The following is a 72089-nucleotide window of genomic DNA, read 5'->3' as shown; positions in this document are numbered from 1 at the left end:
CTGAGGTTGATTTAAATAATTGTGGATACTCTGTGCCAATAGCTGCCACTATATTTTATCCACTGGAGCCTGCTCTGTGCATTCTGTTGGTTATTACCATTAGTGAGCCTTGTTCTCCTAATTAACCTAATGATCCTCTTCATTTCATCTGATTAACTGCAACATGGGTAAAAATATAGTAATGTGGCCTCTGATACCATTAACAAAGGTTGAAGGAATTGAATGTAGCTGTTGCCTACATGATCAAAGAGCGTAGGACACAATCCAGTGAAACTTGAAGCACAGTGGGGAAGGTGTTGCATTTCCCCCCATCCCACTGAAAACCGGCAATGGCAAATCCAGTGTCTTCGACGTAGCTCTATTCTTCTCAAAGAACAAGGTATTTCAGATACTAGGTTGTTATTGCAGGGGAGCTGACATTTTTAGAGTATGGCTTTTTGGTCTTGCTTGTATGAAAGTTTCAGCCCTCACATCAATCTTGTCAAAGGCAAAATGTTTTATATGTTGCATAAAATAGCTGCACATCTGTTGGTTTTAATATTGTTTGCACATTCAGAACTCCTTTAAAAAATCCATTTTATGATCCAACATTTTATGGATCCTTATTGTTCTGTAATTCTTTAAAATTTGTTTGAATTGACTGACAGTTTTATTCTGAAATTTCCTGATCATCGTATTGTGTTACAGGGATCATGAGTGAAACTGATGGGCAAAAAATAGGTTTATACTGGTATGTTAATTACATAGGCTAAAAGATCCCAGTGCTCAGTCATATCACAAAGGAGAGAAACAAGTCTCTTCATTTTTAACAGGAAATCCCTTAATGCAACAAGATTTATAGCTTAACTGCTCTAAATTCTTCACTTGGAGTTTCAGTGGTTTAACATGAAGATGGTCACACTGGGGATACCTGGCTGTAGGAATGGCTGAATTAGTACTCTTGGAAGGGGATGATTTAAATGATTTCCTGAAGTTGCAAGGGAGACATTTGCAAAGCAGTCCTAATGATATGTAAAAGTAATTGAAATGTAAAGCTGGTTTTTCTCCGGATTTCCTATTGCATTTGACAGCCTCTTTCCTCCATTATTGTATGTGAATATAAGGAAGGAAAAAAAGAGAATGGGGTACCAGTCTGTGAATTTTGTCTGAAGCTGAGACTGCATATACAGTGTAGAAACGCTAGTGCTATAAAGAAGATACTAACTGCCTGAGCTTATATGTACAAACAGGTATAAAAATAGACTAATGCCACTTTTCCATGAAGCTCTGTTGGAAGGCAGGGTGTGTTTTGCAGAACCCTGGCTTGCAGAGCAGCGATACCACCTTCCCTGAACTTCCATGGGCTCATCAGTCATTGATTGCTGTAACTTGGAGATGGCAAAGGACAGGGACATGAAGATCAATGTCCTGTGTGGTTTGTTCACAGCTCAGACAGAGATCTTTTAAGTAGCCACAGTATTTTAAAGCATATAAGTGAACTGCTCGGTGTTATGGGGAAGAAATTGAACATGACTGAGTGTGGTCTGTTACAGCTATAGAAGGCAGGTGAGGAATGAACTGCAGTCTAAAAATAAAGCATTGTCTGAACATGGTAAAAGCCATGTTAGAAGAAGAAATTTGCAGAACAAACTGCACAAAGAGCTCAAGTCTGGCTGGAGCAGCTCTGGCAAGGCTCAGAGTTGCTGCAGTGAGTTGGCAACATGAGCTTGTCTGGAAAAATTGGGGAAAATCAAGCCGGTAAGGATATAATGAGGATGTAAATGGCTGTAGCCTTGGGGAGGAGGGAACTCTTGTTTGTCATGATCCTGCAGCAACACTTATAAGTTTGTCTCAGACTAGTGGCATAGTGGTTCGTTCACAGCTCGCTAAACCATATATATATATTTATTTTTTTGAGAGGATACAGCTCGCAATGAGAGAAAATGCTTACATTTGCTTTGTCCTGTGGGCTGTGCTCTGGGTCGCCCCCGGGGAAGGAGGGAAGGGAAGCTCTGGGGAAGGCGAGGGGAAGGCAGGCTACAGGGGCCGTGCTGTCAGGCAGGGAGTCTGCTGGGAGGAGGGACTGTGATCCCTGGGAGGGATTTGGTCGTCAGCTCAGGTCACAAAGCCAACCTAAAGCAACACCTGGAGGGAAGCTGTGCTGCAAAGCAAGACAGGAGGGACTTGTCATCCTTCCTGGCGCTGTTGGAGGAGGTTGTTTCTGAGCCTTTTATTTACTTTGTCTCCCTCAGCAGACCTGAGACTTCTTTATATTTAAGGGCTTATCTTCTACTTTATTATTTTTTGATTTTGTAATAAAATGTGGCTTTAGAGACTGGGAACTTTTTCCTGTCTTTTGGTCTGTCAGTTGAAAGGAAAGAAGGATGGGAAGAACAGTCCACTTCAAAGTTTTAGCTGAGCTATACCATCAGTCAGCCCTTGAAATGAACCTCTTTGATGCCGCAGTGGAAGCGAACCAGATATGTGAATTGGTATTCCAATATTCCTTATATTTGAAAATACATTCGTTTAAAGAGGCTGCTTTAGAACAACAGAGATTTTGGTTGCCAAAATGGCATTGCCTGGGAGTTTCTTTTCCCAGACACTGAACACGTTAGCTCCTTCTTGTGTGATGGACCTCCTGGAAAGTTTTTAATTACTGTTACAATTTGTGCACTTCTGAGTCTTAGCTAGCCATGGGCTGTAGTTTTAAGCTTTCCCTTTAATCTGGTTCCAGTCTGGCATCCCTTTGTAAGTGAAGAAGCGGCGACACCAGGGCTTCTAGACAATTCTGAGTAGCTGTTGACATGATTCACCTCATGCATAGAAAAACCCAGGGCACCAGGAATTTCTTCAAATCAGTGTCTTCAAAGTCATGCCAACATCTGTTGACTTCAAAGCAAATGGGAATTGACCACTCACACTCGCACATTCTCCTGAAATCTGTATGTCCAGTGTTTCCCACACTGCTCTTTTCTGTTCCCATAGCTGGTAGAACAGTGGTCACCCACAACACACTTCTTCATACTGTATATCCCACAGTAGGGCAGCAGGCGGTATGTGAGCTGTAGGGGAATTGAGCAGGGTAGGATCTTAGAAACAATCATGTTGGAGGCACAGCAAATGGCTGACTTCCCACAATGAAACATTTGGGTACTCCATTGCCATCTGTCTTTATTTTGCAAACCCACTCAATTGGCCAACACATTGAAAATATCACTGCAGCTTGTTTCTCAAAGAGAATCTTAAAAAAAAAATTAAGCCAGATAAAACTACCTACACATTTTTTCCTGTTCAAATTGTAAAAGATCTCTTTACATTCATGTTATCGTAAGGTTTTGTAAAACAGCTTTTTGTTGGATCAAAAACTATACTTCTGTGGGAAGTGTAGATGCATGGTACCTTTCATAAACGCTGTAATTTTATTAGGTGCTCAAATAAACTAATGAATTGGTTCAGTCAAGAAGGCTGAAAGGCAGTGACTCAAGACTGTGCCATATTTATCTGGGTATGGGTGGTCTAGCACTTGGAGGCAGGGGTACTAGTAGTGCTTGTGCTCAGCTATCTTGTTCCCTCCCTTGCCTAAGAGATGCAATAAATGCTAATGTCTACATTTACATTATCAAAATGGCTACGGCCCCGATTTGTGTGGGGTTTTTGTGGGGCAAATCCAGAACAGATGGCAATAGCAAGTTAAATGAATTACACGATAGAGCTGTTTGCCATTAATTTTTGCCTCACCGGACAACCTTTTGTCTTAGAGGGTATTTCTGAACAATTAACAAGGGCAAGGATGATAAAGGAATATGCTATTGGAGAATTTGTCATCCCTAAAATGAATTGATAGACAGGCCATCTAAAAAGGTCATTTACTCCAAAGTCAACGTCTTTCCCTTATTTTGTGCTTACAGCTTGACTGGCTGCTTTGCATCTCAATGCACTGATGTGTTTTAAAAAATGTTAACTGTTCTTTGTATCTTGTTCCTGATTCTTTTGCTGTAGTTGCTTTTGAATGAGAAAGGATTCACTGAAACAAGTGAAAGACTTTTGTGGCTGTGTAAATATCTCTGCTGATTAAGGTCGTAGAAAATTCTGGGTTCTCTGTTGCTCCAAGCTCTGTGTTGCATGTTGTCTCTCCTGGGCACTGTTCCTACTCCAACTTCCTAATAAGCCATGCTCTGACCCTCATGCTTCTGATTTTGTTTTTTTAACTTCATTTGACATTTTTGAGAGGAAGTACTCTAGGGAAAGCTGGATGAGGATATAGAGGAGAAACTGGTTTGGGGAGTTTCCTGGAAATCACATCACCTAATCACTAGGTTTCATGGTCTTTTGTTCTCCTATGTCAGTCCAAAATCTTAGCATTAAAGCAATTGTTTTCTTCACAGGAGTGCTGGCAGCTCTCTGTAAACGAGTCTGTGATTATTCTCATGTTCCTTCCAGCCACCTCCCATTAGTTCAGTTACACTTACTATACACTCAGATTTAATGCTTTAGAATGTAAATTAAGTTACATCTATTAATAGTGAATTTAATTTTCTTCATGCTCTACTACAGTGTACGAAGTGGGCATGTCCAGCAGCCCTTCTCAGGCAACACCTTCTCCAATACCAGTATAGGGCCCATTTTAAACTCCATGTTGTCTCGTCTTCTAGCGCTTCAGGTGAATTTGTCTAAGTTACGTGGGTGATGAACCTAACTTTATATTTCTAAGAAGGAGAGGAAGATAACTGGTAGCAACCTTACAAAAATTCACTATTCCATGCTTCATGATGATACTGTGTTAAGATCTAATGCTCTTAAACCTTCTAGGAATGAGGTGAAATGCTGAGTGAATCCCCTGAAAAGCAAGGTAATCCTCCCATTTGAGCGGTGGCTGGGAGCCATGTCTATATCTTTAGAATTTGCAAGGTACTGGACACCTAAATCTATCACTCCAACAGCTTTAAATCCTGCCTTTCTTGAGTCTCAGTGGAATATCATTAGGAAAGGGGGCAAACAGTCAATCATGGAAGGGAATAAACTTTGGAAAGTTGGAAATCTTCAAAAATTATCACTTCTAAAACAACAGTGAGCTTTAAAACTTTTTGCAGTTTGGTTTGTTACTACAGCTTAAATAGGAAGAAAGCAGAAGTGTCTCCACATGGCAGTTTTCCTGTACCACACTAATGAGCAACAGCTTTATGAAGAGTATAGAACTGCAGGCGCTGCTTGCCAGAGATATGTGCTAGTGATAACCTGTAGGTAGTCCCATGGCTATGAAGCACCATGCATGCTTTTGTAGGCCTGATTCTAGCTAGGAGGAGTAGTATGTTTTCCACATCTGCTCAGTAAATTCTGAGCTTGGCTGTTGTGAACAACAAATCCAGTTCTGTTGTTTCAGACTCACACGTGGCTGTCTTGTAATGCAGGACATATCCCAGAGGCTAAAAACAAGTAGACTATTAAATAAAATAATATAAAGGCAAAAAAAAACCCAAACCCCAATGCCCCAAAAAACCACACTACACTGAAACCCCAAATCATAGACCTGGTGCAGACTCTAACACTGTTCAAATATGCAGTGAAAGCTTATTTTGTACATATCTCACTTTTAGACAGCTAGGGAAATTAGTGCCCTAGCCTGAGGCCTCTGTGTTAATGACCCCTAGCTATGCAGTGATGAAAGGTTTTGTACATCAACTTGTTCCCCACCACTGAAATTCTTTGTGGAGCTACATCCTTTTGTGCTGGGTTCTTTAATACTTAAATTTATAAATGTTTCAAACTTGGGCATTCTGCTTTTTCATTCCTCCCTCTTTGCATTTAATTGTGATCATATCAGACTAGGTGTTTACTGGGGAGACAGTCTGTTTTTCAGGGTGATGTTTATGGAGTGAGTCTAAAGTGGTCTGGCTACTGTGCTCTGAAGATTAGGCTCCTCCCCATAGATACAGAATTATAAAGCAGGCTTAAAAGAAGGATGATATCTTGATTTTTTTTCCAGCTGCCTATGATTCAGTGAATGTCTTCCTCATCCCCCTGCTTTGCATCCATCATAGAGCAATAGGAAATGCCTGCTGCCTCTGACCAATATTTCTGGGAACGTGCGAACTTTAGAGTAAAGAGCCTTGCTTTTTCAGCACAAATCCCTCGTGTCGACGCAAGGGTCTGGCTTCAGAATTGCTGTTCCGCTTTCTTCTCTGGCTGCTTCTATCCTTTCAATTTTATGGCATTACCTTAACAATCCCAGGCCAGGTCCAAGAGCAGCGGGATTGCTGAGTTTGCAAAGAATGCTAATCAAAATTAGGTGTCCAAAGGCACCTATGCTGTGTGTGATTGAAGAAGGCAAGCATGCCTTATGGGTCTCTGCCAGTGTCTTGGTGTTTGCTTGAAGAAATTATTTTTGTGTAGATAATTTAGCATCTTGGGCTCAAATCTTGTGGACTTTTATGGAAAAAGATGCTTCAGACCTTTTGGATCTGTGTCCGTTTATTGGTGTGATCATTGACACAATAAAACACATTTACAAGCAAGCTTGAATATAGGCCAGAGGAAACTGAATCTAAACATGAGAAAATTTATAGATCTTAAGGCCAAGAAAGACCATTCAGACTGGCTAGTCTGACCTTCTGTAATTTCATATTTATTTTGACCTCATCTTATTTTCCCAGTAAGAATGACAGCTTTCTCTGTCCTTTTCATCAGCTGTAGGATCGCTATTAACCTCTTTAACTGCTATTATGTGTAAGTTACTGGACTGTTTTGCTGTAGGTTAGAGTCCTGTGGAAGGCTCTGTGTAACCCTGGGATATGCTGGCATCTCTCATTGTAACCGAGCAGAGTTCTAGCTGCAGAAGGTATCTGGTGAAGGGATGTCAGGGCATTTCTAATCAATCTGTACTAAATGAGCCTGTTGGTTTAAATGAATTATGGCACAAGTAGTGGTACAAGTCTTGCAGGTGGGAAGTCATCTTCTATTTAATTTACAATCCTTAACCATGTTGTGAAGATAGATTTAATTCCAAACCAGAATATCATTGTTCTTAACACCTTTTTAATTGCAATTGTTCCTGTTGGAGTAGGAAGTGGTGATTTTAAATATAAAGTGCTCTGCTTATTGCATATGAACACAGCTCCATTTTTAGGAGTATTTGTGGGATGCTTTCTAAAGCACTGTAGGAACATTAATTCATTTCTGGTTATCAAAGTTGTGCTTTTGAACACCATTTCCTTTGTCTGATCAACCTGCAGGTGTACTTGCTTAATTTGTGGGGGAGCGTAAGAGTGAGAGGATGGCACTTACGTTTCTTCAGTGGAATTGCTGATCACCTGCCTTGTTTGTTAGGATTCTGGCCAAGTGAACAATATTGACACTAGGGCATATTTTTAACTGCTTTAGTAGCTTATTTACACTTAGTTTGCTTGCATGAGAATCTCATGATACTATTCAGACTCCTCAGTCCTAGAAAATACAATATATTGATTTACTGACTGAAATTAGAGACTCAAAACCATGCTTTAATAAGGCCAGTTGTTTTTGCATGTTACCTAAATGACGATAGGCAAAAACAATCAGCAGATATTCACTGTTAATAGCACTGCCATTCATAGAGGTAGCATTAATAGATGTAATTGGAATAGAGCTCATGTTGTCAAGAATTTCATATTCATTTAGGAGTGATTGCAGAATTAAAGCAAAATGCTGCAGAACTACAGAATTTTAACGTATCTGTGTTCGAGCTACAATAGCATATTTTCATAGAGGAAACATAAGTGACGTGACTGAATTGATTGCTCTTTGGTTTAATTTTTTTGTGTAGAATAACGAGTGGAACAAGAGATGGGTGGTGGGAGTTATATCTGAATAATTGTGTAATTATTGCAATATTGTGGTTTGGGACTGTAAATGAGAGCTAGTCAATGGCTGGACAAAACAACGTCTAATGCTGTCCTGTCCACATACTCCAGAAGGACATGTATTTGCTCCTGTAGCTTTGTCTGCTCCTATGTCACCTTTGCCCTGAGCTGCTCCTATTTTGATATTCCATCTTTTCTTCATCTACAGAGAATCAAATCATACTGTTCTTTAAATCTGTGTCTTCTCGGCAGCTTTAAAATTAATATATCTTTATGATGGATGGGTGAATTTTGTACCTCAGTTGTTTCAGGCTGCTGGCAGACTCAAGTAATAATCAGTTTATATTTTGGCAAGAATATGTTGTTGCTAGATATTCCATGAAACTTATAATAAATCATAGTTTCTGGAGAACAAGCTACCAGCAACTTCAGCCCACTTCAGCTGCTGACCTCTATATCTCTTACTGCTTGGTCTATTGACTCTTGAACAGCAGAAGAGCCTCGCGGCAGCATCCTTGAGGAAACGTTTGTGTTAGGGTGTGTCTTGTGCATTGCTTCCTGCTCCAGCTCTCAGGAGTTTAGGCTGTTGATTAAATTTTAAACAAATAAATAACTGTCACTTTAATCACACCTGCATTCAGGGATCTTTGAAGAGATGGGTTTGACATTTTTCATGCCCCAAAGTTTTAATTAAAACATATATGAAAACAAATAAAGATTTGGGGATGACATTTTGCATGAGGTTTTACCTGAGCTCTGTAATTCCTGATGAGCAGGATTAGAAGGCAGACTTTATGAAGCTGCAGTGTGGGGTGTGGATTAAATGTTATACTATTTTATGGCTCTAAGACACCTGTAAGAATAAGTCATAGCAGAAACTAAGAGAATAATTAATATCAGCCAGAACTCAGGACAGTACAGGTGACAGGTATTGCTAAAATATTTTGAATGGATTTAATTTTCAAAGCTAATGTTACACACCCCAGTGCTCTGCACAATCAATACCATAAATTAATATGCAAAACTGCCAGAAAAATGACAGATTAATCTATGACAGTTGTGAGCGGATGGTGGTGTTGGAGCCTGAAAGAAGTGTGAGCTTTTCTGGCAGTTCTGTGTGGACATCTCTGCCGTATTTTTAGAGTAATTCTACTCCTAGGGTAAGTACTATGTAATTTGTGACATCATGGCTTTCAGTTAAGCTCCATCAACATTAAGGTCGTATTTGATGAAAATGAAGGTTTTTAGTGTTGTCCATAGATGTCATATAAAGCAAATCTACCAAAATGTGATCAGAAGAGAAATCAAGTCTTAAATAATTCTGTGTGGCATCTTCAATTATTTTTAGTAGGGGATTTTTTTCAGGCTAATTAATTTGAAAAATAAGGTAGGCTTGATTTTTAAAATAGTTCAATAGATACAGATTTTCTCTTGCATCTCCCTGCAACTTCACAGGAGCACAAACCCTTAGAGCTGCTCATCCCTCAGCATAGGCCAAAGAATGTTTTGCTTATAAGTGCTATAAAATGAGAGGCTGCCATGTGGTGATGGCAGTGTTTTAAAAGTAAGAGTCTAGGTAGAGCACAAATTCTGACACCTCTGAAGCAAGAAAAGGCAGACTTGCTAACAGCAGTTCGTTAAGGTTGGCAGGGTGCCTATAGCATGTTTTCATTTTGGTATGTTCTCCCCTCTTGCCCCAAATGATTAACTGCGAGGCAGACTTGGCTGATGCTAATATGCACTTAATAAAATAAAAAAAGTACTGCAACATTGACATGTACCACAGCCCACATCATGTTCTATGGGTTTCTGATAATAGCCTTTTATACCGATGAATTCATAAATTATGACGTGAACTAGTGAACTTTTGAGTCTGTTTTACACTGCTGAAGCAAACCAGGAGTCTGTTACTGTACCTGAGGATGGATCCCTACCTGATTTTTTAAATGGCTGCAGGAATATTGACATTAGTGGAGTCAAATCGAGCAATTCCCATCAATGTTAAGACCAAGTTAAGATGGATAGCTATAAATCTTGATTGTGTTAAGGGGTCAGAAAACTCCCAGCTCTATTTCCATGAAACTGAGTAAGAGATGCTCAACGAATTGCTGAAGTGAAAATCTGGCAAACCAGAAACTTGATCCTAGTTCTTCTTGACAGTTAAAGGGATAAAACTGGACTATTTTTTCTCCTAAAGGAGAAAATGTTCAATTGCAAAGCAGATTTCCAACAGCTAACTCATGGCCAGGACAAGGCAAGGACTGACACGTTGCTGATACACTTGCACTGACTGTGCCTGGATTCCGCTATGCACATGCCTGAGCTCTGCTTACCACAATAAATATCATTCTCGCGGTCTCACCTTTCTTGCCACCAGATATTTAGAAATGCATTAGATCAGTCCCTGAAGTGAGAGGAAGTAGATTGCAGCAACAAACCTGATGGCAAAGCTAGTAGATCTTGTTTTAGATGGGGGATCCCTCGTGTGGGTATTCTGTCAAATCTAACTCTAATCTTATTTAAAGGCTTCCTCTCATGGAGAATCTGCTGCTACCTCTTCAGCTAGGTGTGCTGATTGCTAATATGTCATCAAATATGCTCAGAAGCTTTCAGCATTTGACCTGCGCATATTAAAATCTATGAAAATGTATTTAAAACAGAAACAGTAAAATGTGCTCTTCAGCTTCAGGAGTTTACATTGTTATAGTCTTGGTGGGTTTTCATGTTACTGTTTTTTGTGGCTGCATCACTTGTAGCTTGAGATGAGTGATAGGTTTCTGATTTAACCCCTCTGCAACAAATATGACAATTAAAAATGCACTTTTAGTGTTTAATGTCTGTGGACCTTTTAATGGCTGTGCATTTTACTCTGTTCTTTTATGGTAGTGCACATCTTGATACGTATAGTACAGTCAAGGGAGCATGCTGACATAGCCAGGGTAAGGGAACACATTTACCCTGTACTTTCATAATGTCTGTTGTAATTCAGAAAGCATTATCTTAAAAACCACAGCTGCACATCTGATTTTTTCATATCAGTCTTCCAGGCCTGATTATTCCTCAATTTCTACTAATGTAAATTAACAGTAATATTGTTGGACTCGGTTGAGCTCTGCTGGAATAAAAATGGAGCAGGACAAAAAAACCTGGTGTTTAGAAATAATAGGAAAACTAAAATTCTTATATTGAACAATAAAATTCATAGATATAAAATGCACATTGACTTGAAAAAAAGGTCCTGCAGATTAAATCAATAGATTATTTTTTTTTCTCCTTGAATTGCTACTAGTTGTTGCCACGCACAAACCAATATAGAAATGTGTTGGGTTTTTTTATTGGTGGCATGTTCCAGTACCACCATTTTTAATAACTTGGGGATTCTTTTTACTAAGGAATGTTTTGTAGTAAGGGGTGCTTCATTTAGGCTGCCTTTCCCTTCCTGTGCTACATGCAGGTGTGGTGTTGTCGATACCTGTTCAGTACAGCACTGGCTGATCCACACGGTGTAGAGCTCAGCCTGGTGGTTACGGGGTAATCCCAAGGAGCAGTGCCGGCTGTACTTTGGGGTTGAGTGAGGAAAATGTCCTTTTCCTACTACAGAAAGCACGGCATGCCTAGACTTCATTTCTGCATCTCCTGATGACTGCCCACCTAATATGCATGTCTGATCCTGTGTGTCAGGCAAGCACTTTCTCCTTGTCCCTCCTTGTATTTATTTTACTTTCCTTGTGTTTGCCTTCACTTCTAGGATTGCTATATGTGCTTAGAGAAGTGCTGAATTTAATTTAGGCTGCAAAGGTGGGATGGTGCCCAGCCAAACATGTCTTTTTTACCTACTACTCCAGAGGGGTGGGAGGGTCCCTTGCTGTTCTTTTCTTCCTTTGCTCACCAGGACTTTGTGGGCTGAACAAAACAGCTTGGTGCTGGGGAGCAGGTGACCTTGACACCTTGATCGGGTGCATACAGGTGGATACTTGCATTAATATGGGCCAATATTTCATGCACTCTTGTTGTTAGTAGAAAATAAGGCCATGGTACTAACTGCTAGTACAACCATATACAGGGTGGTTGGATTTGTTTGTGGCTATATGGCGAATACACTCTAGTTTGATCTTCATACAGTTGATATCTCATATAGTGTTTGTACCTAATATGTGGATTTAATATAATGGAATTTAATTCTTGGGGAACTGCTGCTTTTTTAGGTGGCTGCAGAATTACTTCCTAAAAGCTCTTAGAAAAGTTACAATTAAGCCTATATTTACTGTCTGGGATTTTTCACATTCCAGTGCTGGTTGTGCTGCATAAAAATGTTTTATCTCAGCTTTTTGGAAATCCCTCTTATGCATTTATTGGTTCAAACAATAAATAAAAAAAATACTTTTACAAAATAATATAAAAATTACATGTACATTAAATCACTTCCCTGCTGAAAACTATATTTGAAACCACGTAAGTGGGCTTCTCCAATGCCCTTTTAATCATGAGGGTTAAAAACTGGCAATCCACAATCTCGTTCAAAAGCAATCCAGCTCAGTTGTCATGGAGATGGCCAGGATGTTAGTGATCTGGATTATTATTTAAAAAGCCAAACCACTTCCCTGTATGCTTCCACCTTCCTCTTCCCAGATCCTGAGATCCCATCAGGCTCTGGAAGTGCAACATGCTCTTGAAAGTGAATTGCCTCTTTTAATATTCCTTCCCATTGAAGGAACTTTTATGTCAAGGTGCACATCATCCCTTTGCTCTGAGCCTTACCTGCCCGTGACCTCAGGAGTTCATTCCATAGGATGCTGTGGATCTTAATCCACACACACCAAGGTAGCCAAGCGTGCTCGGGGCTTTGGTATTTTACATTGACTCCTCTTTCCTTTCTACATGATCCTCCCAGATATAAAGAGGCAGGGTTACACACCTGTAGGCTGTATCAGTGGTACAGTTTGATTTTTGTTTGCACAAACCCCTAACTCTTTTGGGATAACTGGGCTTTATGGAGGAGTGTATTTTTTTCCTCCTGGCTGCCTGTTGCCAGCTGAACTGAAGAATGTGGGATGGGCTTTACTTAATGTGATAAGGTTAAATGTTTAATGACATCTGTAATTAAGTTGCCATTAGCTCTTATTTGGTACCCTTAGGCAAACTTAATTTAAAGCTTGAATTATCTAGACTGCTTATGGTTGACAACAAACTGTAATCTTATATAAAAAAATAAATGACTCATTAGTCTCAAAGTATGACAGATGTTTTCCATGCATAATAGGGCAGAGGTGTTGACAAGTTTTTTTTTTTAAAAAAAGCTAAAAGCTGAGGGTGGGGGCAAAGAGACCAAAACAAACAACGCCCAAAATTTTATTTGTAGGTCCTGTCCTTGAAATATACAATGTAATCTTTCCTTATTTATTCATTCCACTCCACTTTGCCCTCTCTGCCATTATGCAGGCTCCAACAAAGAAGGTGACCCCAAATATTCAAAACAAGTCTGGAGTAATATGCTAATAAAAATTCATGTGGTGTTTAAAAAAAAATTAAAAAGGAAAGCTCAAATCTTTGTTCAAGGTCCATTAAAATGTACAGATCATTCTGCAATACTTTCATTAGCAAGCTCCTTGCTCAAAAAAGGCCTGCCTATTGTGTGATGAATCCCCCACAGTATTATTGACTGCCTTGTCCTCTCCAGAGGTAGGAGATAAAAATAAAAAAAAAATAGTATGGTGGAAGAATGATAGCAGTTAAGTTTCATATGCGGTCTAGCATATGATAGGCATTAGCTTTCGGCAAACTCTATTTGACCCCATATCACTTGGCCATTCAGTATCATTGAAGGGGTCCATAACTCACACTACAAGTAAATGAAAATGCTAGCAAAAGTGTACCTTAGTTTACAATATAATATTGGAGCCCTAAAGAGATCTCTTTTAAGGCTACCGTGAAGAAGTAAAGGGCAACAAAAAATAGCAGTAAATGTGAACTTAACAACTGGAATAATTTATTAGGCCAGAAAACCCTTGTGCAAGAAATGATCATTTCAAAGGGGACGCTTACATTCTAGCAGATCTTTTCTCAGCTTTAGGGACTAAGGGACTAATGTTGCTTAGGAACAACCTGCATATTTAAACACTGTTTTAAACTAAAATACCACAATTCAGTTAATGAATGCCAAGCTCTGAAACTCTAATTTCTAGACTACTACATTGTCTAAAGGCTGTCTTGTCTTGCAAGCGTATGAAAACACACAAGAGCAAGTTCTCAACTGTTCAGGCAGTCTGTAAGTTTATCCTGTTTTATTGTCTTCCAGTGAAAACTTTGACTGGTGTCATACCCTGTGTATTTTAAGTACCATGCATTCTTTCAAGGCTACAAAAGTAATTGGGTAAACTGAACTGTCACAATTTGGTTCTGTGTCTCAACAACTTGAGAGTCTCTTGAGCTGTAGATAGTAAACATTCCTGCCTTTGAATCCAGTGATCCTGGGTTTTATACTTCATATTGTTCAAAGTCAATGATGAACTGCACTGTGCTTCAGTGAACTGCTGTGACTTCTGCTGGAGCATTGGAAGGCTGAGAAATTGCTGCTTGGTCTGGATGGACGATAGACTGAGGATGCATATAACCATGGCCTTTGGTGTAGCACCTTGAGACTGTAGGGCTGAGATCTTCCGAGTCACATCAAACCTGTTCAGCAGCTAAATTGCAAGTATTTTAATGAGGTTTGTGATCATTTTCCCAGTGAAGTCTGTAGGGGTCTGCTCCTACCTCACAGTGATGTGGATCTCTGTGGGTGCTGCTGCTCAAAAGACAGCAAGATGGATGCTACTATGATGTGACTACTTGGCCCGTAATATCATCCTCCTCAAACAGTCTGTGCCTGATGTATTATAGCTCTCACTGAATAAAGTGTCTTCTCAGGGCTAGTTAGGTCTGTGGCAGGCCCTTCCTATACGTTCTATTCCGTTCTGTGTCAGAACTGAAAAGGATTGTTGCATCTGTGAGGAGGGATTTCAGTTTTCAGTTGGGTTTGCTTGGATGCAGAAATACTTTACCAGCTCATTTCTTTTCTGTGTTCTATTGAAGGTTTGCTAATTATTCAATAAACATATTAAGAAAGGAAGAAGGGAAATCTAGATGATAAACGGCCTAGAAACAGCTCAAAGGAAAACAGTCGCTGTGGTATACGTAAGGTAGTCTGTGATTGATCACAGTATTGAAGAATTTTACCTCCATTAGCTTTATGGTCTCTTAACACATGCTTTCCAATCTTGGGTAAAACTAGATCCATGTGACCCTCTTGTAAATAAGATCAATCAGAGCTCCTTTAAAGATTATCAGGATGATGAAGACATTTCTCTGCAGCCCTAACTTCTTAACTTCTGCTGGGAAGTTAAGTCCCTGCTTTTTTGCAATGACACTGTGGGGAAGAACAGACTCCTTGGCTTTACCTTATGTGAAGGAAGTGCACAGCAGAATTTGATGAGTTCTGTGTCTTAAGGTGAACATGAGAAAAATTTGTAGGAGATAAATTTCTGGCCAGGTGTCGGTAAGTCCATGAATATGAGATCAGTATCAAAGGACATGATTCCCCTAAAATGTGGACAGAAGTTTACTTTTTCGATTACAGTTTTTTTGCCTGTATCTTTCTGCTTTCATCTATGACAGGGATGGCTCTTCCTTTTTCTATTCCTGCCTTTGTGGCTGTGTTTATGCTTCCTGCTTACAGTGAGTACAGGTTTCAGATATCATACTTAGTGCTTATTGCTATTATCTATCAATACAGTGGCACACAATTCCACTGATTTTAATATAATTGAAGCAAATTAATTTTAATAACTAAAATCGGAACATTAGCATTAGTTGAAATGGGAATAAAATTGCTCCCATCTCACGTTTAAATTACTGCTTCTTTTCATAAACTTTAAAACAGCTGACTCTGAATTCCTACCTGCGTTTTGGGGGAAAAATTTATTGCCACTATTTTTTAACAGGGACTCATAGAGAATTCTATCAGGGGCTGTGCTTATGCTAAAGATTAAGTGCAACAAAAAGGCTGACTGCACCAGAAGCATACAGTACAGAACATTACAGCATAATTCCCTAATACATAACTGTGCCTCCCCAGAGGGTGCAACGCAGATTTATATTTTCAAATGGTGTGAATGGATTGAACTGGAAAGGAAAACCAAAGCTTTGACTCATTGAAATAAGTAAATTTAATGTCAGGTTTTGTGGAATTACGTGTTTTCTTGTTCTTGCATAAAACCCTCAAACTGTTTGATGCTGGAAGTATTTTGACCTCTGTCCCAACTCTTCCTAGTAGACTTGTTCTGCTGGTTTGGCTTGAAATTATTTTTTTCTTTAGTAGAGGGGGGCCATTTTCCTAATCTTTTATAAAGAAAAATAACAACCAAAACACTGGAAATGCTCTCATTTTGGTCTGGACCTTGCTGAGTCTCACAGCAGCCTGTTCATGTAGTTGCAGTAATTCACAATTCTGAGGCTTCTGTCATATACAAAAATAAGTTAGTTCTTAGTTTGTCTCCTAATTCCATTCAATAGAAACTGCTGAAACTTTTAAACTGTCTTTAGATTTCATTGCCCCCATTCTCTATCAATATAGGAATCTCCTGAGAACCTCAGAGCTTTGGGGAGCCCCTGTTGCACTGCTGATCTGTGAAGGGGTTAGGGTTGCTCTCGGTCTGTCTCTACAGATTTGGAAACCAAAGGCAAGAAAAGCTGTGGCTTAATTGAATCCAGTTTTTCTTACTCAGGCAAATTGGCTTGTCTGTCTGTGTTGAAGTGTATAGAACTTATTCATACTCAACAAGAAACATTTTTCTGTGCAGCTCTACTTCTCCTCTGCTGTTTGGTATTTCGCTTCTGTGCCACGTTCGTGGCTCTGACCTGGAAGGCAAGTCTCTATCTGCAACAAAAAGCTTTATGTCTGGCTGCTTATATTGATTTGGAAAGTTACAGTGGTTGAGCATATTAGTGGAACTGCTCTTCTAGAAAAATGCATTTGGTGGATTTACTCTGTTTTCATCCAGTCGTGACCTGGTTGATTAAGCAGGTGATACTCCAGACTCCTACCTGCAGTAAGGGGTTGTGCAGTCCTTTGAGGGTTGTGTTTTGACTGCAAGAATATCCCGCTCTGGTAGCGCACGTTTACACAGTTGGTACTTGTAGCCCAAGTCCGGGGGACCCTGCTGAATTTTCCATTGTGGTTTGTGGTTTGGAGAGGTGTTTTCCTGTTTCTGCCATTCAGTAACTATTCTATAAGTGACTTAATCTCTCTACTTCCAAAACTGTTTGCAGAAAGCAAGAAATGCAAATCAGTGATGTTGATGCAGACTGGCTCTTAATTTGAATTAATGCTTGAAAATAATGGTGTTTTATCTCTGCTCAACTTAACTGAACTATGTTACATTTTTTTTCACTTCCCTGCTTTCCTCAAGGGTACACAGACTTTACGGAATGGTGGTAGAGGGGATCGTGTTGGAGCAGATTGATTCTTGGAGCGAGGATCAGAGTCCTTGCATATGAGAACTGCTAGCGCTGCATTAACATTAACATTTAATGGTCGATGTGCATATGGGCTCAAAGGGAATAGGCTGACTTCTTAATTTGGGATAGTGAATGCTGTTAACTTTCTTCATGTTTATGAAAATTAAACTTTAATTATGAGGCATTTGTTTTGAAGTTAATTTCCTTCTCTTTGCTCTGCCTTTGTGCTCAGGTTGAGAACTGGAAAGTGAGATTACATAAATTGTTTAATTTAATTAGTAGTCTCACGATAAATGTTCTGCAGAGCACTAGTGACTGACCTGTGCCCTGACATTATTGAACTGTAAAGCAAATACCCCTGAGAAGAAAGTATGGTGAATTAGCAAATTTTCTAGTAAAAGCTGAAAATGAAACTCTCATATAATTGTGGCTATGCAAATCCTTGTACTTAATATAACTCTGAAAATCTGTTACTTGAGGAGGAGAAAAGCAGTTTATTTCAAACTCCTTGTTGAACTGGCAGGATGCTAGTTAACCCTCTCTTTTCCCCTCTCCCCCTAATCCTTTCCATCTTAATCCTTTGTATGGCAGAGCTGTACCTCTGAACGCCTGAGATGGGTAGAGGGTGTTTTGCACTATGTATTACTGCAACAGCGGGTAAGTGAAAAGGAGAGGTGGCCGCAGCCATTGCCCTCGGTGGTAGTAGCAGTTGACTTAAAGGAGCATTTTTGTGAATGGGGACTCGCCGCTCTGAGCAGATTGCTGGGTCTGTATCCTCTTCTGGTGCTAGGAATGAGATTTTAAAAACTGCAGCTGAAAACTGCATCAGCTTTATACGCTGCGTATCTTGGGGATAGTCTTGAGGAACAGCGTTTCAGAGTTTAATTGTTTGCATTTGCTTGAACAGGCTGGGGAGTGGGCTGTAGAGCTGGACTCAGACCTACTACTAAGGTTTAACTTGATTTCAAACTTGTTTATTCCAAAGGGTGGGTAGGAAAACACCTCTTATGGGTCTCTTGGAATAATTATAACTATTTAAGATATAGGCAAAATTTTGTGGGTGGTGATAAGAATTTCAGCCACTTTAAGGTAGTGTCAATTCATTACCAATCATTTCTTTCTTTTTTTTTTTTAAACATAAACTCTGTATGTGGAGTCTAAGAGAAATCAATACCAACATGGAAGTTTTAATGTGGATCAAAGTGGAATTACAATAACCTTAAGCAATTTGCCTTTAGAGATCAGTTGACAATAATTAATTTCTTAAATTTTATGAGACGTTATTAGCAGCATGTAAAGGGAATGTAAACTTTTTCAGATAAAGAATGCTAGAGCTTTATGTGTGAATATATGACTCCCTCAAAACGTTTCTAATACTGTCATCTATCTAGGAAAACCAAGCCATCTGCCACATTGATTATGACAGAAACTGGTGATAATTCAGTTTTCTAAAAAGATTAGTGTGTAGTGAATTTTCATCCATATTGAAAGCTAAATGTTAAAGAGCAGGAAGCATGTCCCTGCTTACCAGCATTTCATGAGCTGGATTTCTTAAACCCAGGCTTGTTTTACTTCATTGATGGTAGCTGTTTGGCATTTGGTTTTGGTGGGGATTTTTGTTTGTTCGTGTGTGTCTGAGCATGTCCAGTACCTCAGAGCTATCTTGCTCTCTCGTTCAAGGCTCCTGCCATGCTGGAGATAACAGTGCTGATGGATAGACTAAGGAAGAATTTTGTATGTCTTAATGACACATTAAATGAGAGTAAAAAACATAGCGACATTGCTGCATAATCTCTCACAAACATTTTTACAAATCTAATTGCATTTTTGTTAAACTTTTAAACCTTAATCTCTGATATTTCATACAACTTAGATTCCATTATGAAAGTGTGCCATGATACAGTTTAAAGAGTTTCCAGCTTTCTACAAAGTAATCTTAGAGTTCCCCCTTCTCTAAAAGTATGCTTTCCAAAGACATCACCTTTTACTTATTTACATCAACTTCTTCATTGCATCATCAAAAAGCAAAATGTGTATTATAGCTTGAAAGCAGTGTACAATCCACTGATCAGAGAAGGGAATGAAACAGGGCTTTTGAACAGCTTTGCTGAGAAGGTGCAATGAGGCTTCTTAGAATTATCATTAGGTGCCAGCTTCATCTTGCTCTGAATTCTTCAAAGCAGCAGGACTGTTTTTCATTAAACGAATATATCTGCTTTTAAAGTAAGAGATTGTTAATTAAATGAAGTTTGCTGCCAAATATTGATAATATTTGAAGCACAGAGTCAGGACTTGTCAAACAGCCTAGTGTGCTATTTCTGGATCCTGAAGGCCTCCTCCCAAGCTGGGCAGACTGCGGCAGTGCCTGCTTCCTGCAGGCTCTTGGGCTGGGAGCTGTGCTCTGGCTGGGAGGTTAAAGGTAAATTGTTAAACCCATCGAGTCCAATGTCCATCTGCTGAGACCGCTGATGCCAGAGCGAGGGAAACCAGCTGGCTCCATGACCAGAAGTCAGCTAATTTCACATCAGTGTTTCTCTGGGTGGTTAATGGAAATGCTGACATTTACCTACAGGAGCTCTTGTGCCATTATAACACAGTTGTCAAAAAATGGTAGGTTGTTTTATGTTGGTTTGTTTTTTTTAATGGCAAACACTTAGGTCAGCAGGTGGGCAGACATGGTACAATGTGGGTTTGTTTCTTTTATTTTCCCTGAAGCTGACAGTACATATTTAGCCTAAAAGTTGAACTCAGAAGAAAATGCTCTCCAATCTCCAGTACTGGAAGCTCCAAAAATTGAATAATCCTGTCTGTGTGGGGGAATCGCCCTGCACCAGACTGGGAGGTTAGCTTGGCTCTTTTAGCTAGATTAGAAAGCCAGAATTAACAAACCTCCCTGGAAGCAAACAGCTGAGGTAATGATCACAATTTACAATCGGGATTCTTAGGACTTCAGGGTAAAACAGGACAGGAGGGGGGAAATATGTCTGAGGGCAGGAGCTGGCAGTTGTCTAGGCAAGCTTTAACTTCATATGGTTTATCCAATTAATCCCTGTGACTCGTTGGCTCTTCTGCAATACCTAGCAGGTGGGCTTATGTACTAAACAGCCCATGAGCAAAGCAGACCTCGTGGTACTAACAGTGTAAAACAGCTCCCAGCAGAGTGGAGAACTGGAGACAATATCATCTCCTCAATATGATGCAGTTGTATAGCCTCAAACAGTACACTTCTGGAGCGCGCTGCACAGTCACTGAATTAAGGCCCTTAAGCAAACTAGGCAGAAAATATAAATTAGGTGAGAAGGCACGTATATCTGAAAAATCAATTTAAATCCTGCAAGGCCTTTGCCAGCAGGACCACACTGTCAGACTTTCCAGATCCAACATAAATGTTCAACATGAATGTATTTTTAAGTACTAGCATTAAATAACAGGCCTCTGAACCAGTGGTCTGGAGTCTGCTAAATTATCTTCTATCTCAATAAGGCACAATTGAAATGTTCATAACTGGGCAGTGTAAATGGATGCGAGTTGATTACCATCTCAGCAGCTCTGGAAATCAAGTTCTGCAAGTCTTCACATAGTACGGCAAGATAAAATTATGTCTTTGGTAATGTTTTGCGTTAGCTGCTATCTGCACCGTTGCTGAAAGCATTTGTGCCTTTTGAGTAGGGTATAATTCAAGGCATAAGGGAGAGGGATGCTGGCAGTTACAAGGCATCCCTTTCCTTATGTGCGGTGCTGTGAGGAGTGTTTGCTCCCTTGTCTCTTGGCAAATGCTGAGCTATAGAAATCATTGCAATAGTTATTAATCATTGAAAATCAGACATGCCCCAAGCAAGAGTTTAACTGAATGCAGAGCTCACTTTATCAGCTTTAAACCCTGATGTCTGTGTTTTCAAAGTTCCAGTAAATTGCTCTTTAAATTGGTATTTGTACACAGGCGTAGCATGAGCTAATAACTGGAGGGGGATGGGTTGGGAGGAAGGGATTTCCAGGGACAGCACAGGGGAAGGTATCCATACCCCTGAGGCTTGCGCACTGTGTACACTCAGCTCCAGTCAGCCTCTGGGGGGGTACATATACTGCATGTTGTGTCCTTATGCAAACACATGCCCAATTAGGACCTGACCTTTCTTGTTACTTTCGCATGTTTCTGAGTGAGTTCAGTTATTAGACTTAGCTTACCAAGTTTATTAGAATGCAGGGAGAAAAATTGACACCCTAGAGAAGAGGTATCTGAAGTTGATATTGAAAAAGTCTTCCTTTATGAAAGCAAACGGAGTACTCGAGGATAATATACTGAGGTGACAAGTTTCCATTACTACATATTATGTGGACTAACTTCCAGCTGTAAAATTAAGGGTTTCCTTTACAAGCACTTCCGCACAAGTACCATTTTTGCTCAATTTTCTTACTCCTTGCAAAGAAGCCTAATCTTTCTATATGTGGCATCTTCTTTTACATGATAGCCTTGTGAAAGATTGCTAGGTGGCACTGTAATGGTGAGCAATCCGCCGAGGATGACACCTTCTGATTCTGTGGACAGAAAGTCCTCACCCATACTAATGACAAAAAGAAAAAAGTTTCACAACTTTCTAACTGTAAGACTTTGGGATTCTAGGAATTTAAAAAAAAAATTAGAACTGACTTAATATTGAGCTTTTCATTGGGTAAAGTTGGAAAGTGAAAATACAAAGAACTTCAGCAATCTACCAGGGATACTATGAAATAAAACAAGTACCAACTTGCACTTTCCTGATTTGAATAATATTTTGATTTCCCACTTGAATTTCACACCCACCTCCATATTAATTGCTAATTTTAAACTGGACTTGAAGTGGGAGGGGGTTAATATCAGGCTTGCCCGAGAAGCTGAGGGACAGCACGCCAAGGTTAGAAGGAAGGGGTGCTAGCGAGTGCACTCAGCCCGCGTCTGCGATGCGCCGGGTTCACCGGAGCCCGGCTGAAGTTCTATGGGGATGAGCCAGGGGCTACCGAGGTAACAGGAGCCAAGAGGGGAACACAAGTGAAACACCTCAAAGGAGTTAGGGGGTGTTCCTCTAAGAAGGTGATAGAGGCGACAGCCCAGCTGACGTGCCTCTACACAAATGCATGCAGCACAGGTGTGTTCCCCAGGGCTCAGGGTTGGGGCTGGTTCTGTTTAGTATCTTTATCAATGGTCTGGATGAGGGGGATTGAGTGCACCCTCAGAAAGCTTGCAGATGACACCAAGTTGTGCAGGGTCTCGATCTGCTTGAGGGCAGGAAGGCTCTGCAGAGGGACCTGGACAGGCTGTATTAATGGGCCGAGGCCAACTGTGTGAGGTTTAACAAGGCCAAGGGCCAGGTCCTGCCCTTGGGTCACACCAACCCCAGGCAACGCTCCAGGCCCGGGGCAGAGGGGCTGGAAAGTGCCCGGCGGAGAAGGCCCTGGGGGTGCTGGCTGACAGCCGGCTGGGCATGAGCCAGCAGTGCCCAGGTGGCCAAGGAGGCCACCAGCCCCCGGGCTTGTGTCAGCACTGGTGTGGCCAGCAGGAGCAGGGCAGGGATGGGGCCCCTGTGCTCGGCACTGGGGAGGCCCCACCTCGAATGCTGGGCTCAGGTTTGGGCCCCTCGGGACAAGAAGGGCCTTGAGGGGCTGGAGCGTGTCCAGAGAAGGGCAGCGGGGCTGGGGCAGGGTCTGGAGCACAAGTGTGCTGGGGAGCAGCTGAGGGAGCTGGGGGGGTTTAGCCTGGAGAAGAGGAGGCTGAGGGGAGCTCTTCTCGCTCTCTGCAGCTGCCTGAGAGAGGCTGGAGGGGGGGGGGGGGTGTTGGTCTCTTCTCCCAAGTCACCAGTGACAGGACGAGAGGAAACAGCCTCAAGCTGCGTCAGGGGAGGTTTAGGTTGGGTGTGAGGGAAAATGTCTTCCCTGCAAGAGTGGTCAGGCCTTGGCACAGGCTGCCCAGAGAGGTGGGGGAGTCACCGTCCCTGCTGGTATTTATAAGATGTTTGGATGTGGTGCTAAGGCACGTGGTTTAGCGGTGAACTGGCAGGGTTAAGTTTATGGTTAGACTCAGTGATTTTAAAGGTCTGTTCCAACCTACGTGATTCTCTGTGTTTGTGTGTATTTACTGACCCGGATCTTTAAGAAAACATCTAACAAACATGTTATAAACCCCCTACAGTTTCTGCTTGTAGCGATTTTTTGGGCTTGATGGTTGTTCTCTGTGAATTAGAGTGAATAGCTTGTTAGGTGAATTCTCAGTCCAAATATAGGTGATGAGAAATTTCCGTGCCTAGGTTTAGGCACTCCAGTGTCTATCCAAAGTGAGCATGCAGTGAGCCTGTTAGCAATAGGAAGTTTTGGGTGTCTGCAAGTATCAAACCATATAATCTTTGCAAAAGCTATTGAAAATTAAACAATTGTTGAAATACAACATTGGCTGGAATAAAACATCTGGGCTCTTGTTTCTGAACAAAATGGCTTTGAGAACATTAGAACGCTTTGGAGATGATTTGTCAGTTAATGGCAATGGTGAACAGACGTGATGATGTTGTAGCGTTCACGCTGCAAGAAAGGCACCTATTTCTGGAATGTTTTCACTGCAACTTAGTAAACACTTCTAAAAGACAAACTATTGCAATGTGATGATCCCACATATAAGAAAGTCTTGTCTGTCTTTGTCTATCATGTCTGTCTCTGAACTGCTTTGGAGAGGGATGATGGACAGATAGATCGTGATGAGGGGGAGACAGCCTTTCTGTAGACTTTGATGGTAATTTAACAAGGGTCTTAAAATGCAGACTCAAAGCTGTGAGAGGGCAACAACACCATTCTCCAGGCACCCTTCACCAGTCAAGAGTTTGCAACAGAGCACTACCTGCAGTCTTTATACTTGGTGCTCTCAACACATTTATTTTTAGCTTTATATTCATCGTTTTATGCCAATTGAACAAATAAATCTAAAAAGACTTCATTGTTCCCTGCTGCCAACCTGGAATGATGCCAGAATTGATCTGAAGAATTGCCTCAACATCCTGCTGTGCATTAAATTGAGGGTAAAGTGCGCACTCCTCTGAGGTGGCAAGCGAGAGAGGTGGGCAAGGAAAGGAAAGGCAGGTGGAGAATCCCTCTTGCTCCTCTGAGCAGCCCAGTCTCTCCCCTTATATCTTGCTCAGTTCATGATGCCCCTCTCCTGTCCCACCTTGAACAGCCCTGTTCAAGGGGGTGCTCGTGTTTCCTCTGCCCCCAGTTTTTCATGTTATATTCCTCTAGAAAAACAAGGCATGTGTTCTTCAGACTCACAAGTAGCTGAACATGCATACAAATCATGTTTACCAATTCATCTTAAATCATAAAATATTCCAGGTAACTTTTTATTTTTTTTTAGTGGCTGGATAAATATTTTTATCATGTTGGGTGAATTTTCAAGAAATAGTCACTGATCCAATTCAATATTGTCTGGTTTTAGTGATTCTGTCTGGCTACTTGTTATCAAAAATCCAAATCTTCTGCTTTATTCAGCCTCGCAGGAACATGTGTTACTTACTGAAGATTAATAAGCATAAAAATGTAGTGCTCTCACCTTATTTCTCCTCTTCCAATTAATGTGACACACCTGGAGTTACTAATGTCATCACTGAAATGGTACCTGATGCTGCAAGGACACTTGAAAAAAACCTGTGCCCTGGTTAGACTCTGCTTCTGGGTATATGTGGGTCATGGGAAAAAGCATCCCAGCTTTAATAATACTTAAAAAACGGAGGTAACTACAGTAATTGAACTGATGCTTTGCTGTCTGACTGGTAAAATAGTGAAGAGTATGTATCTCCATCCGTGCTTTGACAGGAAAGATGAGAGTTGCAGGTGCTTGTTGCAAAGGCTGGCACTTGAGCTGGGGCTGTGGTGTGCGGATCTGAACAACCCAATCCCAAGTAGGGACTGAGGTGTGAGTTCTAACCAGTGCTTTCTCTGAGCCTTACAGAGCAACGATTATTAATTAGCAAGTGTTAAGGGTAGAGGCTTAATGTGGGAAGAGAGTATTTGAAGAGTGTTATGACTTCCTGGTTTTGACTGAATAGTTACAGTGAAGGTGAGGTGTTCTGGGGAGTTTGGTGGGTTTTTTTGGTTTGGTTTTTTTTCCCTTAAGGTAACTGTACTTGGGGGAATTTTAACTTTTCTTTGGAATTTGGCAGTGTGTCTATTCTTTCCATATAATAATTTAAAAGCTGAACATTGATATTAAAAAAAACTAACCCATCCTATGGGAATAGCCCCTTTTTTGTTTATGCATAAATAGGCGAACACTATGAACAATGGCTGAGCATGATATATTTTGTTTCAAGAGATCTGGAGTGCCCACAGCTATACTTGACTTCAGCAGAAATTCTTTGTGTTCACTTCTTATGAAAATTAGACCCTTTCTTCTTTTCCTAGAGCAATGACAATCTTTGTCTCAAAGGTAAAAATCACACTGTACCATAAGCTGCGACTGTAACAATATGCTTGTGTTTTTGCAAAGAAGTTTGCAAGTAAAAAAAAAATAAATTAAAAATTACATTTTTAAGAACTGGTTTCAATTTAACATCTCCTTCAAGATTTTAAAATCTTCAGCTTTTTTTTTTTGTTGTTTTCAGTCGGTATTCCTAAGGGGACTTTCTCGTCCCCTTCTGTCCTAACAGAGCTGGAGTAAAAAATGCATTGCTATTGTGTTTTAATTGCAGTCAAAAAGCATGCAAGCTGCTGCATGGAGCAGAGCTGCAGGAAATGGGAAGTTCTTTTTCAGGTCCTTTGCCTTGTTCTTACTTGTTTAAGCATTTAAGAATGGGGGGGAAGGGAGGGGGAAACAACCAAGCCTGATGCCAGATCTCACAAACATAAATTTAGGCACCTAAATAAATGTTTTGCTGTTAAGATGTTCCACATTTTTTCAGAAGGTTCTCAACTTCTCTAAAATCAAGTTGCATTTATTTAAGTGTCTAATGTTTGGAGGGGAAGAAGATCTTTTCCTCAGAAACGTTATGTGGTGTATTCACAATTACCTGTTCACAGTGACCAGTCTGTCCTCTGTGCGTACCTATGGGAAACATATCTGTGCACAGGGATTTAGTTCTTGGAAAGCAACATGGATCCTCTGAGTCTTGCTTACCTCTCAAACTCCGTCTAGGTATCCTCTTCTGGAAGCTGTTAGAGGCAAAAGTGCCTCTCTTACGCTATCATTTTGTGGTAAAGAAGGTTGTGTTTGTGTCACATTTTAAATAGGTAAGGGTGAGAGGACCAAATCAATGTGTGTTTCAGACTATCTCTTGGCTTATCTATAAGGCTGATGCATATATTTCAGCTTACCATCTTCTCTGAGAATTTGTGTCTTCAGTATTGACTGGGTTTTCCTGATCTGTGTGTGCCTAAAGTACAAACACCTGCTAATTAACCAATAATTACATACTTAGGTAACTTGTATTTGTTGTCAAACTAAGGAGATCGTGTAGGAGATTCTTTGGTGTTTCTTTTATTCATTCAAGTCTTATAAACTGACAATTTCAAGGTCGGAAGCAGAGCACAGACTGAAACCCATACTAAGGACAGAACACAGGGTCAGGGAAGAACTAGATGTTGGCAAGATTTATCGGACTGGAGAGGTCACCGAAACAGGTAGTTCTGTCTGTGCCCAAATATGATACTGGACCCACTGGGGTGTGTGCTGTCTTGATGGATGTGTTGCAATTACTCGTAAAACAGTAGAATCCAATAATTTTATTAAATCCTTCACGTCGGTTACAAATAGTAATTACTGTTGCTAAAATAGAGTAATTAGGGGCATTTAGTTGAACTTTAATGGTATTCTCGATATAAGACTTGGTCTCTACTAGTCTTTTCTATGGCAAATTTAATGGCTTTTTAATGGTAATCTGTAAAGTAAATGAATTGAACATTTTAGTGGCGGTCTGGTAGAATGAATGAAAATCTCAGAATAAAACGAGTGGTATGTTAATTGCTTGATAGTTACATTAAACTGAATGGCAAAGTGGATGGTATTCAAAAGAATGAGCTGAAAATATTCTTCTGACTCCAAGATGGCATGTCAATTTAAGTGTTAAAGGCTTTTGAATTCAAATAATTATCTGTGTTAAATTTTACTGTCTGTCATCTTATAAAATCCAAGTAATGAACTTAATAGCAGAGAACGTATTTGAAAACATCTTTGTTGGAGCTGGCTGAAAATTTTAACTACTGTTTTTGATCACAAAGAGTAATTCCATCAAATAAGGAATTGTTTTCAGAAAGCGTGTTTATTTTCCAGCAGAATAAAGTCAAAATAATACCTTTAGAATTTCTTGCTTTCATTTTATGCTTTGTGAGATTAACCAAGAAGTTGTTTGGATGATTTCTTAATTCCAGTTCAGGTTTTTCATACTGACTTGATACTTGGAAATGACTGGATTACCTGTGGAATACAAATTTGATTTTATGACAAAGTCTAATCTTGTCAATCAAAGCGGTTCAATATTTTATTTTGCTCTTTGGTGAAATGACCAGTCGATTTGAATAGAATTGAAGAGTTTTGATTTTTGAGTATTTTGTTTGAAAAACAAGCAAACTTCATTGCATGTTCAGGACTATGGCTTAGTAGTGTGTTCTGATTTTTTTTTTTGAATATGAGATTACATTTCATTAAATTTATTTGAAGACAGAAAAGCATCTTGTTTTTTCATACCTGTTACAACAAATTGGTTTATTAGCAAAATATACAAAGAAGCAAGGAACTTAAAGCAAATGTTTTCCATTTTCTGGGGAGAAAAATGTTAATCATGGAAGTAAAATTATTCACCCCGGAAACCTGACTGAAGTGTTATATTTATGCAGTCATGATAGAGGCCATAATTGTGATTGTGCACTGCATCACAGGGGATAAATAAAAGCACCGTAGGCTTTGTTGAATTGTGTAAAATATTACAAAAGGAGAAATCATTAAGAACTAAAGTGAGATGAAGCTGTTCTCGCAGCCAAAGCAGAAGCAGCTTTCATTGTTCTTTGAGAATGACTTGCATAGAGATGACTTTACAAGTCGATCCAGGCTGCTCTATAGTGCTTCACTGATACAATTGATAAGCAGTAAATTTAAGTAATTAGAGTTCTCAAGATCTGCAGGAGTTGCTGTCTTGCAGATAAGAGATACAACCGTTGCATAAGGTTATTTCATTATTGCAGAACAGCCCAGAAGTATTATCATGCCTGGCCATGTAGCTCCCGCCCTTTGTAGTTTAGGTACTCGGTATGTTATTTGTATCAGAGCTGCCCATTAAATTTTGTCTCTAAGCTCTGTTATTTCTTCTGTTTGCAAGATTAATGGGTTTCCCCTTTGTTTTTGTCTGTGCTGCTACTGATCAGGTTTCTGAGGAGTCCATTTTCCCTAGATACACAAACCTCAATCTTGCCTTTCACAAGTGATCATAACATCCTAGAACAATTATAAAGTACCTTACCTTGCATTTTGCTCCTGTACTGCTGGTTACAACAACTTTCAAATGCTGCAGACAGTTGTTTGGGGTTTTTATTACTTTTTGAAGGGTACATACTGGATAATGCACTCAACCCTACTGAATCACTAATATTGTGAATAACATGGCAGTGTCTTCACTTATTGACTAGTATAAACGAAGTGCTTTGTCAGCCCAGCAGTGTGGCTGCACAATTCCCTTTAACGTCCAATCAGACCCAAATCCCAGACGAAAGAGCAGTGTCTTTCCTTTTCCAAATCCTTTTGTACATCTGTTGTCTATGCTTTGAACTAGACTTGTGTATTCTGCCTGTCCCCAGTGCCTTGGATGGAGAGGCAAGAAGGGAGGGAAAGGCACCTAGGAGCTTTGTTACCCTCTAAAGAACAAATCCTGGAGGTTACTGCAGGCTGTTTGAGACTGTGCAGCCTGCTAAGATTTGCACCTGTCCCTAAAGCTGTAAGTATCCATCTACTACTAGCTTTAAAATGCTTAACGGTAAGTTATGGGGCTTATTCTTCTCTCCTGTCTGATGTTTGATTACCACCATTTAATTCATGGGCTTATTGGTTTAATTTATGTCCATTTTCTTGCTTTCAATGCATGAAGGCAAAAGTTTAGAGTTTAACCCCTTGGTTGGGCCGTCAGCGGTATTAGTCCATGCTACTTTAGCTGATGATTTTACCAGTGTCTTCCTGGAATAGAAGGGTTTTTTTAGACTGCAATTAATAACAAAATCATTGGGTATCCCAAACTGATGAGGATAAGTCCCCCAAGTGGGTAGGCAGATGTTTCACCAGTATCTCCTTTGTTGTAATAGTCTCTTTCTCTTCCTTCTTTCTTTCCATTTTGCTGTTGTTTGAAGCAACTTTTAAACACTGCCCTGTGAAACTGAGTTCTGGAATGCCATGTGATGTTTCTTGAAATTTTCAGATCATTTCAGGTCTGTTGAGATGGCACCTAGTGGGACTTGTGTGGAGTTTTGGGCTCATCCAGCCTTTGCAGAGCAAAGCCAGTATTAAAACAAACCTGCCAGGCTTTATCCAGTTGTGCTGCTTTGTTGTTAACTTCAGTTGGGCAACTCTGAAAGATGATGCTTGTAAAGGCAATAGATAGCACTCAAACAGCAAAAGAAAACCTGGTGTTGAAACCACAAATATGGTGTGATGATAATAAATGTCACTTGGTAATTCTTTGTAGGGGCTTGAAACCAATCTTCCTTCCATTTATTCTATTTACTTACCCTCTTTCACTGTGCCTCATCATCACAGCATCAAACACAGAACAAAGTTAATCAGCAAGAGATTTGCCTTTTTTATGAATGAAAATGAAATGATGAATCTTAGTAAATTTCTTCCTCTCCTAATTGTGATAATTGGAATCTAAAAAACATTAAAGCATAGCTCTGACATTGAAAGCTGTAGTTGAATTCTGCTTCTAGTCTCAACGTGATTCTTTTTTCCCCAACTCTGTGTTCCTTATAGTAGATCAGTCCAGATTTCCATGTTCAAGCACTCTCAGCTTTGCAAAGTTTAGGTTTGAATTTTGGGAGAGAACTTTTTAAGTGTTCCTGGCTCCGGTTGATAACTGGATAATCCAAAACTTAAGCGAAAGACGTTGCATACCACTGCTTTTAATGGATCCAGACTAGGCAGGTGTGCAAGGTAATTTCTCTGTTTTTAATCTACAAGAAAAGCAAGTTGCCCTTGATAGTGATGATCAAGTCGTCAGTGTTTCAGCATCATTAGAATTATCTTATTTGTTGTCTTAATGGGAGCGCCTTGTGCTACAGCATGTTTTGGTTTTGCTGCTGGCCAGAAGAATTTAAATTTACTAACTCGGGGCCTCAAGGCATCAGATTTGTACTTGCTGTGTTGTGAACGAGCTGGACTTGGTGCTGCTGCAGTGAGGTAGATTTGGCCTCATTGGGAGTGACTGTTGATGCACCCCCTAAGTAAGCAATCAATAGTATTGATCTCGCCCGGTGAATTGTGCGCTGCTCGCGAGGCAGTGGCACATGCTGCGGACTAATAGGAGAATGAGTTGGCTCACCAAGCTGCTGCTGACTTGAATTACGAGAATTAGAAGTGACTGATGTTGAGAATGCTAAAGAATTAGCTACTACGCAGCTTAGTGCGGTCTAATCAGTGACTAAAGATGATGCTCGTACTTGCCTCTGCAGGAGCCGTCCTATTTCTGCCTGCGTGCTTGCATGTGGACATGTAGACTCTGACGTGACTGGTGTCTTTTGAACTGTTGCACCTCAAGTGTGGCAGCGTGAGCTGAATTGGTCTAAGACAGCTGCCGTCTTGCACAAATAAAACAGGTAATAGAAGTTGACAAACTTTCTCTTGTAAACTCAATTTTCTAATAGCTTTTAGTTGCTTTAATTACTTTCCGTGAGTACAAGGAGAGCTTTAGTATAACTATTAATGTTATGAATGAAACATGAGATCCTTTTATCTCGGTAGTGTCTTCAAATTCACTTGGAGTTTTTCTTGATAAAATGATTGATGGAATGGGTTGGTCAGAACCGGACTGACAACAAAAATTGTAGTTAAGAAGAAATAGCACAATTTTTAAAAGCATTTCGCTCTTGCTATGTTGATAGCAGGAGTTGAGCCCATTTTAAATGTCTTTAAAATCCTTTCTAGTAACAGTTAACACACAATCCTACCTGCAGACATTAGGAAAACTTCAGATATTGGCAAATTTTTCCTTTTCCATTTCCTCGTCCTGCTTCAGAATCCATTTTCCTTTCCATAAAGGAAAATTTGCTATTTTCTTTGCTATTTATTGCAAAGCTTTTGGTGGGTAATTGAAACAGTTTCCTGATAAGAAATTTCTAGCCACCTCTAATTCCTATGCAAGAGCAAGGAAGTAAATGTTTAAACACATTTTGGATAATTTTCTAGAAGAGCAACTGACAATCGTCACACAGTTTATATCTGACAGTACCCAACTGCTTTCATAGCTCAGACACTGTGGGATGCTGACCAGGGCTGCAAACATCGACCAGACTGATGTGAGCATTTTCCCCAAAAGCCTGGTGATGTGCTGGCATTAACCTTAGCAAAAAGTGACTTGTCCTATAACTGCCTCTTATATTCTGTCCACTGGAGTAGGAATAGTCTGGGATTGAAGTACATCAGTAACATCAGTAGTTTGAACAGACAACAGATATATAGGGTTTTTTTTCCTGAAGTGGCTAAGGGTTAAAGCTGCAATTTCTAAAGTTCTCTGCTGAGAAATCATAGGAGACTGTTTCTAGAGAATGTATGTAGCTCTACAGAAGAGTATCTCAGTAGTCAACGTTAAAAGCCCTGGCCATGAGTTACATTCGTGAAATATGTCACCATAATGCTGGAGATAAATTATCTGCTGAATCCTGTTGTAGTGGAGTGTGGTCTTAATCAGTGGATGGAGATCCTGTGGAGCGGCATTCCGTGGGATTTAGTGGAGACATTCTATATGGACAGCCACCTCCAACATCACTCCCCTACTGATGAGGTCTTTTTGACAATTATTTATTTTCTATGGAGAATATTTTTTTTCTTTTCCTAGGCAGAAATTTTATTCCAACAACACCTAGCTCCCAAAATCTAAATCTTACATGATCTACTCATTCACATTTGACCAGGAATTATAAAAGCTGTATGCACACATTTTTCCACTGGAAATAAGAAGTGTGACAATAGGATAATTATTTTTTCAAACGCTTCTGCATATGCATTAAGTCATCTGTAAGTTTACTTACGTAAACTTATACTGATGTGCCCATTTGCGTCTGTATGTGAATGTCCCTGAATGCTTGGTTTTTTCAAAGATTTCTCTCCTATGCTAATGCAAAGCTTTGAAAAATCAATTCATTTGAGTTAAAGCAGTAGTGCTAGAAAGAATTATCATTGCTGGCTTTAATGTACTCGGGAACCAAATGTAGTATCCTTAATCAGTCATAGCAGAAAGCCTTAAATAGGGTGAGAGAGATTTTATTTCACATGAACTGTTTTTTAAGTGGAAATCAAACTAAGCAACAGCTAGTCAATAGAGTATGTAAACTTTATAGGGTAGGTCATGGGTCTTTTTACTTGTCAAACGATTTCATATACCACATGTAGTCTTATTTGATAGTTTAAGTGAGTATGGCATCATGTCTGATACTTTTTACAAAACATGATGAATCTGCTTTAACTTAGGTTTTATGGTCACATTCTGTAGCCTTTACATAGACATTATTTTATGTATGTTTATATGTTTAAAGCCCCAACAAAAAATCTAAAAATTCACTTACTCAGGCTCCTAATAAATACAGCATTATTACAAATACAACAGTGCTTTGAATTTTTATGATAGGTTATGTATTGCTACAGCTACATGTAGACATTAAAAAAAAAACAACAAAAAACAACCTCTATTTGATATTAAAATGCAGAGTAATTCAAGATTGTTTCCTAAAAACGTAAAGCAGAAAACAGTTTATACAGATGACAGTTAAAGAGGTACCTGCAACTGTAGGAACAGCCTTTTTGCCTTTTATGGAGGGCTGTACTGGCAGGATAATGTCTAACAGAATCCCTCCTGATATCGGACTGATGAAAATCAGAAATGTAAAAATGAGACTTGGTGCTGCGCTCCTTTGAAAAGGTGTCTGCACCTCTCCCTTGATTCTGCATTTTCCTTACAGCTTTCATACAAAAATAGCTTCCTCCTTTCCTGCCAGGAAGTTATCAGCTATCCTTGTGTAAATCTCTGCTGACACGTGTTAATTCAACCTTGCTGAGAACTGTCTGCTTTTAAATTGCAGTGGCAGCAAATCCATAAACTGTAGAATTTACTGAGGGTCACATCAGTATTAAGATGCATCAGCACAGCAATTGCAAACCCTGATCCTGCAAATGGCCGTGCTCCCAGGCAACCAGCTGAAGCTCTGGAGAAGTTACGAGGTGGTTCTAAGGACAGAGCACTAGCCCTCCTAGACTGTGAGCATATTTATTCAGTGGAAATAAAGATCTGGTGGGAGCTGAGGTAATTGGAGTTTAATTCAGCTGTCAGGTCATATATGAACTACATTAAAAGGCTTAGGGGCAATTTTGGAAGTGTGCAATATGCTATTTAGTACCTTGTGCAAGCATTGGTGTCTTTGGTCCTGTGCGTAGTGGATCTGGTCATGTGTCAGATCACAAATAAGTCCATGTTAGGAGTAGAAGTAGCCACTAGAGGCGTGTAGATGATCACACAGATGAAGAAATCGCACAAGTTGACCTCTTGGCTACCCATTGGTGCAAATAAAACAAAGTGTAATAGGTAACTAATGAGGCGCTTAACCTAAACCCAACAAAGCTCTAGGTTATTTGCTACATCTCCTGGGCTGAGCAAGGTTAGACATGGAGAATTACAAGAAGCTCATGCCCCTCAGACTGAACAAAAGACAATAGATACCTTGAGTCAGGCTGCGAACAAACGGGTAGTGAAAAACCAAAGGGAACAAGGAGACAGCACTGCTCAGCCTGGCACAGGCTCTAGCTGCCAGGCTTGCGGGGGGGGGGTTTTGAGGTGATTTTTGTCTGTGGCTGCTGTACAGAGCCAGCCTGGGAAAGTATTAGGAAAATCCTGTATCCTGGAAGATGTACGGTAGGTGGACGTGGGCATATGTCTGTTTGCAGGTAGAGTTATGCAATGTGCTTTTAAAGAAAAAAACATATTTTTATTTCTATTGCATGTTGGCTCTAAAGATAATCTTTCTTGCATAGTATGTACTTATGTAACAGTGGTCCTTTATCAAGCAGAAATAGAATAGGATTCTCTTCTGCCTTCATCCCTTGGCCTCACATGGGCTTTTTCATATCCCTTAAGAGTCTGTCACAGATTTTCACCAATGATGCTGAAATAGAGGCTAAATGTTTATAGCAAGTAACACTTGAATTTGTCTTTCATCCTTTCTGGGGGAAAAAAAAGTCTTCACTTAATGCCCTCATCTGCTATCCTCTGAGGAAGAGAGTATTTTTTTCTTGGTGGTAACGGTCCAGCCAGGGGAATGTCATTTAGCACCAAGGGATGTCAACATCACAGAGCATTTGCTAATTTCATCAAGATTAATATAATCCTTGGCGTTCGGTCCTAAATCATTGGTGGCAGCTCATGGCAAAATGGGAAATATCACAGGGACCGATGACACTTGCTACAGCTTTCCCTTCAGCAATAACACTTCTGACGTATTTATCTTAATTAACAGGAGCAGGAGAAAAAGAAAGACATAGAGACTGAGAGAAATTCAATTGAGTTTGAGCAAGATCATAATTAAGAGTGTTCACTGTACAATTCCAAATGTAGATTTCTGACAGAGAAAAAGAAACACAATTCTCTTAAATGAAAGGCAAAAAATGTGATTAAGTTTAATGGAATATTTCTCAACATTTTTCCTTTTTTTAAGCATCAGCTCTCCGTTCCATCTCTATGTAACTCATTCAGAAAGGCTCACATTCCTTTCTAGCAAAATATTCCTAGCCATGGAAAAAACAACAATGAAAACGTAGTGTCATTGCTGAGAGATAAAAGCTGAATCATTCCAGTTGTTTAAGCTTCAAATGCCTTTAAAAATAAAAATTAAATGGGTGGAATGAAATATAAGTATCCTTTTTCTATATTATTTGATTATTGTCCCATTGTTTTTTGGGTTGTTGAATTGTCTTTGCCTCTACAGCAGTAAATACTGGAACAGTGTGCTGAGTAACTTGGCACCACCTGTCTGTGCATCCCCACTGTTACTGATAAATACTTGTGAAAGTGAAATATGAAACAGACTCAAATACTAATTTTTTTATTAGTAATATGCCTGCTTTATAATCTACCAGATTATCACTAATAGTTCATAAGCATCTATAATTTTAAATTATTGAAATTAAAACCAGGCCTCTTGCTGCTTCCAAGTCTTCTTATTTTGCTCTTCAAAATTTTTATCTGAATTTTGCTCATCAACAAATTATTGCTTTGAATGAGTGAGATTCACTCCCACCCCACCGCCCCCCCCCCCCCCAGTAAAGAAATGGAACAGCGCAGAAAGTGTTGGAAAGAAAGCGACCAGAGATGAGAGGCTCGTAAAGGGCTAGACAAACAGTTATGGAGGAGGAGGCTCTGCACCAAATTACTGGGAAAAGTGTGTTTTAGCCAAAGGGCTCCACAATAATAATGAACTTATAAAAACTCATTTCATGTCCAAGTTTTTGAATCGCTTGGTCTGACTAGTGCCTATGCAAAATAGGCACTTATGGGGACTGATTAACAGAACTGTACGCACAAAAAGCATGTTTACGTGTGTTGCGGAGGTAACTTGCATCTATCCCGTGGTAATTATTTGCCTAAAGTAAGAAAAAAATCTGCGCTCTGTAGGAAAACTGAAAGTTAGTTGAAGGCCACCTTAGCGCGTAGCATTGCTGCTCATACCAATATATCTGTTCCCTGCCTAACTGGATTGCTTCTGGGAGGTGAACAATATTAAAGTCATCTTTTTTCCCTGCTGTCAACTGTATCAGGTGCATTTTCCCCTTATTGACAAGTATCTAATAAGCTCAGATCTGCTCACTTTCATCTTTTGGAGATACTGTAGTTACATTGAAGGCCATTTGGTCTTGCAGATAGATATCCCCTTCTGTTACATACTTGGGAAGTGTAATACCCTGACCGGCTTTACCTTGGAAGGCAGATATTTGTTATTACAAGTCACCTGATAGAAGAGCAGCTGCTTGCTGCAAAACCTATCTCAAATTCATGCGTGTAGCAACAATCTTTGTGAAAACCAAACTTTCCCTGGGAAAAAAGAGTGCATTTGGGAATTGAATGTTAAACAATGGAAGTTAATCATTACTGATAAGTGAACTGTGAATATTAAAAAAACCCAAAGTAAAACACACACAAAAAAAAAAGGGGGGGGGGGGGGGGGGGGAAGAAACCAAACCCAAAGCTTGCAGAAATATTTGGTTGCAGTGCTCTGCTAACGGCTGGTTTTCGGTTTGTGTGAACAATGGAGAAACTTCAGGCTCAACCTATTCTGAATTCTGCGTGAACTGAGCAGCCTATTTTAGGTATTAGATTCAAGATTTTAGTAGTTTGTAACACCCTAACTGGTGAGTTCTCTTGGTGGGTGTGAGCAGACAAACATTGTGAGCAAGCAGCTCAGTCTCACTTAGCAAAATAAGTTTGAATTTAGCTACCTTGCTAAAAATGTATTTGTGGATAATCCAGAAAGGCTGTATCATGACTCATTCTTAATCCCTCTTGAGGAAATACAGCAGTGGAAAGCCCACCACGGCTGCGACTAAAGCCACGGTGCTCCTGCAATTGCAGAGGCAGATGACCTTTTGTGGAGAACTCTCACCTTTTGCTAGTGAGGGCGTGAATAGGTGGTTGGACGCCACTAGTAATAATTCAATATCTGGGTTTCAACCATTTCTGGAGCTCCATTCCCTTCCAACCTGAGTTGTTGAGTGAACTAATCCCCTTAAATTACACAGCCCCAGTCCAGCAAAATATGTGGTCTAATTAGAGGATGATACTGAGCAGACTGGTGTCTTTGTGAAGGCTGAACCATCTTCAGTGTCTTGAGTAAACGCAACGGATCATGGCACATGGAGTAGCGGTGTACAGCCCTGCTGCTTTGCTCAAATGCAGTTTCTGCAATCATTTGCAAATCCTGGGGCTGTCCCTCTGCAGAGTGTGTCTCCACGCTGCAGGTGCAATGACTCTGCTGCATCCCTGGCACGTTGGACCCGCTCTGCAGGTTGGGAGAGAGGTCGGTACCTGTACAGCAATGCGAAGAGGGGGTGCCTTTGACCTGCTTCTTTGGAATTCATTAGAATCAGATATTTAGAAAACCATCTAGCTGTGCTTTGGTCTATACCTGTTGTTAGAAATACTGGGCAAATGTGGAAAGAAAGGGTAGATGTTTGTGTGTGTTCTTCCTGAAACGTTTTCGTTTCTACAACTTGGCATTTCTTTGGCATTTCATTTGAGAGTTGTCCTTCCTCTTTCATTACACTTAATGTTCCCCTGCCACATACCCAAGTGACTTTATGTTGACATGTGTCAGTTTGAGATTAACATACAAAAGAATTTCTGCCATCTAGCAATTAGTCTCTTGAAGACGTGCAAAACCTTCAAGACATATAACGGGACTTAAATTTTTCAGTGGCTTTTTCTCACTCTTCTACTAGAATAAGCTCACATGACCTAATGGCTACGTTTAGAATCTATTTCTTTACTAGAATGTGCTTCCATTAATCACTGCAATCTTCTTTCTGTTTAGTTTCTCAATTTGGGCTCTTTTTTCCCCCTTGTTGTTGTGTGAGATCTGATTTTAGATAAATGCCTATTCAGTACTTTATCAGTAAAATTTGCTTTCCTATAAAATGGTAATAAGGTCTTTAGGCCAAGTTCTGCAAATATTTAAAAGATGACTGTATTGTTTTCTGTGTTTTCAGTGAAATGTGCAGTAAAATATTTGTTCTGCTTTTTGAACAATTTGGGTTTTGGTTTCCTGTGTTTGATACAATGAGTGACACAATTTAGATCTCATTGCATCAATATACTTACCCCCCCCCCCCCCATCCCCCCAGTCCAGAAGTAGATACAGGACTTGATGAATAAACAATAACCCATGTGTCCCCAAAATAATTAGAAGAGCCTTTAAAATAAGTAAGTTTGATTCAATTAAAATTCTTTGCAAAATACTTGTGATTTTGGAGAGAGACAGAGAAGCAACAAAGCTGTTCTTGCATGTGAAAACTTGTAAATTCAGAAGGCCACAAGCACCAGTTTTATAGTTCAGGGAAGGACTGGCTAAGGGTGTGCTCTCCAAAAACGAGAAGCTTTAGAAGTTTCTTTAGCAGAACTGATTTAATGAATGAGATGGTCAGACCTTTGGTGCAGCTGACCTGGTCATCCTAACTCATTACTGATCACGAGGTATTTGACTTAGTTGGGTTGAATCCTCACATACGGAGTGCCAGGTGCAGCCTTGCACATTTAACTGACCTGCTTTACCCTTACTGGAGCCTGCTGTACTCTGTGTTCACAGCGTGCACTTGCCATCAAGGCACATCACAGAATGCAGCATTTGCTACTTGTTCCTGAGAGCTGAACCTTACTCCATGTTACCCTCTTAGTCTGGACCTGGCTCACCAACAGTTAACCTTTTGAAACATAAAACGTGGCACAAGTGGTGGTGATCTGAACCAGTCTCCTCTGTTATTACATTAACATCTCAATTTACTGTACATTATTGCACCCTATAACAGTTTTGTTATTCCTGAAACTATTGGGTTTTATTTCTTGTCTGTTTCTTCTGGTTTTATTTTACTTTATTTTAATGAGTAGTGTGATACTTGGTTTTAATTTCTTTCTGAAACTTCAGTATTTCTAATTATAAAATTATTACAGTGTCTCAAGAAGAACAAAAAGCTGATACCATATTTCAGTATGATTTACTAATGAGATCTAATGAGAAAATTGAGTGCTCTCACAGTCACTAAGACCCTAATTCCAGAAAATACTGAAAGGAGTGTGGAACCACACGACACAGTTGTGGGTCCACTGGTTAGTCCTGACACCACAAAAAACATTTGCATTTCTGTTTCCCTTCAAGACAGACACTTTGGGGATTTCTTGTGCAGAGCACTGCTGGCTCTGAACTGGAATTGCTGTGGAAGGGCGGCTGCTTTATGCCACGATAATACTTTGAATTAGGGACCTGCTGTGAAAGGAGTTAAACTCTGGTGAATGTGAGACGGGGTGTAATGCACCCAATATGGTCCCAAATAAATATTAACAAGTGATGTAAACAGGTACCTGTAATCTGCCGGAGGCTCCACACTATGACTTTCTCTCTCTTTGGGAAAAAGCTGTGCAAAATGGGCTGTGGGTAGCTTTGTGTGTACATAATTGCAGAGACCCTCACTCTTGATTACATCTGGTGGCTCTACCTTGGAAAAGTCAATCCATACTGCTAGATTTTCCTGTAGTTTTCCAGGAAAAAACTACAATCTGGTTCGAAGGAGAGAAGGAGGGGGGAGAAATTAGCCTGGGTTCAGCAAATGTGGGTTGCATGCTGGCGGAGGAGGGGTGCGAGGTGAGCCCTTGGGCTCCAGAGGTGCCCCACAAGCACTGCGTTCAGGGCTCAGGGGGAAATTAAAGGTGCTGTGGGTCCTGTGCTGGCCCTTTGCACAGGGGAGAATTTTTCCTCTGGCATGGAAAGGGGCTACAATAGCTGCTATTAACATATTTCTTATTCAGGTTCTGGTCTCTTCATGCCTCACAGGTACTCCATGGGGAGCCTCCTATGCTGTCTGCTCTGAGAAGTGGAAGGTTTTGTGCATATATTCAGTTAATTCTGAAATCTCAGATGTCATCTCCTCAGCCCATTTCCATAATTACTGATGTGGAACCAAATTGTGCAGCCATGATGGAAATGGAAAAAAAGGTAGGAGTTAAGGGAAAAAAAAAAAAAGAAAACCCTCCCCCCCAGCTCTGCCTTCCCAAACTGTGGGCCTGATCCCTTGCCTATGGGAATCTGTGCAAAAACCTTAGTTCTATGTCTTTTTAGCCTCATTCCAGAAGTCACGATTTCAGCTTACATGAGATAAGAGTCTGTGTTTTCCAGCATATTTTAATTAGCTGTGGTTTTCACAGCATTTTTAACTTATTTATGTGTAGCTCTGAGGATCTACTGACCCCTCCTCCTCAGTCAGCTTATTGGATTTATGTGGTTTTTTAATTTATAAGAGATGATTTCCTGATTTTTTTTGTATTTAAATAGGCATTCTTGGCTCTCTGAAATTGTTGCACTTCCCTCCCAGTTCGTTTATCCTTTCCATACAGGCTGAGCTCCTGAGATCTCCCATGATTTCTGGCAAATTTGCCATAAAGCTCCGTGACTAATCCCAGTCTTACCAATGTGTTTGTTGCTTTGGCATCTGGTGGCAACTGCCCAGCAGATACATGACTTTCAAAGGGAATTTACTGGACAATATGTGCTTCGGCACCCTCTCCTTTCTTCCATTTCAGGATGCTTTGGGGTTTTGCTCTCATTCAAGAGGTAGTGATTTGCCATAGGCCAGTCCTATTGCTTCGGGAACCAAACAATTTTTTTGGTTAATTGATGGGCTGAGTAGGACATAGCAAGTGCCTTAATTGTGGCCTCTCTTTGAAGTCATTAAAATTACAGAAATTAATTATCAAATGTGCATAAAATTGCCTTAATCAAATTGCGTTTCTTCCTTGGAAGATTACTGAGCAGATATCATTCTATTACTGTCATTGTCCTGTAACAGCAAATATTTGTATTGTGTTATCTCACCTAAACTTTGGAGTCTCTAGTCTTGCTATATTAAGTATCTCACAAACATATTTATAGTTTCCTCTAGCTCTGGCTTCCTTCATATCAAGCACTTCTCTGCAGGGAGTGAAGAAAATGCTTTTAAGCCTGTAATGTTCATCTTTCTCTGACATGCCCGGTTGTGATATACTAATTATTTTTAAATAACATTCATTAAACCTGTGCTCATCCCTTCAAGATTTTAAAATCGGCATCAGAGAAAATGAAAGCCTTTGTTTCAAATTCTCTTTCTGATTATCTTCTCTCTAATTGACTTTTGCTCCTTTCCAGTCAAGTTTTAATTTCCTCATGCGGCTCTACAAGGCTGTCCGTTTCTATTTTTCTTTCTTCTGTCTGGCTTTGCATTTCTGGCTGCTGTTGTCTGATTATTTTTCATGGCCGACCGAGTACTGTGCAGAATGAAGACCCTAAGATGTGCCTATGGACAAGTCGCAGCCACGGCACCCCTTGCTTTTCAAGAGGTGCTCAGTGCTTCCACAGACACTGGCTGGTAGAGAGGCAGGTCGAGATTTATGTTCAAGGTTTCATATCTCACAGTCACGGACTGACATACACTGCTGTAGTCCACAGAGAGATAATCCCCTCGTTTTTGAGCATCTGTATGACTGACCAGTTGTAATTTTATGTTAGTTGTAAACAATGAATATAATTCTACGTGTTACTAGTCTCAACTATAACACCTAGGAAAGTTGAGCTCCCCATTGCAGTGGAGCATGTGTGTAACTCTTTAGTCAACTGTGAAGATACTGAGACACAGTTTAGGTATATTGAAGCTTTATCATCTGTTCTGACAAGAATTTGATCATCCAGTGCTGTTTAACTGACTGCCTCCCAGAAGTTTGTCCTGCTTTTTAGGTTATGTTGATAGTCTGATAGAAGTTCAAAACTTACTGCATGTTTTGATGGGAAAAACAAAGAAAGTCAAAAACTCCAACCTCCCAGAACCCCAAACAAAAAACCCCAAACCAAACCCATAACATGCAAATAAATACTTCATCAATATATCGTAAAATAAGTTTCACAGATACATCTGCTAAGTTCAACTATTTTAATTACCTTAGTTATCAGCTTGCTTTGTATAACTGTAAAGGGAAAAAAAAAACCACAACCACCTGCAGACCTTTGCAGTGCTGTCTCTCAGATAAATCATCTTTCTTCAAAAAGAAGCTTGTACTTAACACAGTCTCTTACTCATGGCCATCCCTGCTAATGCTGACCTGCATGGCAACATCCCTCTGAAGTTCATTAGCTAAGAGCATGAAATCAGACCAAAGCACAGTTTGAGCATAAAGCCTCCATAGAACTGGACTAGGTGCTCTGATCCCTTTGCCATCTAGTAATAGTGAACTTTGCACTCCTTAAGGGATAAGAAAGGTCTTTTGCATCTCCTGGTAGAGTATTTTGCTACTGGAGAAAACCACTGGTGATTGAATGGAAAGTTTAAAAAAAAAACAAACCACTGCCACACCTGACAGGGTTATAAAGGAGGAAGATATTTGTAAGGCTGGCAAGAACTTACCGTAATATAGTCAAAGCACAAGTAAACTGGGAGAAAAGGCTGTGTCAGAGAATGAATTAAATCTTTATTGTTGGTAAATATTGGCTTCATCAAGTGCAGTGCAGGATGCAGCATCTCCTAGGCAGACTTTTTCTTAATGCTTTCCTCAACATGAGAAGGAGCTATTGTATTCTACAATACATCAAGTATATGTTTGCCAGCAGACTTTATTAACTTATTAAATCAGCAAGACGAAATAGCCACTTTGTTCTATTTAATTTAAAACAATAAAACTAAATAATAAAATTGCAGCTTCATAATGTAGGCTCATGTTAGATAAGAAAGTCTTTTATTCAATATTAGAATTTCTTTCAGTGGTATTGTAGTTTTGTTTACATCCGTGTGTTTGAGTATGTGATGCTACATAAGGGTCCGGGTGTTTGACGACATGTGCCTTGTAATTAAATGTGAAAAACCTTTGCTGATGCAACTTACAAGGTTATGAATTTAAATGCAAACAAGTCTAGAAACTGAAATTTATTTACAAAAACAAAACCAAACCATAAAAAAACAACCACCCCCACCCCCCAAACTCTTCTCCTAATTGTTTAGGCTGCATATCTCATATGTGGAGGTGAGTACGATAACTTTGATGAGAACATCAAGTTCTCGTTTTCATGGATGTGCACAGTTTAAATCCCTGCCTGCCCTCTTGTGTACTACAGCCATAGACTTTTCCTGGGCAATTTCTATATTAGGCTTAGGTTGGGGAAATGTAAATTTATTAATATAAGTTCATAAATGTAATGCAGTGCTGAGTAGCCTATTGAGCATGTCACCATAAAATATTGTTGAAAACAGAATTTAAAGAATGGGGTGTCAGTAGGAGTGATAGATTTTTAAATCTTCCACTTCAAAATCTAATCTGTCTTCTAACTAACTGGGGTTTCTCAGTCAGCAGCTTACTGCACAGTTGTCCATGAGAGAATTTCTTGCACCTTCCTTCCAAGTCACCTACGTTAGCTGGATGCAGAAAAAAACTGATTGAAAAAGTGTCATGGGTCTGATCTGAGAGTTGCTTTGATATTATGCTATATCTGTCTGGAAGAATTAAGTAAATTTTTCCATCCTGTTCTTGATTTATTTTGCATGCAATGATATTGAAAGTCTAGAAATCCCTCCAGTTCTACTTGGAGCTTAGCTGAAACCCAGGGTTGAATGGCATGAGGGCAGCTGATTTGGGAAGACAGACAAGGGTATGGGAGTCAAAGCTTGAGTTTGCACCAGCCAAAGAGCCTGTGGTGAGAAACAAAAAAAGACTTGACTTAGTCTTTGATTTCTTACACCATATCCTAAAAGCCAGTGGTGTCCTTCCTAAGGAAGCATTGTCTCATAGTGACATGGCTGTCCTTCTGGAAAGACAAGACTTACCTAATAATTCTCATTTCCTGAATTCAAGTTAAACCCAACGGGAGCTCTGGATGCTTCTTGCCATGTCGAGGAAGCAGTCAGCCTTTCAGGTGCAACTGTGAGCTCAGACTCTGGGATTGTAAACAAGTAGGAACTTTAAAATGAAATATTTGACAACTGTGACTGTGTGTTGCTCACAACTCTGCGACAGATTTAGAATAGTAATTTTTTTGAACTGGCAAAAGCTTTTTAGATCACCATTGGTAACAGAGTGTCAGCTTTAACTGAGAATTCAGTGTCTTCTGGCAATTTGTGAAACAACTGTTATTTTAGTTGTTTAGTTTTGCATTTGATATAAATGTCTTGAAAATAGACATGCTTTGTTCTTTCTAGATAATTTTTGTTGTAATAAACTTTTCTACTGAACATGGATTGAAAAAAGAGAATAGTTATGGTACAGGTTGCATCTCTGTTTCTTATAATCTGCAGCAGATATAAACACAATTCTTTGATTCCATCATACCGTTTTTTGTGCTTAAAGCCACTCTCTGTTATCACTAATCATAGGGAAAAATTTTTAGCCAGAATCAGTTGATTTTTTTTTTTGGGGGTACAGTTCCAGCTTTTGGATCTGTGCCCATACTTTACCTAATCCGCCTGTTTTTCTGCCTGTGCATGTAGAAAAGGCTGAAGTGGTCACAAATACTCCCAAGCTCAAAATTCCTTGTAAGAATATGAAAACATAGGTGCATCGTAGCTGTATGTGTTGTTTTCAATAAATATATTTTTGACCATTCTTTAATACTGCTTTGAATGCAGTAGTTTTTCATAAAGGCTGCAGGAGCTGAGACTCCCTGTCTACACTCCCTACTGCATATGAGCCTTCTGCAAAGTTTATGGAAATGTGGCTTGGGGTATGACACACTATTGCTCTGAAACAGCTAGCTGTTGACATCCTTGCATTGTTTTACTTTACACAAAAGCGTGCACAGCCAGGAGTTAGGTCTTCTATCAAAAGCTGTGGAAGGGATTTTCTACCAGTACTTGGCTAATCAAAATATAAAATATAGAATACTGAAAAGGTCACCATGGCAAACAGTTGTATTATATTTCACTGAATATATTAAGCATTTCATTTCTAATGTCTCATTCCAAAGACAAAGATTTTAATGAAACTGGAAAATGGCAGGAAGCTTTTATATATATATATATATATATATATGGCTGTGTGTTGCAAAGCAAATAGGCACTTTCAAAGTCAGGTTGCCATTATGCATTGAGATCTTTCAGGCCGCAGGAAGTTTTATTTGAGCTGGCCACAACTTTGCTAACATAGCCAGAGATTTTATTATTTCATTGCTATTTTATTCAAGTAAAAATAATTAACAGCTGCAGCTTACAGTAGTTCCCTCTTTCTTCTTCTTTGTATCTTTCAAAATGAAAGATGATCTCAGGAACCACATCCCATACACCGAAATGGGAGCTTTGCTGTTTTTGCTGTTCTTCATAGAGTTTATGGGAATTTCAGTGGGGTGATTAATGGCGTATAATGGAACAGCTGGATGGAAAACTGGATGCTTTTTACAGCTTCAAAATTCTGATTTTTGTCATGTTTGCACTGGCCATGTTTGGAGTGATGTGCCATGTGCTTTTTGAATTTTATGAGCGCATTAAGAGATAACACAAGCTCAGTGATTGAAATTAAATGCCTTAAAGGGTCTATTTTTTTATTTGTGCTGAGATTTCACCTAATGCAAAAGCTAGCTGTAAAAATTCCTAATTAGGAGTTTCCCATGGCAAAACCATGTACCATAGCCTGCTCAGCGACAACAGGACAGTGAGCTAGACTGATGGTCACCTTCTGCTACTCTCCTGAGTCCCACAGCCTGTACCTCTGGGGCCCAGACACCTCTCTGTGAAGCGACCATTAGGTGGGTCACATTCCCAGGACAAGTGAATATCTGGTGTAGCAGCACATGTGCGGTAGATCACACTGTGGAGCAGGGATGGAGCTCCTTGCTTTTCTGGTCACAGGGTTGGACTTGTGCTGGGATGAGCTGCTCTTAAGATGGATGTGCACTGCGCCCGTATGGATGGAGGATCTGGATATAGCCCCTGCCTTGCCCTCGGCTGCTTGCTGTGCCCGAAAGGTTAGGTTAGAATTGCTTATAGGTAAGAATTACATGGGTAAAGGCTTTTGGTGTAGAGCACAATACCAGCATATTGCATGTGTAGTTTAGCTTGTCTTTATTCCTATGAATTTACATTAGAAGAAAATCATAAGAAGAGCAAATATGTTTTGGTTTATTGCTATATTTGTAGCTTTAGGTTGCAGATTTGTGAATAGAAAGAAATCTCATGAGGATAAATGTTAATTCTCTGCTAGTCCATTTAAAAATACACATCTGCAGTATACTGTTTCTTGATACTAAAGATTCAGCTGCTGTGGAAGTGGTATGTAACATTTGTCAGTGTTTGTCACATGTTTAATTGGATAATTTGTGGGTGAGCAGGGATTTTTCTTAGTAGTGATCTGATATGTTTCTACTGTATGTACCTCTGAAAGCCCACCCTTCTTTAATTATCTAAGAGTCTTGATTTCATTTTCAGTAGTCCTGATTAAGAGTTCAGTCTATAGCGGCTATAGATTATTAACGAATCGGCCTTTCTCTTTTGATAGAAAGAAAATTGTGCCACCATCTCAAATCTTATAGCAAATATTTCACAATTCCAGTCCCACTGGGACAAATGAAAGAGGCAAATATTTACTTTTCTTGTAAGTCAGAAAGCAGTCATGCTGCTGTGGAAGACAAGGTAATGACATGTGCTCTGTGCTGTTTGTCATGTCCCAAGCTCCAGGGATCCAGGTTTTGCTTGCTGGGCAAAAACATTCAGCAAGAGATATGCCTGAAATTGTAAAGAATGAGGGATCATTTCCAAGAAAGCTGAGTGTTCCAGTGAAGTTGGTGTAGGTAGGTGTGCTGGAATGACAAACAGATAACAGCATGTGTTTTTGCTTGAGTATTACAGACCAGGGGTTGCAGGGACCTGGGATTTCTGTCCTGAGTTACCCTCAGGAGGAGGTGCTTTCTGCTGCCTGCAGAGACAGCCGGGGGCACCAGCATGGCCAGGCTGAAGCTGCCTTTTGTGGAAGCCTTCCAAAGTCTCTCAACTAGTTTTGTATACTCAGAATCCTTGGTCCTTTAACAATAAATAAACCCCACAGAAGCCATGTCGCCGTTCATTATGTGCACAGAAAATTCCTCTTACGGTTTTTTTTTCTGGATATGGCTCTTTTGGGGGCTGTAACGGTGTTAAGGGCAGTGTTCTTGGGTTTTATTTTCCTGTTGTAAACTCTGGCATAGTTATTTCTGTACATTGTTACACAGCTGGTTTATTTAACTGACATTTGGAGCAAAGAGAAAGCAGGTGTGCTAATGTAGGTAGGATTACACATTAAGTATTGAAGGCAGGCTAGCGTTCTGAAATTTGCCTCTTTGTGAGATTTGATGAGCCAAAATAGTCCAACCAAGCTGAGATGAGGTTTTCTGTACAGAAGGGCTTGTTACCGTGAAGCTAGTTAAGGAATAAGAGCACAATCTAGTGTGGGGTGGATATGGGCTTTTATTAATGGTTCAAAATGTGTGTTATTACAGCTTTCCTGTACAATTACCAGTTTTTCTGATACACATGATTTTTGGGAATTTTGCTGAGGGGTATGCTGTTGGAATGAAGAGGATGTCTGATTTCAGGTTTTCCATTTTAAATTATGCTTCCTTTTTCCCCCACTACCCCCTTTCTGGTTGCCCTTGATGTCCACCAAAATACCAGTGTTGAAAATGTGGCCCAAGCCCAAATGTAAGCAAAAACTAGGGACCTGAAGGGGGAAAACCACAATTTAAAACAAACAAACAAAAATACCCAAAACAACCCCCCAGGTTTCTGAAGATGATCCTGTGATAACTTTGTGATTTGGGGAATTTTTATATACTTAATGGGGTTGAAAGTAGTAATTTGAGAAATGTCTTATTTTGCTTTGGTTTTAAGGTATCCACTTATTTCAGTGCTTTTTCTTCCAGTGAATAGCCTTTTGATGAATTATTACTCATTTTCTATTTAAGCTGAGGTTTGCTGTGTTGTTCTGCTTTACCGTCCCCTGTGTCTGACCAGTTCCCTTGACATTTCTGTAATGAACCGGTTTTCTTCAAATACTTATCCAGGGAATAAGCATACTAAGTTGATACGGTGAGAAATGAGTGTTTGTTTTTCCTGCTCAGCTGTTAAGATTTGTCTGTTTACACATGCAGGTATCGTGCAGTGTGTGACTGTACTTTGTGTGTTTCTCTCATACATCTATATATATATGTAGGCTGACATCATTATGAGGTGTATCCCTCCATTTTACTTCCTTTTCTCCTCTATTCTAGATAGGTGCAGTATGATATGAATCTTTTTTAAATTAGTGACAATTTAAGATCCAAACTTGTATTTTCTCATTATCTGTTTTATCCAGGTTACTTATTTTACTATGTTTATTACTGGGTACTAGAATTTAGCAATTCACATCGCTAAAGAGATGGAACTAAGGAGAAGGGAGAAGAGAGAAATTTATATTGAAAATATTAACCTATAATTTTATAAATGAATGCTCACAGGATTTTGGACTAAACATATATAGAGGAAATGAGAAAAATTTAGCACCATAGGGCATCTTTGATGCCTTTGGTAGGACAATTTTGTCAAGTTTCTTGAAAGTTTTAGGTAACGTTTGAAAAAATCCCCTTTGAAATTAATACAAACAACCCATCACTGCACAAAGTTCTATGAATCACATTAAATAGATGTGCTTCTTAAATAGAATTAAATATTCTTTTTCACTATATCAACAGCAAATTTTGTAACTCCCTTTAATTGTAATCGATGATGTTCAGCTAGTAAATGAAGATCTGCACCGTGGAATATTAGAAGAGATGCACTGTTGCCTTGATCCTGCCTGTTGCTTTGTGTGGGTTGAGTTAAAGTTGTCTCTGTTCAGAGATTTTGCTGTTCACTTTAATATATTAATTTGTAGATCTGAGGCCTAAGATTGTTCATCTTTTCTGCTATACTGCAGGCTGTTGTTTACTTGCTTTGGTGCTAAACAGTAACCATGCAAGCATAATGAATGCATTGACTAATCATTTCAGTGTAAATCATTTATATTCCAAATTAAGTGGCTTGAAAAAGAGCCGAAAACAATTTTTTAATTTTTTTTTTCCTCTTGCCAGAACCTGAGCTCTCAGGACCCATCCATCCTACAAATCCACCAGGCACCTACTTCTTCCAGCCCTGTTCCTGACCAGAGAAGTCAAACATCCCTAATAAAAGCAGCAATAGAATCCAGATAAAATATTTACATGCTATGAAATTCTAGCCCCCTTATAATGTCTCTGAAGGAGAAGACCTTAGGGTGACACACGAGAAGGATAGGAAGTTTTTTCTTTCCTTCCATTTGGAAGACGCACACACATAAAGGCTGTCAACGCAGGGTGTCGGCAACTTCCAAAAGGTCTGAAAGCTCAATAAAAATGTTCCACTGTAGATTGGGTGAGTGTTGGGTGTTCAGGATTACAGTCCAGAGCCAATTAGAGAGACAGTCTCTCCAAGTGATCTCTGAAGCCTTTTCAGATTCTCCTGGAACATGCTGCTACTACAACTGAGAGTAATGAGCACTTACACAGCGCTTTTTATCAGTAGAGCTGTAAGTGCTTTGCAGAGGAAATCAGTAACGTGATGTGTGCTTTAGCTGGGGAAGTTGAGGCACCGAAGAGAAGAATGGCTATTGAAAGAGCTGGGAGTAAGACCCAGATTTCTTGACTCCCTGCCCTGGGCACTTTTGGAACTTTGCCAGGCAAATAGACTCTAAACTCATACTGGATCCACAAAGCCTTCTCAAGTCTCTTACGTCAGCACTCAGTGTGAGCGATATCAGAATTCAGACGTTGTATCATCTCTAACCTATTTGTCTGGGACTGTTAAGTCTCGGTGCATAATAAAGGCAGATGAGACGATGGCTTCCTTAGAAAACACTGTTTCACTGAACAAAATTATTCTCTACAATAGCAAAAAGCAGGTTTTATTTCTGCCAGAATCTTTGCAACCAAATGGACAAAATTTATCTGTAGCCTGGCAGCTAATATGCGTTATTCTCAGGTTCCCTGCTAAACTATTAAAATTAATCAGGTGGCAAACTTTCATTATGCCAGCTCTAATAAACAAGAAAACCAGGCTCCTAGCACTGGAAACCTCAGTAAATAGAGCAGTACAATAAAGTGTATGAGGAAACTCTCCAAAAGCTAGTAAAATCAAATTAAACAGCACATATACCAAACTATTTATTTTTGTATTGAATCTTTCATACAAAATTATCTCAAGCTATTATATGCTATATAATAAAGTGCAAGTGCCACCAGCTTGGGGGTGAGACTTTGCTGTGTACCCCTTTGGCAGTTCCATTAGTGTTGATGGTGCTGCAGGAATCAGCACCAATAGGTAAATTATAAGGAAGTTTGGCTCAGAGGACTTGCTTTTCCTGTTAGATGAAGAAGGCTAGCTGAGGCCGTTTTGCCTAGGAATAGACTGTGACTTGACACAAGGTCTGGGGAGAGTCAGGAGAATGCAGGAAAAATTAACCAGGCAGCAAGAAGAAACGTATCCAGGGCATTGTTTAAGAATAATAGAGTCAAGGTATAGTGGTCCAAGCTTCTTGGGTCAGATAGACCTGGAATGAGGATGGAAAAGCCGAAGCTGTGGGAGCTGTCAGGATCAAAGAACGTGCAGTATGAGCTACACACAGCATCTTAGATTAGTGAACTAATCAGCTACTGCAGCCCTTATTAGTTTAGCACCAGTGAATGGAAGAGAATGTATCAGGAAGCACGAAGCCACTCAGAGACCTTGAGGTATTGTTTATTTTAAATGCCTGAAAATTTATGAAAGCCACTTTGAGAAATATGACTGCATCTCCAAAGCAAGAGAGAGAACAGGCTGCAGTTTCTAAAGGAGCACGGGAAGCTGAGCAGCATTCTCTGTTGGTACTTGGGCATCTAACTTCCCAGGCTTTTCTGACATTTCCACAGAAAAACGTACTCAGGTTTATGGGATCCCTGGATTTAACCAAAGTGCCCAAGAAAGAAAAGGGCCTGAGAAGGTGCTCCAAAAAAAAGCTGCCTGTGTAAAAGCTGCATAGACAAACTAGGCAGCTGCCTTTGGAGGCGACCTGCGAGAGGCTGGGCAGTTACTGTGCTGCTGGTGCTCAGCCAGGGGATGTCAGCAGCGTTCTGGGCTTTTTTTTTTTAATTTCCTGTGTCTGAGCCTGGCAATCTTTTTTTTCCAAAGGTGGTAGACTGAGAAGCAATGCATTTTTTTATGGCATGTCTGTGAGGAAACTCATCTGTGTATGTGCAAGGCAGCAATATCCACATGGCAGGTTCAGGCAGTCCTGGCACCATCGCCAAATCCAAAACAAGAGATCTGCAACACAGTGCTGGCCAGATTTGTTCACTAAATTGGGATTAGGCTCAACAGCTGCAAAGTCTTTGTGGTTGGCACTTGGGGAATACCAGCTTGCTGCAGGTGAGGGCTCTCACCTGGCACGTTAATTTCCACTTTTAAATTGATCCACCCTGAAAACTGCCTGACTCTGGCTGTTGCAGAGATCCCAGCGCTACAAGGGGTAGATGCTGCTCTGTTGCTGGTTGCACAGCCTGTTTTGGAAATAATGCAGGAACAGCTTTATTGTTTATTTAATGATGGATGCATTAGTAGGATGCACTTTTAATGTTTCTCTCGACGCATGCATGTTTATTTGATTAAGCTGCTCCCTTAACATGAGTGTTGGTGGAAGGTGGTGATTACACTGATCATCTCTTCTGGCACACCTTGTTTTGACTCTGCCCAGGGTAAGTGCTCTTCCCAGAATTCTGTGCAATCTGCTTCTGGGAGCAGCAAATGTCTACCCAGCAATGCAGGACCTTCTCCAAAACAAGCTGTGAATTTAATAAAATCACTCACAAAGAACAAGAAACAGATATTATTTTGTGCATGGGACTGGTAGCCAGGACTTTCAGAAATGTAGTCTAACAAGAAATTTCTCTCTGATTTCAGGAAGTCTTCCTATTCTCCCTCCCCGCCCCCCTCTTTTTTTTTTTTTTTTTTTTAAATCAAATAAAAGTCTAAAGGTACACTCTAGTGTTGGGATTAGCAGCTCAATGTAGTGCTCTGCACCCCAGTGGGCAAATAATCAAGATGATTTCCCTTTCTGCAGCTGCATGCTAACTAAGGCAAATAATGGAGCTCATCAATTAAACAGAGAGGGCCATGCTGGAACCCCTCTACCTAGTCCTGTTATTGCTGGCTATTTTAAACTCTAAGCATGATGGATGTGTCCATGTTCAGAGGGTTGGTATCAGGGGTTGATGTTCTGTCACATTCCCAAATCCTCCTTGCTTGTTACATGTACAGGTGATGAGGGAACCTTCGGGTTTAACGAAAGGCTGCCCGTAGCATTTGCCCATTGCATTCCAAACATGGTCATTTCTCAATTCAGTTACTTCACGATGTTTCTTGAATCTATTACATGGAAACAGAAGATGGAAGATAAAAACAGTGGGATAATGATATAGATGAACCCTACAGGGCTTCCTGCAGCTTTTTATGGCCTATTCAATAGCTCATGGAGGGGTTTGGGGTGGTTTTGGGGTTGGGGGTGTTTCAGGGTTTTTTTGTTCTTTGGTTTTTGTTTTGGGTTTTTTTCCTTAAATACAGACGACATCTTCTGTGTTAGTTGCAAAGGAGACTCTGACAGATGGGATGAAGAATGAGCAAGTCATAAAGTGACAAATTAGGTGATTAGGATATTTTAGTTTGGTTTTGGTTTGGACGTCGAACAAATTGAGTGGCTCATGGGACCGACTGTTGTTTTGCAAACTGTACACGGTAGAAAAGACTACACTTCATCTTGTAAAATGTACCAAGAGTATCGACAGTGGGGGCTGACCATCAGCTTGTATGAGTGGCTTGGGAGGGACTTAGTGGGGGGGGGACTCTGTAACTGCCTGGTCATTTTGCACCTGAGCCTCTTGTCAGGAAGTTTTGCAAACTTGCCTTGTGGGGCAGACAAAGGAAGAAGTGCCCCATAAAAAATTTATGAGCCCTAGAGAATGTTCTCCTCAGGGGTGATCCAGAGAGTTGTGAGTGGCTTCAGGGAGAGGGAAAGTATTTGAGCTTCCCCTTGAACTGAAATTGTAAGATTTTAGCTGACACTGGAGAGCTTGTGTCCACAAGTATTTCACAAGTCAGTTCCGTATAAAGAGGGAGGGGTTTGAGGCTTTTTAACGACATATATATATTTTTCAGTTGTTGCAATGAAAAAACAATAGTGGAGAAATGTGATGTGCATGGGATTCACTATTAAGCCGTTCAGACACTGCAATTTCAGACATCAATTTAATCAGGCCAACTAGAGTGAATATGCTGGTCTGAAATTAAATGATATATGGTTTCTGAGGAGATGTAGGCAGATTGAAAGCTGAATGGTTTTCTGGAATCACTTTGTTCAGATGTGACTTGTTTTTTCTGATCCTGGGGGTGCTATAACCATTAAAGAGCCACCTTGACAAGCAGGCTGTCCCTTAGACGAAGCCACAGGAACCTGGTCCTCCAGCGTAAGGAAACATTAATTTGGTCGGCTGCCAGTTGGCAAGTCTTGAATTAGTAAGTCTCTGTCTTCTGTGATAGCGTTAGTTCTGCTGCATCAAGTCCTCAGCAGAACTTCAGTCTAGACAATGAAATAGAATTTGCCTGCAGAAAAAGCCCACAATACCCAAGAACTGAATCAATACAGACACACATTCAGCTTTGGGCAACAGTCTTGTCAAATCTCATAATTTAAGGAACTTGAGGTCTGTGTCAGAGGCTGGGAGAGAGAACTGGTGGAGAAGGACGCGAGTCAGATGGTTCAGCTTTAAATTAGTTGTGCCCCACTAGTATGATGTTGTGTTAAGTGCCAGCTCTTAGGTGCAGGATTATACTACAGTTTCTTCAGCTGTCCAACTGTGGCATCGCAGCAGACGGGGAAGATAGTTTTGTGCTTGAATACTGGACTGTGATTCAGGAGAAATATGTTTGAATCATGGCTTTCCCATGGACTTCCCATGTGAGTAGGCAGCTTTGCATGTTGCTTATGTGCTCTGTATGTCAGTTGTGGGGGACAAATCAAAATTTGTGCTGTTCAGCTGGAAGAATTGTGGTATCTTGAAATACAGGTTTACTGTTAATTTCTCCTCTTTGTATTGGAATCACGATGACCAGCCCAGAAGTACCATGTTTATTATGGTGGTGTCACAGCTTCCAACCAGGAATGAGGCCCCAGTATACTGGGAACAATACAAAGGGAGAGCAGAGCTCTGTTCTCCGTGGTATTCATTGTTTTAGGGGCTTGTCCAAAGCAGGAAGTTATTCTGTTATTGGATAAGGTGTGAATAAATCCACATAAATCAGTATAGCTTCACGGGGCTGCTCTGATGCCAGATTAAAAGCAACTGCTTTTTGCTTGTATTTTTTAGTCTGTTTTCAACAACTGCATTTTTCTGTAGGATTGCTGTCAATGAAATATTTTAGTCTGCTGTGATTTACCTCCATAAACCCAAGTGTACAGAGTATTCTCTTCATCTCCTAAATGTCAGTGTGTTGTGCATCTAGTTTTTGGTTTTTTATATATATATATCGGCTCTATATCCTTCCAGAGTTGCCTGTATTTTACCAGTGAACAAAATGATTCCATAAAACATGCTCTGTAAAGAACCTGAGATCCTTTTGAATGACACATGCTCTATAAATGTATAGCCAGTTGTTGCAGCAGGTTTTTGTGGTACATGAGAGAACGACAAGATGAGTCTCTCCCTTGTACTGGAAGATGGGGGTGGAAGAGAGGGAAGGCAGGAGGTGGGTGGTACTGAAATGGCTCCCAGGGAGGAGAGAGGAAGGATGTATCCTCCAGTGATGTAGAATCAGCTTCGTTAAAGAGTTACTCCAGTTAAAGATCTGGCCCATAGGCTACTTCTCATGCCATGATTGATGTAGACGCTATTTGCTGAACCCATCCTACAAATCTTCATCTTTATGATCAGTGGCTTGAGCTCCATCTATATTTTAATATACTTACGATATGATTAAAAACATAAATTTAATCAATAGGGAAAAATTACGTTCTTTCTTTGTTAGTATAAGGACATTATGTCCAGCCTAGTTCTGTGTATGTTAGGAAGGAAATAAGTAGGGAGGAGTATAACGCAGTAGCTGATTTTTAATATACTGTGAAGTGCTTATAAGGTGAGAACTATTTCTTCCAGTGATTATTTTCTCATCGTTTACTTATTCAGTTGCATCTGCTTCTAAACACAATTCACAAACTGACCTTAATTATTTCTAAGCCTGTAACTAAAGGGGTGTATTTTAAAAGGCAAACCCATCTGACTGAAATCAGTACATTAAGAAGTAACGTTTTAATTAACTCAGGAATACTTTCCCTTATTAATTGTGATTTATTTTTCCTCTCTTACCTAGCTCTTAAGAGCAGAAGCTTATGAGTTCTCCGTGGAATTCTGTTACTATAGTGAAGTAGTTCATTGAAATTTGAACAGACAAAGCCTTGAGGGTATTGAAAAGTTTTCTGCCAAAAATTTAGCATTTCCAAGAATTAATGGAAACACCTATTCCCATGATCTGCTATGCGCTATTCACTGTGTTTTTAACGCGTCAATAACTTGATCCAGATTTTCAAGTGACTGTAGAGTTGTGACCGAGATATTGCTGCAATGTTTGTTTAATTTCATGGAGAAAATCTATTTAAATAAACCGTATGCTCAATTAGGGAGCTTTTCTTCTCTTTCTGAGATACAGCTAAAGGACATAATCCCAAGGGAAGGGAAGTTCTCAGCTCCCACTGACTTATCTTGCTTCCAGGTAGCAAAGGCACAGGGACATCTGACATTAAGACAGCAAAAGAAAGAACAATTCAGGAGGGGGGAGTATAAATTTTCAAATTTCATCAAGTAGTCGACTCAAGTCCTTTAACAAAGCACCAGGGAAGACTTGGGTTTATGACTGTCACAGGGGAAGAGATGAGAAGAAAATAGTGGCATCTGTGCAGTTCCACTGGGCAAATTCTTGGAATTTCGTTAATGGAGCCTTAATGAGCAGAAAACATATCGTCATGGCTGATCTGTGTCTCTGGAACCAGCATGTCAGTAGTTTATGATGGACCTGATCTTATCTCTACTGCAGTCAATGGCATTGTAACCATCAATTATTTCTTACACTTCTCATATATAATCTCTGTTTGTACTTCATATAAGAATTAAGGGCTTATGAAATGTCCTGGGTTGACAGCCCTAGAGACTGAAATTCTGTTTATTCATGAAGCAGGCTGAGCTTAACTGAGAGTACTTCTGGCACTTCATCTCAATGCTGTTGTGGTTGGACCCTGTCTACAGGCAAGAAGATACCTCACCAGCAATCTCCTTTCACTTCTTGCATCCCCCAGAAGTGCTAAGGCAGACGGCTTCTAGCTACTGAGCTTAGTTATTTTTCCTGGGCTACAAACAAGGGCAGATATAAATGACTCTCTAAATTTTATTTATTACTAAATGTATTCTACTTCTCAGCAAGAAAAGTGCATTACTTTTGTACATATTTGGTCCAGTTTGGAGGAATTTCCTCTGCAAGGCCAAGTCTGACTGCATGAGAAGGTGAATTTTAAAGATCCAGGTTTGCAGACCACCGACGAGCCCTCAAATGCTAATGAGTTTCAGTCGCGGCCTGCCAAGGGCACATTGGAAACAACGACCTCTGGCTGAAAGGTTCAATATCCTCTTACCAAGCCTCTGAGGCCTGCAGTCATGTTGATGGATTTCCTTTCATGTTGCTTAGATATTAACTCTGTGTACTACAGAAGAAAAACCTAAGCCATAGTCTGAGTGGCAAGAAAAGTATTTTTAAAAAACGGAAATATTAATAATTTTTATTAGTGTTTCTGAAAAATAATAGTACTTTTATTGAGCTGTAAATGCGGCCATCTACAAAATGTTAAATAAATGAACGTTTTTAAATGAGATTATAACCTTGAGGAAATCAACAGGAATTTATTATTATTTATTTAACTTGCAGTGTTTCATATGAGGATATTGGTTCAAACAAAATTTTAAGCTAGATGTAGGATGCCTTAGTCCAAAAAATCAGTCATCCTCCGCTAATCTGCCCTATGACGTAGAGGACAATGTATGGACATTTTTAAATTAGATTAAAATTGTATTTTGGAATTAATTCATCTGGGGCTTTATGAGCCACAAAAAATGCAATTGAAGCTCTAACATTCACTTGGGAAACAAAGAAAAGTAACTGCATTTAAGAGACAGAATTTGGTAAGCATCAATTTATATATATAAGGATCAATACGATCATCATTAAGTTTCATCGCTGATCACAGTATGTTGATCGGTGGCGCTTCAAGGGGCTGAAAGGGATTTCTTTCTACATAATGCAACTGCGTAGAAGATTCACTTTTGCAGGTGAATATCAGGTATTGCCAGTTCTACTCAGATCATGTGCCTGTAGTTACTTGCGGGAGAGAGGCTGATCCAAAGAAATGCATTTTTTCCACCATATTCAGATAGCAGTGTATTTAAAATGGGAGGTGCTGTCAGCACCTTGCAGTACAAGCTCCTTATTTTTATGAAAATGTTGAGCTATTACATGAACAATATATAGAAATAAGCCACCTTCTCCTACAGTCCTTAAAATGTACTGAATAAATGGTGATAATCTCTTTCTAGAACTTGAGCCTAAAAGGAATAAGACCCTACTACCACTCTAGGGTAATGGAGTTATTTTTTCAATGTCAATGATACGGTCTAGTATTTCTGGCATGCTGACAGACCATAACAAAGGTCGTAACACTTGCTGTCTCCAGACTCCCAGGGACTCAAACGGGAGTTTCAAGTGCACAGTATTGAGCCTACAAATTATGGTTTGAGAGAAGCATGTCTGCTAATAGTAATTTCTGATAAATAGCTGGTGAAAAACAACCCTAACGCTTCTGGGGGAAGGGAGAGAGTGGAAGCTGTGTGCAATTTCTTCATTTCTGCTAATAATATTAATCCTTGCACTGTGTCTTTTATCTGTGGACTTCTGATAATAAGGATGCAAGTGCGTAGAATAATTTTAGGCACAGGGAAATTAGATGATTAATCCAAGTGCTTTGATAGAAAGAGGAACTAGTTCTCCAGCTTCTGAACTCTTACATAGCCCTGAGAGAAAGCCTGGGATTTCATTGCTTCCTGTGCTAATTTCTGTATAATCAAACTAAAACATTTTGTGACAGTATGAACTTTTTTTGAAAACTTGCTTGTAGTGATTGGGAGGTTGTGAGTCTCCTTCCCTGGAGACATTCACACCCCGCCTGGACGTGGTCCTGTGCCCCCTGCTCTGGGTGTGCCTGCTTAAGCAGGGGGTGGGACGGGGTGAGCTCCCGAGGGCCCTTCCAGCCCCCACCAGCCTGGGATTCTGTGATTTTGTTCAGCTTAGCATGGAAAACCGTTTTCCATTTTATTTTGTATACATATATATGCATATATATATATATAAAAAAATTACCATTTTTCAGTCTTTTTGTAGTGAGCCATACTTTGTTCCAAGTTATTTAAGCCAATAAATAATTCATTATAAACATGGTAATCCTATAAAATGTATTTAAGGCAGAACTGGGGTGGCAGCGGGGCTGATGCAGTTAAATTATACTTAACGAAAGTCCTTTGGATTTGCAGCCTTTCTGGAGGATAGCGACTTGAAGATCTACATGAGTTGATTCCTACACAAACTAGGGTGGATATAAATACTATTGCATAGCTCATTTAATCACATGTAGCTTGTTTTGAACTCTAAAACCATACTTTCAAAGTTTGCTGTCAATGTTCTCCCAGATTCCAGTTGCTTGTCACTGAATGTCATTTATTGCAGAAAATCTGATTATTTTCTCAAAATGTTGATGGGAAATATGAGAGCTGTGAGTAAAGCTGCTACAATATTCCCATTTTTCATCTGGGTCTGTCACGGAGCCAATGAGCAACTCCAATGTCTCCTCCCTCCCTCCTTCACTCTGTCAGTCTCCATATTAGACCCAAAACCCTGGACACGGGAAAAAGTGAGTTTTGGCTAAATTTGGGGATGGGGAACCAGAGAATGAATGGGGAATAAATATTTCTTTCAAACTGTGAAATAAGCTTCGTCTCAGATCTCTGAGAGTTTGGCAGCAGAGGCATGGTGCGGTGAAGAGAAGTAAAAGGACAACCTGTGGCCTGAAGCCATACATATCCACTGGGCATAGAGGAAAAAAATAGATGGGAAATCTGTGGTCGTCATAGCTGGCCTCTGCAGTCCCTGAGAAAGGTTCTGGGTTTCTCTGTTTAGGTTTTGTGAAAGGCTGTGATGTGCACCACAGCATCTATTTTCTCCTTCAACATGAATAGTTAGTTGACTAAACTACCGCTGAGTGTGTGCAGGACTGAAAACACTTGCATTTATACAAATAGCCAAAAGCTTAGTGCCCAGGGAGAGAGGAAATCAGCTTACACTAATCATCCCAAGTCAGCTAGGTAGGACTTTCAGGTGGTAAATTTGTGCATCTGCTGCTGTCAAAATTGGTGGTAGTGAGGAACCTTTTGAAACCAATCTGTTTTCTCTTGCATGCGGTGTAATGGGAGCTTTTTTCCAGTGCACAGAAGAGTTCCTGGAAAAAAAAAATTAGTAATTTTCTCTTTTCTGGCATTATTTTACATGTTTTATGATGACTGTACAGTGTTTGCCTACCTAGTTCTTCCTCTGTCTTTGAGTGATTAATCTTTTTTATCCCTGGTTATAAACTGGTTTGTTTCTTTGGGCTCTTATTTTGTCAGAGGGATATTTTGACACACTGCTGAGCTGAGTGAGATTATCCCAATTACATTTTACTGATAATATTTGTTGTCTGATGCCTTCCATGTGAATATCTGCATGGGATGAAATATGCTGCCTTTCATCTCTGAGTGACCTTGCTTTACTCATAGGCAATTTGCACACGAATTATGATCTCCAAAGCAAGAGGTTAATTATGAAAATCGGTGACTAATAGACCCTCGACCAACAAGAGATTTAGCACCCTAATCACTAAGTATAGGAATAGTCGGTGCAGGCGTGGGACTCCAGCAACCTGTGCTCATTTCCCTACTCTTCCTGCATTTATGGATGTCTCTGGGAAGTTCCTCAAATCCTGTGCCTCAGAAGGCACATTTCTATAAGGAAAACTGATAGCTTTGGGGTGGTTGAACCTTCCTTATCTTCTTGGATAGTAGACACAATTGGATAATCTTCTTGGAAAATAGACACAACTGTAGTCTGACAGCAAAGGTGCTAGAGGCGCACAGAAGCGATTTTCCTGGTTAAGTGTGGATACTCCTGAGCATGACACAGGTCATCTGCTGGGATTCCCCACTGCTGTAGAGAGACCTGTAATGCCAGGCCTCAGCAGGAGGGTATGCCTTTCCAGAACTGGATAGCTAATTCATAGGAGCCCTAGGATAGGGAGGATGTTGAAGACTAATTTATTGCATGTCTGTTAGCTTTTTCTAACTGAGAGCACAATTAAAAATGTGACATTATTTTTAGAAAGTTATCGTTAACTGTTTTTTTTCAGCAATCACATTTTCCACTTTCGTATTGTTGTGACATCTCCTATCTGGGTATGGCAGTTGCATGAATTAAGTTAAGTGCTGTTGTTCAGCTTGATTACAAGGAAACTGAAATATGCCCCTCATGGGTATTATCTGTCATGTTGCTAAATACAAAACCTGCATAAAGCTCCGCTCGCTTCTGTAAAATCTTGCACACCATGCTCTGACTCCATTTCTGTGAGGTACTGAATGTCTTCTCCTGCCAGAGTCCTCTTGGTCCAGCACCTCTTGGTGCCTCACTGTTGTCCTGTGACACAGGAATTTTGCCGTGTTTTGGACTTCTGAGATTGCTACGGCCTTTCACAGGAAGTCTCCTCAAATTCTCTAATCCGGCCATCTCCAAAATTGGAAATTACTTTTTCTTGGTGCTTCATCTGGGGAGGAATGCAGAAAGTGTACTTCATGGACTCTTTAAAACTATAGGCACGTGTTCCTCTCAATCGTAAAGCATCACAAATTTATAATCCAGTTGCTAGAGCAGAACGAAATTTTCCCTATAATCAGGAATTCCATTTATGCCCCCAAAGTCACAGACCTCACAGTTGTGAAGCACTCGGAGGTAAAAATAGAGATTATAATGTTATGGTAAGTCTTTAATGTACCACATATCTTCAAAACTTTTGTGACTTTATTTCCCTTCTGTCCTCCTTGTGTCATCTTTAACATGGCCTGTATGCTCACGCCTTCTGTGCATTGTTTATTTAATACCTGTCCCCATTTCACTTCTACAACCGAAGTGCCTATTTTAGGCTTCTCAGAATCTTTTCTTTAAGTGGTTTGAGCTGTGTTATTTTGCGTGTCCTACTTTGAAAACATGTGACTCAAGAATGACTCAGGGTCTTGAAGAGAGAGAGTACGGAAGAATAATAGTCTCTTAGACTTAATGAGAAAATTGGCTGCTATTAACTATATAAGAGTATGCTTTTGTTTTTCAGCTTGTACAGAATGCATGTGCAAGCATCAGCTAGCCTAATATTTTAAAATAAAAATTGCACCTTCTGTATGTTTAGCTATTTGCTTGGCAACCTCCAACATCTATTTATAGAAGATCTTTATGTTAAAGAGCACGCAAGACTAAAACAACAGGTAATTGATTCTTTTAATCTTAGATCTCTGTTTTGAATATATTTTTATTTCCTCTTCCATGTCCTCCCCCTCCTTCCCCAGTTAATACAGTCATGGTTTCGCACAGCCCCCCAGCCAGGCACTCCTGATGACATGGGCATTGTCTGGTTTCAGGGTAGCCCTGAGACTTGAACTCCGAGTGACTTTTATGTAAGTGTTGACTAAATTAGTTGACCCAGACTGCCCTGAAGAATGCTTCTGAGGGGCTCAGAAAATATGACAGTGTATGTGACATACATAATAAAAAGAGATTTTTGTCTCCTAAATGCTAGGGTTCCAGGAAATGAAAATTTCACTGTGACCTGATTAGAAGCCTACTTTTTTATTTAAAGAAGTTGCAATTCAAACAAGCTTTGAAATGAATATAGAGTTTCATACTTCGAATTTTCTGTATGAACTGCTTTCATTTTTGACTGTGTATGGCTAATAATAGCTGGACAGACAGCGGCTGTGCAGTCGTATTCAGGGACTAACGGCTAGTTCACAATCTAATTGTTAGCAGAGAGCACAGAGGTATTGCTTTATTTGTAAACCAGCCCCTGAAAAAGGCTCTACTGAGTGAAGTCAGTCTCTCTCATCTCATCTTCGCTTTCCATCTGAAAAAGGAGGGAGTAGCAGCAATGAGTTGTTGCTTCCTCTGTGTGCATATGTATGTGTGTATGTGTCTGTTGCATGCCTGTTGGCCAGAGGAAGGAACTTCAAGCTGTTCCCGAGTGCCTCTCAACATGTTTATCTTCAAAATGTCCCCTGGAGGTAGACTAGTGTTTTTGTTCCCACTTCCCACACAGACTACAGGGTGGTCTGTGTAGTGTAGGGCTCTGAAGTGGTACTTGAGCTAGCTTGAGGACTGGAGGCACCGCAACCACAATGATTCAGCCCTCCTTCAAAGGAGCAGGACATGCTAACCTAGACGGGCCTGTGCAGTATGATTGGTGGTGCTTCTTCGGTGTCTCCCATGGCACGGCGCTATGCTGCTTGATTTGCCCCACATCACACTAAGTCTGTGCCAGTGTGCAAAATTCAGCTGCCTCCTCAGCTCCCTGGTTGGTACATGGATGCCAGGGCATCCTCCGGGCCCTCCTGTCTGTTGCGGTCAGGCAGCCGTGGAACGCTTCTGTGGAGCCTGTTTCCTTCTCCCTGCAGGAAAAGAGGTCTCAGTTCCTCTGCTTCTGTCAAAAAGAGTCTTCAGGCAGTAGCAGTTATGTTGTTGACTTTGAGAGTTAGGTTTCATCTTAGTTTGAGTATCTTGCACACAGAATTAAGTAGGAATCTAACGGCAGTATCTTCTGAATAGGTGACTTAGAATATTGGTGTTGGTTATTCTGAGGAATAACCCATGGCTCCTTTTGAAAATTTGTCATGCATTTAATTCATAATGACCTAGAATCTTAGAACTGACTAGTCCTTTTACATGGTTAACTTGACACTTTAAAAGACCTTTCAGAAACAGCTACGTTCTCACTCTGTGATTCAGTGTCTTCAACAGTGGCTTAAGCTGGACCCATATATAATTTCAAAAATATTTTCAAAAAGCTAGACGATGATCTTCAGAAGTTTCGGAGTGTTTCTTCAGATGTGCTCTTTTGAGCTTACTTGGAGAATGCTGTAGAGAGATCACTATCAAGCTGAAGAAGAAACTAAGTGAAGGAACATATTACAGCTTTTGGCTAGCTTCAAAAAGCATAGCAAAAGGTGAAAGAAAACACAAAGTGTTTTATAATACACAGCATAGTTTCTTAGACAGTCACGGTTATTTACTGTACAAAAGATGTCCTTGATGTGGCAAAGAAACTAATGGATTGAGTTACATATTTTTAGACTGTACCCTCTGCTTTAGTAGTTTTAAGAGAAACTATTGAGGAAGAAAAAGATGATGAGAAAACCCTTTAAGCTAAAATTAATCCGGTGAATTGGGATAAGTTAACATGCCTTGAGGCATGCTTTTTTCCACAGGAGTAGGTAATCAAGCTATTTTGCTATGCAAAGTGCTTTGTTTTAAAAAAGAAAGGAACAAGAAAAAAATTAGTCTGGGGAGAACATTAAACTTCTGCTTGACATATGAAGGTTTCAAGGCAAGTGATAGGCAAAACTTATGTGATTAATATTCTTGCTTTCATGCTACACTCTGTGTCCTGTGACCAAAAAATTGGAGTACATTTTACACACCATTATGCAGCAACATAAGAGCAGGGTCTACATTTTTTTGAAAGCTTGTCTGTCTGCTCTTTGCATTTTTTATTCCTTTTATGTACTGCTCTGGGACATAAAAATACACCATATTCCCTTTATAGTTGTATAAATACTGAAGGTTAAATTGTACAAATGGTCTATGTCTAAACACTCGATATCAAATCTATGCAGCTTACTGAGGAAGATGTTTTAGAGAACCAAATAAAGCTCTTAGTGTGCCTGCATATTGTTATAGATACAGCCTGGCCTTATGCACTGTCTATGTAGAGGATCTACCAGCCAGCCATTGTGAAGAGTGCAGAGGAATAGCAAAATAGAAGGCAGCTGATGCCCATTCTGCTGAAGAAAGAAATCCAAAGATTTACTGTTATCTGAGTTACAAAAGGGTTCCTTGAAACTTTATCTTTGTGGGAAGTAACACGGGGAATATGTTCTTTAATGCTGCCTCTAGGTATTTGTTCTAACAGAGTTAGCACTGGGTTTAAATGACAATTTCTTTTCAGTGCATAAATAGGAAATAATTTGATTAGTTGGCTTGTATTGATATATTCTTATATGTAAAATCCTTTTGATATATCCTCCTAGGAATTACAATATATATGTACACATTATGGAAGATATAAGCTGCTGCAGGTCAGCCTTTTTCTGCTTGCATATTACTATTTTTCAAAAACAATTGCACATGCAAGCATTAAAAGAATTAAATTGCCCTCATTACAGTGGGACTGTGGTTAACAATTTTCATTTATAAGACTAACAATTTCTGTGTTGTTAATAAATTGTGGTTAAAACATAACTGATTCCAGTTGGTTTACAAAGTAATTTGTATGGTCTTTTTAAAACAAGCAACTTGTTCATAATACTACTAACCATGAACAGAATCTGACCTTGCAGTGATTTGCTTTTCTTGCTTGTGGATTATTGCTAACCTATGTCTTGCAGTATGCTGGCAGAGGAAATCTACCTAATGCAGCCATTTTAATGTACTTTATATAAAGTTGCATTTTAATTTGATTTTATTTGAATCAGTTCATGTTATCAGCTCAGGAGCAAAAAAAGAGCCTAAAACGTATAGCTCTTGGAAACATGCAGCAGCGAAGCTCCCAGCTCCAGCAGGGGCTCCTTGGAGGGACTCCTTTTGATCTCTTTCGGAACTAGGTTAAGGGGGGGTGTGTGCATTCAGAGCTCTTGGAAATCTTGTGATGCTCGAAATCCAAATCCTACTGCAAGTAATTAGCAAATAAATCCATTCCCTTCTCAGGTCAAATACATGCTGTCCGTATCCTATAATTCAGGATTTGGCTTATTATTTCATCTTTTAAACCAGAATCAAATCGCCCTAATGGTGAGCAGCAGTTTGCCACAGGACTGGAACCACCAACTTCACCATTTTTCATACTTCAGTCCTGTTGATTCATTTTGTCTGTATAAATGAGCCCAAGAATTCCAATCGCACAAACACATTTCAGTGTCTGATAACATCAAGCAGCAGAGAGTCGACAAATCTTGGTTCAGTGGAGCCCTTACGGCTCTTGGATTCAGCCTATGTCTTCAGAAGCTACAACAATGCAGTTGTTGGATTGTGGTAGTGCCATTTGAAAACAAAAAAGTTTTTTGGGGAAAAAAAATTGATTTTACCTAATTTTGAAAACAGGGGTGAGGATCAAGGTAGATGTTGAATTAATTCAGTGCTCTAGGTGCCATTTCAGGGGGAATTACCGTCTCTCTCTCTCCTTGTAACAATGCAGATTCAAACGCATTATTCTGTTTCATATGTGAGTTTAGCATGACACAAAATCCAACCAAAACACCACAATGCATCTATGATTTATTTAGCTGAGATCAAAGACATACAGCTGCAAAGAATCTAATTAAAATTTGATGATGCAGCAGGCAGGCTACATCTATTATTTAATTTGGAGGTTGTGATCTTATACAAAATTAGCTTCCAGATTTCACTTACACTCTTGGGCTGCAAATATACTTGTACTCAATCATTTTGATATGAAGTTGAATCACCAAAATTTCACAACAGCTCCTTAGATGTCCTATGTGGAATTTGTCGTCAGGAAGGGAGCTAATAAATTCCAGCTTCGGACCAGCTCAAGTACGTTTCTGACCACATGGTTGCTTAGTACTAGAACAGTTCAACTTGTTTTGCTTGAAGGACCAAGCAGTATATTTTGAAAACATCACTGATTACTGAGACATGTTCAGGGTGGACACAGGCACAGGTTTTGACCTTCACAAACTACTTAATGAGTTTCTGAAATAAGCTTTAGGAAATGATTAAAAAAAAGTATATTAGCTTTCGGAATAACTCTGCTTGTTTTATGAAACAGAGAGCACAGAACTGAACAGTCCAATCAATAGACTTTCTTCTTGTTTCCTTTTTCTTCTTTAAAATAAGAGAAACTGTGTCCTTTTTCTAATCTCGTTGACAGAGGATTGGGTAAGAAACTACTAAAATAATTAACTTGAATGGAAAACTGTTACAAATCAACCAGGTTATGCAAACACTCCCTTATAAAAGTGAGAGTGCCTCAACTTGGTGTTCTTGGCCGATCTTGTACCGAGGTAGTAGCTCTGGAGATTGATCATCCTTTTTCCAATAGATATGATTTACACAGTGTGTTCATCTAAGCAACAACTTGTCTTCAGTTACACAATAGCAATCCCAGCCAGCTTATCTAATTTAGGTGGGTGGTGCTGAAGCTAAGGTAGAATCTGGCCCAAAAAATCTAACTCTGATGCTTGGGAGCCAGCTCTGTGGAGCGGGACTGCCCACGCTCCCTGTAGCCTTGCGCTCCACATCAAGCACGTGCTAATTGTTTGCCCTCTCTCTACCGTGCTTTTTGCCCATCTTCAGCATTACTACAGTTTTCACATCAACAGTGGAATTTTAGTTCCACTGGTGATTTAAGTGAAGTTGTTTTATAGTAAAAGGAAGCAGCACTCCCATGGATAGGCACTGCTTTTAGCTTCGAAATGCCCATCACTAGCTGCGAGAAGGGTAGCTGCTACATCTTAGCAGAAATTGATGTCTGACTACGGGAGTATTCCTGGTCCACTCATTTGTGCGGCTGTATGGGAACGGTACGATGCTGCTATATAAACCAGCTCTGCATCTTCCAGGGTGTGAGAATGGAAGAAATCTTGCCTGTTCTATTTTAAGCTGCAGACTTTTACTTTTCCGCAGCCAGGATAGTGATGGTGATGACTACAGAGAAGGAATATTAGGACTCTTGACTCGGAGGTTTAGGGAGGAGAGCGAAAGTAGGCTGAGAAATATTGATCCCACTTTCTTTAATGCCTTTACTCTTTGGTCTGGGGATTTGTTGTGAAATACAGAAGATGTACACTGCCAGAATCCACAGGGTTTGCCTAGATGTGGTATCTTCGCTAAGTGTATCAAGGGAGTCTGGGGAGAATGTCTGTCCTTAATTAAGGCTGAGATACCCCTCTATATATCTCATTTATTTTATGACCACTGAATGTGTTTGTACTTCTCTTTTTGAAGGTACCCAGTGGTCTAATTCCAGCTTTCTTAAAAAAAAAAAAAAAAACAAAACCAAACCCAAACCCAACCAAACAAAAAACAACCAAAACCCCAATATCAAATCCAGATGTTAAGTGATACAATTTTTTTTTCTTCTTCTTTTAATAAATAAAGCGGAAGGTTCTTTGTGATGATGTTTTATTTTATTTCACTACAGAGAATTTACCCAAAATGTATCACAGACAGATTAAAAGAAGGTTAATTAATTGTATCAATAACAACAACCTTCAGATTTCAAATTCACCTGCTTTGGTATAAGTTTGGATTTGGATATGCTTGGGAGGTCATTGAGTTCTCCATGTTAAATGTGTCAAGCTAGAGAAGGAGGCAGATATACACTTAGCATGGAACTATGGAAGCTGTGGTTTAGAGGAGGGTTTTGCTAATTGACAGACTGACTATTTCTAAGTGAGTCTACTACTGGTGAAATATCATGCAAATGATTGAAACGAGAGATTTTAATAATGCAGAGTGGGCCTAAGATGATACATATTTTTGATTACCGTTCTGTCTGGTTTTTAATATTAAGCTTAATCAAAGAAAAAACAAATTTCAGTTAATGAAAGGGAAAAAAAATGTGATCCAAATCTTTAGGGAGCTATAACAGTTAATTGGATTTCAAGTACTGTAGCTACATTCTCAATAATGTTCCATTTTCTTTTCAGGATTACAGTTGTTTAGTTCCATTAGCCTTAATGTACAGGGTCAGCTTTTAAATTATACTGCATTAGTCTACTGGTTTCTTTTGCCTCATTCTTTCTCTTTTTCCTACATGGCTCCTCTCATAGCAATGACCTGCCTTGGCAGAGGTCACTTGTCATAGCCACGAGAGAGAGCTGCCGCTGGAACTGACAGTCCTCTTCCTAATGATTCCTGTCTTCATTCGAGCCCCCACTGTGTCCCTAAGAAGTTAGAGCTTCGTCTGCCGCTCAAAACAATGAAGCAAAGCTACCATTTCCTTGTTAAAATCAGTGTTTACCAATAAACTGAGTCTTCCAACTGCAAAAATATTTGAAGAACTTCCATCAGCAGCACTCGCTGTAACTTCTGAATACAAATGAACAGATCCTTAGGGTTTATTTTAAATGACAGATTAACAAAGAAATTATTATGTGTGATGCTGGGATAAATTTATATTCTAGGGGAAGCACTATCAGTGTTGGGCAGGAGAAGTTCTTAAGCAGGGCTAGTTACCGGGTTGTTAGGTTGTTGTTATTGGCATAGGATGAATCTTTTTTCTTTCTCAATGACTGAAATTTCCGCATGCCCTCTGTTGGTGCCGTTTGTGTCTAGAAAGGCAAATGTTAATGTGAATTTAGCTTAAAAACAGAGTTGCTAAATGTAGGTGGAATTGAGTGACAAAATTTAAGTGCCTATTATGGCTTCCCACATAATGGGATTTTTAAAAAGCATTGACTTTCCTTCCTTGAAGCTTGTTGGCATTTGATTTTGATGGGTTCAAGTAGACAAATACCAAGTACTTTACCGAATCCAATCTTTGACGTGTTTTTAAAATCTGGTGCGTTCACTGGGTTTGCACTGTGAGTACTTCTTCTGTATGGAAACAAGCCCTTCTGCAGTGAAAAACTAGAGTAAGAGATTAGAATGATGTTGGCCATTGCATTTATATTTCTTGAGTAATTGCAGAACAATGCAATAAGATGCATAGCAGGCTTTTTCACTCAAGTCTACCCTTAGATTTCCACATCCTTTAAAGAAGAAAAGTGCTCCACCAGTATGACTAAGAGCAAATACAGGTAGCAATGAGAAGTTACAAAAGCACTATGGAAGTGCCAATCTCTAGAGACAACATTTAGTTTACCATAAGTTTTAAAAATGTGTCAGCGTTGTTTCCCTTTCAGAGAAACATACAATGCTTCAGTGAACCTGACGTCTTTGGAGCTGACCCTATTAATTATTTTGGACTTACTGTGTACTATACATCCACAGGGATTTGCAGAGGATCAAGTACACTATTGTCAAGGGCTTTTATTTCTCTTTTAAATGTACTTCCGTGTGTTAGAGATTTTACAAGTAAAACTGTCTATTAGTGGATGCTATGCGATAGGTAGGATGAGAGGTGTAAATGCATCCAACTTGAGGGAAAAACATGTGTGGCAGATTAATAAAGTGCACTGTAAATTTTGTACCTGTACTGCTCAAAAATTCAGACAGCATATAGAGTACTGTGCACAAACGCTAATTTTCCTGCAGGTCTTAAAAGAATAACTTCTAAGGACAAGTTCTGCCTGTAGAAGCAGTCTGGAATACACGCTTCAACAGAGGGACCAAATTCTGTTCTCAGTTACACAAATATCAAGTTTGAATTCTTACGCTAAATCTGAAAGACTTGCTCTGCATTAATGTTGGTGTGACTGAGGGCAGATTCTCTCCCTACGACTCTTTGATTTGCTCTTTGGAGACCACTGATGTTGAGAAGGTGATAAAGGGAATGGCGTGTTAGTTACAAGGTAAAAAGAAGGGTAATAACAGTTGGGGCAAGTAATGAGTTGAGGACAACTAACATAGATGCTGAGAAAATGCGTCCTTTTTCTTATTCTTTTTCAGTCATTCAAGGGAGAACAGATGTGAACAACAGGAAGAGAAAGAGGTAGAAGGCAAAACAATAAAAATGTGCCCTTGTGCAATGAAAAGTCCTTTCCCCATTGCCCACAGACGTACAGGTATTAAGCGCAGGGTGTATTGTTTCATTGAGGAAAAAAATTGGAATGACAGAGAACAAAGTAAGGGGTTTTTTGTTGTTGTTTTGGGTTGTTTTTTGGGGAGTTTGTTTGCTGAGCGTAAACCCATAACTTGTCAATAATTTTGCTTTTGTCAGAACTTTAGCTGAGGTCTAAGGCTCCATGATAAAGCTAGCCGCTACCCAGGATGGTTTGGAGTTTAAAGCCCAGCCAGACAAATCTTGTCTAGGTCTGGTCTGAAACAGGGCATAGAAGGTGGCAAAAAATGCATTGAAAATTCAGGAATCAGAGTGAATTGCCTTATCATCGTCAGATAGTGTTTTATGTTGCAAGATTGAATTTAGAAGACAATAAGGGGACACGATTACCCTGACTGATTTTTTAGATTTTATAATTCAGTTGACAAGTCATGATATACCTGTATGACTATTCTCAGTTGCCAAGAATGCAGGAGTATAAATGGGAGTGTCAGTATAAATGTACTGGAACAAGACTGACTCCTAGAGCAATATAGTCTTGCAACGCAGGCTGCAATTTTACGGTGCGCTCTCTATGGACAGTCTCTAATAGGACTTTTCCTATTTGAATATGATTCCAGTATTGGATCATTATCTTTCAATTATTCTTTTTTTTTTTCTCTCTGAAAAGTACCATTTCTACCCCTGAACATGATGCAATTCAGCATTGTTAAGCAACTGACTGCTATAAGCAACAGTGCTATGTTTGCTAATGGTTACCTGTAGGGTTGTTTGACTGTGCCAGAATTTCACCCCATACTTAAAACCGCAGGGATCAATGATAGTTGAGTGCAACTAGAAGGAAAACATGTATTTTTAATGGCATCTTTATAACCAACTGGAGGAAACAGGAATGGCATTGAAGTAAATGCATTGTTCTTGCAACCAATTACGTGACTCCCTTTGCATGGCATACACCTGGAGAGGCGACGGTGGTACGAGGTGGTACTACGGAAGATACACTAAGCCACGCTGCTTTCAGAGAGACAGTGGATTAACTGAAGTATAGCTGAGCAAATTATAATCCCCGTTTTACATGTGCGTACTTTTTAATGAGCTCTACAGAGAAGCACAGCGTTACGCTAGTCAGGCTTGTTAGCACCTGCAAACTGTTGAGTTAAACAGTTTTTAATCAACATAAAGCTGATGTTGACCGGGTGTGGAACGGGAGAGTGACAGACAAAGCAATGGCCAACTCTGGGTGGATTTCATTGCCTCTGTTCTCTTGCCTGTCTTTTCTGCCAGGCTTCTTAGTAGAGAAAACATAAAAAAATTTTCACCTAAAAAAAGGATGGTAAAATAGATGAGAGAACAGAGACTCCTGAAGAGGTGCATTTGAAATATTTAAATTAGTTGATGGATCTTCTCTGAATCCATATGAAGCTATACTACAGCTGCTGAGAAGAAATTAGCTATAAAGGGCACGGTGGATGTTATTATCAATCAGAGAGCTTCCTGTCCAAAAAGAGATCTCAGCTCCATTATAAATTCCTTTTAAACTTTTATATACTGGAGGCTTTTTCTCTGGCACTTGTCATAAAGGTCGATTCTTTTTAAACCAAGGACGAAATATCAACAAAATGTTATCATTAGTACTATGCGAATCATTGTTTTG

The 72089-nt window shown here is 39.8% G+C and overlaps 1 long non-coding RNA gene across 2 annotated transcripts; it reads left to right on the top strand.

Moving 5' to 3' along the window:
• The first annotated feature begins 19744 nt into the window (after positions 1-19744).
• LOC142065316 (uncharacterized) lies at positions 19745-70821 on the top strand. 2 transcript variants are annotated; one of them, XR_012663346.1, is made up of 3 exons: positions 19745-19922; positions 40095-40256; positions 70324-70821. It is a non-coding gene; the product is annotated as an uncharacterized LOC142065316 (long non-coding RNA). The 2 variants fall into 2 exon arrangements; XR_012663347.1 differs by lacking the exon at positions 70324-70821 and adding an exon at positions 49347-49811.
• The last annotated feature ends 1268 nt before the right edge of the window (positions 70822-72089 follow it).

Source organism: Phalacrocorax aristotelis, chromosome 16 (genome assembly GCF_949628215.1).
Source record: "Phalacrocorax aristotelis chromosome 16, bGulAri2.1, whole genome shotgun sequence".
Taxonomy (NCBI): domain Eukaryota; kingdom Metazoa; phylum Chordata; class Aves; order Suliformes; family Phalacrocoracidae; genus Phalacrocorax; species Phalacrocorax aristotelis.
The sequence above is the reverse complement of the archived record's forward strand: the minus strand, read 5'-3'. Positions and strand labels throughout refer to the sequence as shown.